The following is a 72,089-nucleotide window of genomic DNA, read 5'->3' as shown; positions in this document are numbered from 1 at the left end:
AAGGTTAAAGCCAGTGGGACAGCAGTGTGGTTGTTATGAGATCTTGTCATTTTTTTGTGGGTGCTTTCCTTAGTAAAAAAAAAATTAGAACTTACATATTATGATGATGCTGGTATAAAGATGAATATAAACTAGGCTAGATTCATGGTTATATATTATTATTATATGCATTTTCTTCTGATTTTAAAACATATTAAAATGAAAATGCAAACAATGAAGGAATTTATTAAATAATGTGGTGAGCACAGTGTAAGTGACCCCCAGTGAGCCACACTTTAGTACATTCCCCTTCCCTGGAGTGCAGGTGAAATCTGACAAAGATAATGGGATGTCACTCCCATGACTGTATTTGTTGTGTAAGACTTCTAGCCACTGGAGACATTCTCCTGATGGTTTTGAAGAAGCAAGCTTCCATGTGGTGACAGGGTCTGTGGGAGGACCACATGGCAGGGAACTATGGGCAGTCTCCAGAACCTGACAGTGGTCAATGTCAGTAAAAAAAATCCAGGGACTCAGTTATAGAGTCACAAGGAATTGAACCCTGACAACAACCTAAGTGAACTTGGAAGAATATTCTTCCCCAGCTAAGTCAGCAGAAAAAAAATACAGGCTGGCCCATACCTTGGCTATAGCCTTAAAGGTCAAGAGCAGAGTCCAGCTAAGCCATGTCAGGATTCTTGGTTTATGAAACTGTGAGACAAAAATGTATATTGTTTTAAACTAGTAAGTTTTGGTCATTCATTATGCAACAAAATAAAATATATAAATAAAAAATCATAGGTATAAAAAATAATTTGGGAAATGGTAACACTCAGATATTTAAATAAAAATTCACCAACACACAGGTGATGAACAGAATAAATACTAGATACAAAACAGCTGAAAAAAGAATTAGTTAATTGGAGACTAAATATAAATAGTCTGAAATTAAGCATGTAGAGATACAAATGAAAGTATATATAACAAATGGTGCAGAGATACTGTTGTTAGAATGAATCTCTCTGCCACAGAGCTAAAAGAAGTAATTGAGGGAGGGAATACTGATAACAAGGGAAAGGAGTATTTGGAGATTACCTGAAGGTGAAGGAATATTATGATCGAATATCTTCTAGTACCAAGTATATTTGAGTTCTTCAACTAAAAGCATTACCAAGTTACATTAGCTGAGTTCAGTAAATTTTAGAAAAATTACCACTTAGCCATTGCATACTGAAATTACAGAACATCAAATATAAAGATGAATATGAAAATTAATCAAAGAGAAAAGACAGATCTCCTGCAAAAATATGATAATCAAATTAATATAGAGATGTTTTATAAACAGGAATGAATCAATAAACATTGGAGTCATAGCTTTAAAGTGAAGTGGAAATAACATTAAATTGGAAGGTAATTATTCTCTACTGTCATTTAGGTGGAAGGATACATTGTCAACATTTGTGGAAATGATGTAGAAATTTACTACCTAGAGCCTCTGTGAAAGGGCTACTAAAGACTATCATTCATTAAGATGAAAAATTAATTTAGTAGAAAAATTAAGAGGCACCTGCTTTGCTCAGTCAGTTAAGTGCCAGACTCTCGATTTTGTCTAGTCATGATCTCAGGGTCATGAGATCGAGCCCTGCATCCTGCTCCATGTGGGATGTGGAGCCTGCTTGAGATTCTCTCCTTCTGCTTCCCTCCCCCCTGTTCTGCCTCTCTTTCTCTCTCTCAAAAAAAAAAAAAAAAGGAAAGAAAAAAAATTAATTCAGAAATGAAAAAGGGAGGAGAAGTTATGGTGAACAAAGAATTCACATAGCAAATCAGGAGATATTAAAATTTATAGTGAATATTAAATAAAAAATAATAAAATTGCAAATTTCCTATTCAAAATAAACTGGAATTAAAAATATAGATATAAATAACACAGCAAAGGGAGACAGAAGTTCAAAGAGAAATCATTCCATTTTGATTTTCTTTCTTATTCTATAAGAGGTCAAAGATTCTAATTAATTTTAAATAGAGATGAACATTTTTATGCTAAAATGTTAAATGTGCTATGGGTCCTCTCATACACACAAGTGTATGTTTTATGAACCATTGAAAAAAGGTCTATATGAAAAAGACTTTATCAATTCTGAAAAATCAAGAAATTGAAAAAAAGTAACAAAAACACGGCAAATAAAACATGATTTAGGGTGATAATAAGGGCCAATCCCCATAATCACTACAGTCACACATGATCTATTAAAAATCAGAGAGCTTCCCTTGAAACGATGTACTGTGTTAAGTAATAGAACTAAGAATAACTTCACAGAGTAAGTGGAAATTAATGGATTGAGGGAGACACACTGAAAAATAGCAACTTCCTCCCCAATTCTTGTGTTTCAAGATCTATATTAAAAAAAAAAACCGAGGTCAAAATTTTTAAGTAAGAAGTTCATACTAAGAGTATACAAGTACTATTTTAAGAGTCATAAATACATATGTAACTAAAACATAGTCAAATTATAAAGAAAAAATACATATTAACAAAACCCACACATTTATGAGAAATTCACAATTCCAAAATTATAATTAAAAAAACACATCATCCCTGCCAAAAATTATTTAGTATATAAAAGATTGGTATGACGTAATTTAAATGCTATCATGTGCCTATGAACTACATCAACAGATTTAGGAATATTATTTATGATACTATTCTTGAATCCCAGCACTATTCAGTGATGAGGATGTCAAATCTATAAAGCACATCTTGTATTTTATAGGATTGAGAAGTAGATATATTTTCTTACAGGTGTACTTATAGCCAATCAATATTTTAACACTGACCATTATCAATTTCCATATACTATAATAATTTAAGAAGAATAAAATTGAAGGAGTCTACTTAATTAAAGCTAATAATTTCTGAATTTAAGCCTGAATATTTATTATCCAATGCCATTACACAATCTTCCTAACTGAAATAATCAATTGCATTATCAATTCTTTTAAAGGCAAAGATAGTAGCGTTTCAAGTGTGTTTATTTTTGCCACACATTAGACTCAACTTTTCAGGTACAATTTAGGACCTTAACAAACAAACTGTCAATATGTGAATAGTGCTCATGAGATAGATTTTTGAGACAAAATTTAAACATTCTAGTGGTAACACAAATGTACAAACATCTTTATATTCCATTGTATCATCAGCCCTAGAGATGGAAGAGATCTTTGTGGGAGATATGAACTTTACCAGCTAGCTGCTTCTGTATTTTTTTCAGCAATATGGGAAATTAAAAAAAAAAAAACTTGTTAGGATTTATATTACATAAGGGAAATTTAAATATGTGCTCTAAAGAAGTAACCCCTGAAATTCCTACCACTTAAATGACCCAGGAGATCTCTATTTCAACAGAAGAATCCAAGTATTTAGAAAAGAGATGACATCATCTATAGTCACATATTAACATATTTTCAATAAACTAGTCAGATGAGCTAGCCAATCATATTTCAGGCAAAGTAGATATATTAGTTTCAATGCAATGGAAGTAATGCAATTACCATATTATGTGAACACAAGTCATAATGAGTTGAGGAATCATCTATGAAAAAAAGCAAATGACTCCATAGGGGTAAAATGATTAAAATGAAAATAGTAATAAGGAAGATAGCAATCAATAATGATATTATATACTGTTTTGAGTGCTTACCTTCATTTGGTGATTAACTTATTTTGTTACTAATAATTATCACATAATCTTAAATAATACCTTGAGACTTTTTACCCACACATATACGGTCAATTAACATATGAAAAAGGAGCCAGAAATACACAAAGGGGAAAGGGCAGTCTCTTCAACAAATGATGTTTGGAAAATTGGACAGCCAAATGCAAAAAAATGAAATTGGACCACTATCTTATACCATATACAAAATTCAACTCAAAATGGATTAAAGACTTGAATGTTAAACCTAAAATCATAAAACTCCCAGAAGAAAACATAACTGGTAAACTTCTTTACATTGGTCTTAGTAATGTTTCTTTATCTGACTTCAAAGGCAAGAGAAACAAAGCAAAATAAACAAGTGGGCTTACAACAAACTAAAAAGTTTCTGCACAGCCAAGAAAGCCATCAACAAAATGAAAAGACAACCTACTGAATGGGAGAAAATATTTGTAAAGTATATACCTGCTAATGGGCTAACACTTAAATACACAAAGAACTCATACAACTCAATAACAACAACAACAACAAAACCCCACAAACAACTCAATTAAAAAATGGGCAGAAGATCTAAGTAGATATTTTTCCAAGGAAGACATACAGAGGACCAATAGGCACATGAAAAGATGTTCAACATCACCAATCCTCAGAGAAATGTAAATCAGAACCACAATCAGATAAAACCTCACACTTGTTAGAATGACTATTTTCAAAAAGACAAAAGAAATAAGTGTTGGCAAGATATGGAGAAAAAAAATGTAAATACGTGCAGCTGCTATGGAAAACAGTATGGAGATTCCTTAAAAAATTACAAGTAGAACCACAATCTGATCCAGCAATTCCACTTCTGGGCATTTACACAAAGAAAATGAAAGTGCTAATTTGAAGAGATATATGCACTCCTGTGTTCATCCCAGCATTATTTACTATAGCCAAGATATATAGCCTAAGTGTCCACTGATGGATGAGTAGATAAAGAAACTGTGGTATCTATCTATCTATCTATCTATCTATCTATCTATCTATCTACCTTCTACCTATCTATCTAACATTCCTGAAAAAGAATGAAATCTTGCTATCTGCAACAGCATGAATGGAACTTGAGGGACTTATCCGAAGTCAAATAGGTCAGACAGAGAAAGACAAATACCATATGATCTCACTAATACAAGGAATAAAAAAACCAAAAACCAAAAACCAAAAACCAAACCCAGACTCATACATACAGAAAAAAATTGGTGGTTGCCAGAGGTGGAGGGTGAACAATGGAAAAAATGGGTCAAGGGGGTGAAAAAAGTACAAATTTCTAGTTTTAAAATAAATAAGTCATGTAGAAGAAATGTACAGCATATTAACCATAGTTAATAATACTGCATTGTATATTTGAAAGTTGCTAATAGAGTAAATCTTCAATGTTCTCATTACAAGAAAAAACTTTTTGTAATTACATAAGGTGACAGATGTTAACTAGATTTATCGTGGTGATCATTTTGCAATGTATTTAAATATTGAATCTGAAACTAAAAGTGTTATATGTCAATTATACTTCAATTAAAACTATGAGATTATAAACATAAAAAAATGTTTTTACTCCAAAATCTAGTTGAAGAAATTAAAGGTTAGAAATTATTGCCAAGGATTATGGGGAGGGAAATTGAGGAAACTGGGATTCTAAACCACGTACACTTGATTTCAAAGCCTGAACTGTTTTCAAGAATACCTTGTCTCTGAAGAAATTGATGATGAATATGACATACAATTTAGTTGGTGTGTTAAAAAAAAAAAAACAGGGCTGAGTAGAATTTAATCACCAGGTCTTATGAGCTGTGTTAGTCTGATGAGAAACTGCTGTCATCTTTTCCAAAGTTTCTTGGAAATAAATGTTTTCTGAGGCATAAGATGAGATGTAATAACTTAATAATAAATATTTAAAAAAATTGACGATGTTTATTTTGGTTACTATTAATTTGCTAACCATTCTATGTTAAGAGGAGGAGAAAGAAAAAACAAGCATAAGAGAGAGAAAACCTTACAGAAACTATCCACTGTAGAGCCAACTGCTGGATTAGGTGAGTGCATAGATTCCTTTTATTTCAAGTTCCTATACTTATCAGTGAGGGCCAGAATGGTCTTTCATAGGATTCCTAATTTCTAAACTCTTAATTATTCACACTTGTATTGCGACGAAATATTTTATAGGTACAAATATTTGTTAATGTGATGAGTGTGGTAGTGTGTGTGTCTATAGATATAGTTCTTTACATTTCAACTGAGACTATGTGATACACCTACTGAACATGAATAATTCACATGAGGACTATATGTCTATTTTCTTTGTATTTGTACAACAATTTAGTTCCTTTTGGTGACACCAATAAGTCAACATGGAGAGGCTCTGCCATCTTAGTTGCTCCTCTGAGGAAGCAAACCCTTCTAACTTTAAAGGACAATGTATTCATCTGGAATTCTTTTCATTTATTATTTAAATACTCCCCTAGAACAATCCATATATCCCTTTATTTGATAAAATATCAGGTTAAGAATAGCTGGGGAGTAATTTTTTACATCAGCCTGAATAATTGTGGGAAGACAGTGTGACAGCAGAAGTTTAAATGATACATCTAAATTACTGTCCTTTAGAGAACTGCAGGAGGAATTTAAATTACAAAACAGGCAACAACCTAAATATTGTCAGCTAAGCAGAAGCCTCCCTCAGTGCCTCTGATCTCCTGCTGAGAATTCTCTTGTTATGGGTCTCAGACTAGTTTCCCAATGACAAACTTCAGATTTGAAACTATTCATTTTTCTTATAATTGCATTACTCTATAGGACCATTAAAATAATTAAAAGGGCAAATGAAGAATGTTATATGAAGCAAAAAGAAGGTAATTGGTTTTTAACAGGAAAATTTGTGGTAATGCAGAAACTAGGTATTCAGGCAAGGCAGAAAAAAACATGAAGTTACCTATGTAAAAATAGCAAATTATAAAAAATACTATTTAGATATACTGCATTTACAGTAGAGAAGTGTATTAGTTAAGAGAAGAAGGTAAGCCATGTTAATTTCTTCTGGCTCTACTTCCTATCATAATCTCTGCCTCTCTCTACTGTGGGGTTCTGGGTTTTTTTCCCTCTGTTGCATACATCCAGATTTATCCACACCACTGCAGTCTTGGGTCATACTGGAGATTGGCATATTTATTGACAAACTACTGAAAAACCATAATACACCAAGAAAACAACCCAGGCAATTTCTTCGTCTTGTACCTTTATTTATGGTGGATCTTTTATTTGTTTGGTTTGGTTTTGGTTTGTTTGTATATGATGAAATAGCATAATAACAATCATTTGGGGGAAATACAAATGTAAAGCAGAGGCTGCTTCAACAGGCTGATAGTAAAGAGGTACCGATAAATGTGCAATCACTACTTTTCTTGGACACAGCCTGTAATTTACCTCTATACAAAACTGTTACACACACACACACACATACACATACACACACACACACACACACACACACACACACACACCCCAGCAATAGCCTCATTATCAGAAACACCAACTACTTCTTAAGATCTTTATGAAATTCATAATGCGAGTATCAGAGTAAGTCCATCCCAGGAAAGGACTGTCACTTATGTTTCAGACTTGGCTCTTTATCTCAGGTTGTTCTCCTCTGATTAGCTTCATGACAATGAACACACAACTATAAGCTCATCACCTGTATATGATGTGAGGGAAGGGGGCCCTAGCCAGTGGGCAAGTGCTGGAATCAACAACAGTCAGTTGCAGGATATACTAAATGAGGGTGAATGCTTATATGCAGATCTCCTACTTTTCTGGGAGAACATCTCAGGCAGTAAGCTTAGTGATCATCAAGATCAAAGAGTATACGATTGCTATCAAGCACCTCAAGATTTTTTCTCCTTCTAAGGTTTGGTGGGTGTAATGGTCAATACCAGAAGGAATCAGCTGTTTTACTCTCTACTTCAGTCTATCCAATCATACCTATTCAAAATTATAAACCAAATCTTACATCATCCTAGCTAATTTTTCAGATGTTCTCATTTCCCAGGTGTTTTTTAAGAACTTCATTTTTTCTGGAGCAGTTTCAGGTACACAGTACAACTGAGAGGAAGGTACAGAGACTTGAACTGACACTGACATCCCATTATCATCCAAAGGCATAGTTTATATAGTTTACACTGTTACAGTATGGTACAGAGTATTTCCACAGCCCTGAAAATCTTCTGTGCTTTGCCTATTCATCCCTGGCAACCAATGATCTTTTTACTGTCTAGATAGGTTTACCTTTTACAGAATATTATGAAGTATGAATCATACAGTCCATATTATTTCTCTAAAATATATTTTCCTACACTGTCTTCATAATCCTATTCTTTCATGCATCCACCCTAGAGCCACCATCATGAATTTGAATGTAAAAATCCATTTAAATATTTATATGTGTCTATGAATAAATAGATCTAATTTTTTATAAAATGCTCATAAGTGGTATTTTCTCATAACTTGCTTTTTTTTCATGTAACACTATTCACTTTGAAAACTATCCAGAATGAATAAATGAATATCCAAAATTTATTTAACTAGTCTCATATTAATGGATATTTAGATTCTTTTCAAAGTTTATGATTACTAAAAAAACTGGAATGAGCATCCTTGTGTTTCCTTATTTAAATCCATCAAATATCTCTAGCATATATTAATAATTTGAATTAGTGTATATGGGTTTGCACAGCTGCAAAATAACACTCCAAGGTGGTAAAGTGATTTTTTTCAAAACAATTTACTCTCACAATTTTCAACAGATCTTATTTTCAAAAGGTTTTTATCCCCCATATAAATTTTCTACTTTTCTCCTTTGCTCATTTTTTGATTGAGTTGTAGATTTTTCTTACATCTTTTATTAAATTTTTAAAATGTGGATGTTAATCTTTAGCCTGCAGGTGGGGATATTACTCATAATATCTTATTTATTTTTGTATTCTTTATTAATTTTTGATCACTCTTGCTATAGAGCTATCTATTTGTTTGGGAAAATCACCTTTTGAAATTGTTGGTCCCTATTTTATTCCACTTCAGTATTTTTATTACTGCCTTTTGTTTTTATAAGGTTAATAATAATTATTTTATGACTTGAAAACTGAGCTCATTTTAAATATTATTTTTTAATTGATGGATTAAAATTATAATTATAAAGTTTCTTTTAAGTTCTGTTACATCATAAGACACAAGCTTATATGTAATGTAATGTCTTTCCTGTCATTTGCTAAATATTGCAGTGTCCAGTCTAATTTTCTATTAATCCATGAGGTATTTAGATTTTAATACTTTCTTATTATATTGGATTTTGAGTCAGAGAATATGTCTTTCAAATTGTATCTTACTTTATAGTCTATCTCATGGCTTTATTGTATCAGTGTTCAATGTATACTATTTTTTGAATGAAAGGTTCTAAAATATATTTTAGGCTAATTTTATTCATTATGTTGTTAAAATCCTCTGAATCCCTGGAAAAACTGACAGTTTTATCTATCAGTTTTCTATTGAGCTCTTTTAAAATCTATCACCATTTTTTTGTAGTTCTTTCAGTTTGTGGGATGTGGTTTATCTATTTCATGTCTTTCTTTTAGGTGAATAGAAGTTTATAACATAATATCTTTTTTATTGGCTGTCTTATCTTGTGGTACTCCTCTGCATCCCTATGAATTCCTTTCCACTTAAGTGCTAAGAGTTTATGTTTATGGGGTTGCTAGACCAACTTTCATCGATTTAAGTTCATTCTTGCCACTTCAGTAACTGGTCAATTTGTACTAATTTGCTGAACAGTCCACTAGCCAAATGACCATTTCTCTGAACTTTCTTATTTCATCTAACAATGTGGTTTCAGGTAACCAGCTTTCATTTTTTTCTTCATGATGGGATGTAAAAGAGTGTTCAATTTATCTTTGTTGGCTTGCTCCTGCTGCCAGAAATCCGGGGGCACAGAGAGGAAAGGATTGAAAAAGTATGCAGCAAAGTTAGGTACAACAATAGTACTAATCAAAATTACCTTTTGATTATTTTTACATTTTTCTTCAACATATACCTTTTTATAAGTAGAACATAATCATAAGACTTTTCATATTAATTACATCTGGAAAATATTTTCATAAGTGTACTCATAAATTTGTATCTTTATGAGAATGGTATAATATTGTGCTCCTCAATCCCACATCTCCTCTCCAGTCTTTCCCAGTGATAGCACTAGAAATTGTGTAGAGACCAGTGTAGACAAATAATGTGTAGTTACAATGCTTCCTAGTAAAGGCAAAGGGAGTCTGGTCAACTATACACAACGTTGGAAAGTAAAATTGCAGAATACCTGAGTCATTCATTCACCAGATTGATTGTCTAAAAATTATCTACTTGGAGATTTGTCAAATTCTACCTTTCTTTGACTTTTAATTGTCCACGTATTTTTCAGTTATTTATTGTTTAGCCTTTATCTTTTATTGAAATTACATAAATAACTTAAATAACTTACTGCATTTTTATAAATTTGGTATTTGATAAGGCTGGGCATAATTCAATGAGAAAGTAAATTCAGTGGTAGATAACCTGCCACATTTAGAAAAATATGAATTTCAATCTCTATGTCGCTACATTTATAAATTTTCAATTAGATTAAACAAATGTTAAAAAACAATAATTTTAGAAAACTCCAAGACATTTCACATAATTGTTTGGGAATCTTAATCAAATTGACAACTCTAGATGTTAACATGATCTGACAGACTCTAAAAATATTTTGAAATATATTAGATACCAAAGGTAACTAAAACAAAACCAATAAATAATCAGTAAAATACAGACATGATTATTTGAAGCACTAAAGACAGTCACTGAACTAAAACTATAATATTAGAAAGAGCTCTTAAAATTGACCAAGAAGATATAGAGTTACCTTAAATGCATACTGTTAACTGAAAAAAGTGAATCCAAAACAGCTACATACTGTATGATTCCAGTTATATGACATTCTGGAAAGGGCAAAACTATGGAGATAGTAAAAATAACAGAGGCTGTCAGGGCTTCAGAGGAGGGAGGGAGGAATGAATAAGTGGAGTGCAGGGGAATTTTAGGGCAATGAAAGTATTCTGTATGATATTGTAATGGTGGATACATGTCATTATGTCTATGTCAAAACACATAGAGTTTACAACATAGAGTGAACTCCTTGAAGTCTTGGGGTCAACTCTGACTTCTCTTGTTTCCTTGCCCATCTCTCTAAATGCTATCAATCCTTTGGTGCCTAATTGATCCATTTTTTTTTCTTTTGTTGCTCATGCCTTTGCTATGAAATCAGGAATTCACTGCCAAATTTGAGGTCGTGATTTACTTGTCTTTTCTTTCAAATAGCCTTATAAATTTTTCCTCTCATACTAGATTGTTGATGCATTTTGAATTAATTATTATATATGGAATGAGGTAAGCACTCAACTTCATTTTTCTGCATGCAGGTATCCAGTTTCCCTAGCATCATATGTTGATAAGTCTATTCTTTCTTCATTGAATGGGCTTGGTATTCGTCAATTGGCCATACGTATTTGGGTTTATTTCTGTACTCTCAAGTCCTTTCAATTGGTCTATATATCTATCCTTATGCCAGTACCACACTGTTCTGATTACTGCAGCTTTGTTGTGAGTTTTGCAATTGGGAAGTGTAATTTCTCCAAATTTGTTTTTGTTTTTTTCAATATTATTTCAGCTATTTGGGGCCCATTGAAGTTTCACATGAATTTGACTACTGGGTTTTCCATTTCTGTTAAAAGGCAACTAGGATGTATATCAAGATTTGTGTCCATTTTATCTGGCATATATAATTTGTTGTTTCACAATTGATTATAATATTCTCTTATGATCCTTTTAGTTTCTATAAGGTGGAGAGTAATTTTCCCTTTTTTATTTCTGGTTTTAGTTATTTGGGTCTTTTATTTCTTTTCTTTTCTTTTTTCTTTCTTTCTTTCTTTCTTTCTTTCTTTCTTCTTCTTCTTCTTCTTCTTTTCTTTTCTTTCTTTCTTTCTTTCTTTCTTTCTTTCTTTCTTTCTTTCTTTCTTTCTTTCTTTCTTTCTTTCTTTCTTTCTTTCTTTCTTTCTTTCTTTCTCCATTAGTGAATTTGGCTAAAGACTTGTTCATTTTCACGATCAACATTTCCCAACAGAACAGTACATTGTTACAACTGATGAACCTATATTAACACATTATAATCACCTAAAGTCCATAGTTTATATTAGGGTTCATTCTTGATGTTGTACATCCCATGAGTTTGAACAAATGTATAAAGACATGTATCCATCATTATGGTATGTGTATCATACCATAATGTATTATGGTATGACTCATACCAATGACTCATATTATCACTGCCCTAAAATATCTCTGTGCTCTGCCTATTATCCTCCCCCCATACACAGCCCCAACCCCTGGCTACCACTGGTCTTTTTACTGTCTCCATACTTTTGCCTTTTCCAGACTGTCATATAGTTGGAGTTGTATGACAGCCTTTTCAGATTTGCTTTTTTCTTTTAGTAATATGCATTTAAAGTTTCTCCATGTATTTTTATGGATTGACAGCTTTGTTTTTAACACTGAGTAATATTCCATCATCTGGATTCATTGTAGATTATTTCTCCTTTTACCTACTGAGTAACCTTTCAGTTAATGCCAAGTTTTGGCAATTATAAATAAAACTGCTATAAAACATCCATGTTTAGGTTTCTGTGTGGACATGTTTTCAAGTCCTTTGGAAAAAACCTCAAGGGCAGTGATTATTGGGTCATAAGGTATGAGTCCATTTGGTGTTCTAAGAAACTACTAAACTATCTTTCAAAGTGGTTGTATCATTTTGCATTCCATCAAAATTCCTGTTGCTCCACATCCTTACCAGCATTTGGTGTTGTCAGTGTTCCAGATTTTGGTCATTCTCCTCAGTATGTAGTAGTAAGTATCTCTAGTTCTAATTTGCATTTCTCTAATGTCATATGGTATAGAGTATTTTTACATATGCTTATATGATATCTGTATAACTATTTTTTGGTAGGGTGTCTGTTAAGGTCTTTGGCCCATTTTTTTATTAGGTTGTCTTCTTATTGTTGAGTTGTAAGAGTTTTTTGTATATTTTGGTTAATAGTCCTGTAGCAGATGCGTCTTTAGCAAATATGTTCTTCCAGTTTGTGGCTTGTCTTCTCATTCTCTTAATTATCTTCAGGCAGTTCTTGCCAGCTCAATAGTTTTGGTGAAGGAATTGATTCCTGGGGCTTCCTATTTGTTGTCTTTCACAATGTTATCTTCCCATATTCTCATTTTCTTTCTTTGCTAATGAAAAACTCATTTTTTTAATGGTCTATACCATTCTCATTGTCCTACTTGTATTAATTATTTTTAATAGTATGAAGTTTGGGGGAAAAAAAGACACTTAGCTATTTGTTTAGTATCCAATTATTTTATAGAAACACTTGCTATCTTAGCTGCAAAACACTCTCTGCAGCTACTGTTCTTTATTTTATCACTGTTTGTATTGCCTCTTAAAACCTATGAAAAAAAAAGTTAATTATACCTTTTCATGACTGGGAAACAACTCTGGGTCTTAGTTGGAAGAAAAATGCATTGGAGCCAATTGAAGAAAAGAAAAAGGGCACTTTTTATTTTCAGAACTGCTCCTGGTCACTGGTCTTATATAGTTTACACTTCTTCAAGACCTGAACAAGCCCTCCAGCTATTTCTGGATTTCTGTATCTAATTTCAAAGCCTGCTCCCAACTGAAGCAAAGAGATTTAGACTTAAAAGATTCCCACTGGTGAGGACTGGCCTCTGTTTAGTTCCTTAGAGACTTTTCTTCCCAATCATATGGGTTATGTGAATATTGCACTTGCTTGTATCTTAGAATATCACAAAAAGCTAATAACAGAAAATATTCTAGAAATTACAAGCTCAAAAACTTTGAAGCAGGGGAGTCACTTATTTTCACATAGAATTTACGTGTAAGTAAATGTTTATGTGTAAGTATTTTTAAGTTTGTGTGGTAGTGTGTGTGTGTGTATGTGTATGTGTGTGTGTCTGTGTGTCTGTGTGTGTGTCTGTGTATAAAAATAGGACCCTTCAGATGACAAAAGAGCTTCATCCACTCACTCTCCTTATCCACTTAGTCCTTTCAGTCAAGTCTGGAGATTCTTTTGTATAACCTTTTAACAAGTCTAAACACAAATGAAACTACTTACATAATTTGATATCTACTTGGGTAGTTTAGGAAACTAATATACAAAAGGTAGTAAGTTAACTTATTCAAGATCCCAAATGCAATAACAAATGAATGATATGTACATTCTAGGCATATTGACCATTCTGGTTTTGTTGCTGTTATCTTTATATAGTTCTTGGTTGAACTAATTACCTGCAGTCTACTTTGGAATACTAATCTCAATCATCTGAAATGATGTGAGAAATGTTATGTATGTATATATAATCAAAATATTAGCTTCAGGCAAGATTTGTGGACTATAAGTAACAGAATTCAAGCAAAGGTAAGGAAGGAAAACATATTGAAATATCTCTCATAATTCAAATATAATAGAGTCTCACAAATGACAAGAACTAGAAAATCATCAGAAAGCCAGAACCCAAGCTTTTTTCTCTTTAAGGATTATGTTTTTATTTCTACTTTATTATTTCTCCCAGCATTCATGATGTAATTCTTCTCCTTATACATGGGAAAAATGTAAGCAGAACATAGTGTCTGGTAACAGTCCCACTAGTTTTTATCATCAATTTCTGCAATCTATCCCAAACCAATTCCAAATTTCCAAAAGAAAGAATCTGATTTGGACTGGCTCAGATGAGATAACTTCCATGCCCAATGAATTGCAGCTAGGGAGTTTGCTGTAAGGTCTAAACAAGATAGTTCATCGAAAATTCATAGTTTGCTGTCTGGTAAAAAGTAAACATTGGGGATGAGAGTGGAAAATGAATAGAGAAAGAATAGGATTTTTAGAGCAGTGGAAATACTCTGTATAAAATTATAATAACTTTTCATTATACATTTGTTCAATCCATAAAATATATAACACCAAGAGTGAACCTTAAGGTAAACTATAGGCTTGGTGTGATTATGATGTAAATCTAGGTCTATCCTCGGTAAAAAAAATATAATAATGTACCATTCTGGTGAACGATGTTGATAACAAGAGGAGGTTATGCTTCTGTGGGGGCAGAAGCTGTAAAGGAAAAATCTGTACCTTCCTCTTAATTTTGTTTATAAACCTAAAATTGCTCTAGAAAAATAAAGTCTTTAAAATATAATTAAAAATGAACCATAAATCCTCACTATTATCATCTTATTGCCACCATCATACTCACACCTAGTTAGAGGCAATCCTTCTAACTCTAACTTATGAGTTTATTTTAAGGTACATATGCAAACCCAGTATTCTAAATGATCTCAGAAATAGAAAAATCCAAAAGGTAATACTCCAGTACTATGCTCTAAAAAGTGAACTCTGCAAAACATGTTCAGAAAAATATCTCAATAATGATCAAATGTAGATAATTTCAATTTATCAGATACCAGTTACTGCTAGGATCATATGAGTGTATTATCAATAATATCTATCATCCCTGAGGATAGGAATTCAGTCTTGACTTTATTTTCTTCTTACTGTCTGTTATTTGGCTTCTGACTCATTACAGTCTTTGGAAAAACCTTAGCAGAAGTGTTTGTACTTAACCCAAAATAAGATCTGCATATCATAAGTGTCCTAGGCAACGTGCTGTTTAAAAGTTAAAAGATTGCTAATTATTTGAGGATGCTCACATGGTTGAGTCTGAATGTGAAAGTCAGTGCTGCTGCTCCACAGAGCACTGAGACGGTATGAACAATTCTGAAGGATAGAATTGGAGGACCCAGAGCATTTGCAGCCTAAGGCTATGTATGGCACGAAGCAGCCACAACATTACCTCGCCTAGAAACCACCAAACAGTTTAAAGTATTGTTGTGGGAGTATGGGGAAAAAAGTGCTTAGAAGTGTTTGATTTTTAATATTTCTGAGTACACAAAAGATAAAAAGTATTGAAATGCAGCATTACCATATCTGAATCAATTTAGTGTCTGTATTACAAAATCTCTTTGGGTTTTTATAAGAGAAACAGTAGTGGAAACATCAAGGGAAAAGAGTATCACTTTTTTTTCACATTAGAACATCCTGAGAGTTTACAACTGAATATTTTTTTTTTAATTCAGAAACACATAGATACAGGGACAAAGACTAGCTAGTGCCTTGCTTTCAAATTTAATGGCATATTTAACAAAATCACATCCAGTAAAACAGGATATGAAGCTCCATTCCTCTGAATTGCATGATTATATCTCATTAAACCATGGAGATCAGTTGTGCTTTTTTAATATTTGTGGCTTCAGTCTTTTCGGTGAGTTGCTGGCACCATATAGTCTCTGTCACCCTGGAAACTTTCTTAAAATGATTGCAACTTAATAGCCCTCACATTGGAGTTGTTTACTGCCAATAGTTGAAATTAACTGTAGTGCCTGTTAGCCCAAGATAAACACATTTTATTAAATTAGAACCTCACACTTTTCATTTCTCATGGAGTGCTTACATCAAACATATTCATAAAGAGGTATAGAAAGCATTGAGAGGTTCAAATTGCAGTCAAGTTTTAATAGGATACTATTGCTGTCTCCTTTCTGTAAGTAAGATTTCAACAGTAGCCAACAAGGACAACAACATTAAAACTCAACCCCTCTTTCATTAATATTCAATCTGGTGTGCAGATTGAATCCTCACAGGGCAGAACTTTTTTTTTTTAACTTAGAAAACAATGCTGGCAACTTTCTAGTGTTGAGTGAGAAAAATATACAAGATCTGACAGGCAGAGTTAGATGAAGCTCCTTTTGTTTATTACAGGAAAAAAAGTGATGCAGGTTCAAGAGGCCAGTTTTATTTTCCTAGAGAAAGACATACCAAATATCTCAAGCAGATTTGATACCATTAACTGAATCGTTACTATTTGCTAGAAAAGATACAACCTGTTTACCTACTTTATCTCCATGGGCTCTAATTCATCATTTCAGGGCAGGTACGTACAATTACCTACATTTTATTTATTTTATTTTATTTTATTTTATTTTATTTTATTTTATTTTGTTTTTTTTTTAATTTTTAATGTTTATTTTATTTTTGACAGAGAGAGAGAGAGACAGAGTGTGAGCAGGGGAGGGCAGGGAGAGAGGAAGACACAGAATTTGAAGCAGGCTGCAGGCTCTGAGCTGTCAGCACAGAGCCCGACAAGGGGCTCAAACCCACCAAACTGTGAGATCACAACCTGAGCTGAAGTTGGACGCTTAACCCACTGAGCCATCCAGGTTCCCCTTACCTCGATTTTAGAGATGAGAAAACTAAGGTGCAGAGAAATGAAATAAATCGTTCAAGGTCAGATACCCAGTTGATGGTGCAGCTGTGACTGGAACTCAAGTCCACCTCACTCTAAAGCCATAAAGCATGTGTTCTCTTTTTATGTCAAACTATTTTATATCAATTTTCTTCTATCAAAATAGCCATGTTTTGACGTATTTGAATTTGGTGTATTTATAGAATTCTAAAGGCATCACCACATATTACCAAAATCAAATTTTAGAACATCTCCATCATCCTAAAAAGAAATCTTGTGCCCACTTAGTATCACTCTTCATCTCTACTCCTCTTCCTAGGTAACCATGTATTTTCTGTCTCTATAGACTTGCCTTTCCTGGTCAGTTCATATAAAATCATGCAATATATATTCTTTCATGTCTGACTTCTTTCACTGAGCATAGTGCTCTAAGAGTTTTTGAAGGTTAATTTACTTTTATTATCTGTGCTTAAATATCTCATAGAGCAATATTCAAAAACTGGGTTCAGAAACATTAAAGTTACAATCCTTTATGTATGCAGTTTTATCTCTCTAGGGATTTAAAATAATGTGTAGCATTAAAATTTAAAGATAGAGTTTATGCATTTTTTTCTCTAATTACATTCTTATAGTCATACTTAGCTGTTAAGACACTTGATTGAAGTGTACTAGAGACCAATGAAACCTAGGAAAATGAGAATCAATAGGATAGAATGAGCAGAAATTAGATAAAATAATACTTATGTTCTTCTTATTACCATAACATATATAAAGTTTCCTTCTAATTATAAAATTATGTATTTCCTTAAAATATTCCTCTTTTGTTATGTAAGCTCTTAAAGTTACAAAACCTTAAAAGGTATCTTTTAACATTAATTTATTTGAAATGTATGTGGGTGGGACTGAAAACAATGAAGATGGGTGGTATTGAGAAATTGGCATTTATAGTTATGTAGTAAGAAAAAAAGCACAAATGTCAAAGCAATCTTGAAAACAAAGAACAAAGCAGGCTGGTATCACAATCCTTGATTTCAAACTATACTACAAAGATACAGTAATCAAAACAGTATGGTACTGGCACGAAAACAGACACATAGATCAATGGAATAGAATAGAGAACCCAGAAATAAACCCACACATATATGGTCAATTAATCTATGACAAAGGAGGCAAGAATATACAATAGGAAAAAGACAGTCTCTCCAATTAATGGTATTGGGAAAACTGGACCGCTACATGCAAAAGAAATGGGCCACTTTTCATACCACATACACAAATAAAGTCAAAATGAATTAAAGACCTGAAATGATTAAAATCTTAGAAGAAAACATAGGCAATAAGCTCTTTGACATTGGTCTTAGCAATGTTTTTTTGGACCAATCTCCTCAAGGAAAGGCAAAAAACATAAACAAATGAAATTATATCACACTAAAAACCTTTTGTACAGTGAAGGAAACCATACACAAAATGAAAGCAACATATTAAATGAAAGAAGATACTTATGAATCATATATACAATAAAGGGTTAGCATCCAAAATATATAAACAACTTATACAACTTAATATCAAAAAACCCAAATAACCCAATTAAAATATGGGTAGATGAATTCAAAATATATCCCCCCCCCCAAAAAAAAAATACAGGTGTCCAACAGACACATGAAAACATGCCCAACATCACTAATCATCAGAAAAATACAAATTGAAACCATAATGAGATATGACTACATCTATCACAATGGCTATTATCAAAAAGATAAGAAATAACAAGTATTGGCCAGTATGCAGAGAAAAGGGAACCCTCATGCACTGTTGATGAGAATGCAAATTGGTGTAGACACTATGGAAAACAGTACGGAGGCTCTTCAAAAAATTACAAATAGAGCTACCATTTGATCCAGCAATTCTGCTTCTGAGTACTTAGCCAAAGAAAATGAAAACACAAATTTAAAGAGGTATATGCAGCTCTATGTTCACTATAGCATTATTTACAACAGCCAAGATATGGAAGCAAACCTAGTGTCCATTGACAAATGAACAGATAAAGAAAATGTGAGATATATGTAAAAGAAAACGGAAAAAGACAAATGCCCTATGATTTAACATATATGTGGACTCTAAATAACAAAACAAGTGAACAAACAAAACAAAACTGAAACAGATTCATAGATACAGGGAACTATTGGTTACCAGAGTGGGGAACAATTGGGGTGAGCAAAATAGATGAAGGGGATTAAGAGGTACAAACTTCCAGTTATACAATAAGTAATTCATGGTGATATAATGTATAACATAAGGATTATAGTCAATAATATTATAATAACGTTGTATGGTGACAGATGGTAACTAAACTTTCCATGGGGATCATTTTGTAATGTATAAAAATATCAAATCACTATGATGTACACCCGAAACTAATAGGATAATGTGTGTCAATTATACTTCAACAAAAAAGAAAAAAGGCATAATTGTTTTAGTCAAAAATATTGGTTAATTGTTCTTCATTAAAAATTATGAGTAAAGCATATTGGTTGCTTCTAATTCTCAATTCAGCAAAACTTTAATTAAATGGAGGTTACAGTTCTGATAACTGCAGCCCCAAAATCATCACTGTTAAATACAAAAAGATTAAGAAAAATACTGACAAAGAAATATAAATATATTCCAAAGGAAAACAAAACACAAAAGACAAAAAAAAGAGACATAACCATTTTCAAAATCAAGAAAAAGATAGTCAACAGACAAAACAAACAAACAAAAAAAATTAAGTAGAATGAAGCTTGAGGCCCCAAAGCAAACAGAGGTAGCTAAGAGCTAGATGGCTTCATTGTCAAAGAAATAAGAAATGCATATAGGTGATGAAGGTTCACTACAAGAAACTGGGACAGGACTCCTGTCCAATAACAAGAGGCTGAACGAAGCTGTGACCATAGCCTAGGATTACGGATTCTATAATGCTACAATTTAGGGAGGGTACAATAACACAGACATGGTCTTAAAACCAGTATTGGTCAGGTGTCCTGGATTTAGGGGGTATCCTGTGGTGTTCAGTAGATTTAACTGTAAAATAAAACTTGTAAAGCTTGCTTATTCTGTAGGAAGATGTATCAAATGAGATAAAATATTTTTTGACTAGTCACAAAGGAGGTTTTCAATACAATTTCTAATTCAAGTCAAGCTGAGCTGGAAGAGCTGGACTGCCAGGTATCAAAGGAGTCAGTTAAAACAACATGCCAAAGGGGCGCCTGACTGGCTCAGTCAGTTAGGCGTCCGACTTTGGCTCAGGTCATGATCTCATGGTCCGTGAGTTCGAGCCCTGCATCGGGCTCTGTGCTGACAGCTCAGAGCCTGGAGCCTGCTTAGGATTCTGTGCCTCCCTCTCTCTCTGACCCTCCCCCGTTCATGCTCTGTCTCTCTCTGTCTCAGAAATAAATAAACATTAAAAAAAATTAAAAAAAAAACCAACATGCCAAAATGAGAGTTAAGCCTTTACTCACTTCCTGCAATGGTGTAGGCAAGACCCTTAAACCAAAGAACAGGCTCCTCCTATGCCATTTTTCCCCATGGAACTTTGCACTGGTCAAGCACTAGTCAGATGAATCAGCATGGAAGTAGAGGTAAAAGAGTTATCATAGGGGCGCCTGGGTGGCTCAGTCGGTTAAGTGTCCGACTCCGGCTCAGGTCATGATGTCAAGGTCTGTGAGTTCGAGCCCTGCCTTGGGCTCTGTGTTGACAGCTCAGAGCCTGGAGTCTGCTTCAGATTCTGTCTCCCTCTCTCTCTGCCCCTCCCCCACTCACACTGTCTCTCTCCCTAGCCCAAAAATAAATAAACATTAAAAAAATTAAAAAAAAAAAGAGTTATCAAATACCATGCATACATCCAGATTCCCTTATTATGTTTTGGAACTTTTATGGGATACAATTGACAAATAAAATTGTATGTATTTAACACTTACATGTGAAGATTTGATATACTATGTATTCGTTGTGAAATGATAACCACAAGTAAATTAACACATTTATTAGCTCACACAGTTACCTTTTTGTGTGTGTAAAAATGCTTAAGATCTACTCTCTTGGCAAATTTCAAGTACAAAGTGGAGTATTATTAACTCTAGTAACTATGCTGTGCATATTGAGGTTTTGACTAGAATGTACCTATGTCATATTCTGACCTCACCAGAAGTTCTGTTTTCATTAATTATTTAATCATCTCAGAAAGGTTTGAGGAGAAAAATATGTGGTTTACCTTTTTTGTTTTTTGCTTTTTTTTTTTGTAGGAAAACAGAAAATGTGTAGCTGAGACTCAAATCTAGAGCCATCTTCTTCTATTTACATGTTTTTAACAACTATAAAATAGCTTCCTCCTAAGTAGAAACACTCTCAGCTTTTTGTATAGCTGCCAAGTTTTTTTCTCCTTTTTCCAGAATACTGTATTTGCCACGACAACCTGGTAGAAAATGGGAGAAGAACATGCAGAGTTATGTGATAAAGGCACTGGATGTCAGAGCAAAGTCATTCCCTGGAGAGATTCATGATGGGCACAAAGCCCAGCAAAACGAAGAAGCTCATTCATTCATTTATGCATCCTTGACTATTTATTAGGTGCACACTAAGCATCATCTTGAGTGTCAGAAAAGTGTGAAGAGTGACTAAGCCCTCTCTTATTCCAGATGCGCCACAAAATATTTAAAGCACTGCATGTCTGTCTAATTACTTTCTTCTAGTCTTCAGGCCTGCAGGACTATTTTTTGATATAATTAACTTTTAAGGAGAAAATATTATATTTTCAAAATTAGGGAGAAGAGATTATTATGAGACGTGTCAGGTCTAGATAAATAAACACTACGCTTGTGTTTTAGTATAAATAAGGGCCATTAAAACAGAAAATGGTTTGCTACAAAACACTGAATGTTGCAATCTTTTAAGCAAGGTTTTCTCTGGTTCCTTAAAGCATCTTAAAAGATTGTGGATTCTATTTATGTAAGCTGTTTCATAAGCAAAAAACATTTGCACTGTTAGAATGATGTATGTCTTCTTCCTTGTGTATTTGTAGAGAAAATGTTCACGGTCAACAAATACAGTGTATTACAATTTTTTCTACCCCTAAGAAAGGTTAAAGACAAATGCAACTCAAGTTAATGAGTCCCAAACAAAGAACACCCCCAAACAGGCCCTGGAAATGTATGCAGATTTTTAATAGTTCACTTTGAGTGTAAGGAGACTGATATCTAGTTAAAAATCTATGCGAGGTTTCGCAGGCCTGACCACAGACTGGTACAAAGGCTTTCCAAACAGGCTTCCCAAGGGGAAGCTGCACATCCCACACCAGATCTGGTGCACAGTCACCCACTCGAGTCTCTTAGAGTCACAATCAAGGACACAGGCCCTTCTGTGAATTTGCATATCCACATATTTGCACTCCTCACCCATGCAGTTTCATTCCTATGTCTCTTTATCTGGGTCCTCCAGAGGCCTCTTTGTGAGATGCAGGGAGGGGAGGAAATGTTGAAGATATCGTTCTCTTCTCTCAGTACTCGGTACTTTCCCTCTCCAAGGCCTCTCCTGTCCCTTAGCCCCATCCCAGGATCCATAAAACTACAGGAGTCTTTTGTTCAGAATTCCCTGGTCAGTGAGAGGACCCCTACATCTGTGCTGACCCACCTGACCTTCACCTGTGCACTGGTTCATGTTCATGGGGTGGGGGAGATGGGACAGGGCAAGTAGGCACAATCTCTGGCTTTAGCTTTTGCTTATACTATCACAGTAATTGATTAAAGGTTTGCTTGTTACTTTCATTTTAGATTTCTTTCTCTGATCAGCCACCTGAACACCTGAGAATTCAGCTCTTTTCAGCTCAGCAAAGCATCTCACAAAGTTATACACATATTCTTCAGAGGTTTTAAAAAGTCATTCTAAAAGTATCACCCTTGTAGGTTTTCTGTTTTCACTGAGCAGATATTTATTTATAGAGCACATCCTGTGGCCTGCACCCTGCTAAGTGCTGGACCACAAAATAGAAGAAGGCTATACCCCTACTTGGGAATTGGAAAAGCCAGTTTTCCCAACTTGGGAAAGTGGAGAAAAGTGGAGAAAAGACCTCACAAAGGAGGGTATGCTTATAAACCTTGGCGACAACTTATCCAAGAAAATGTAACAAAGAAGGAAAGTCAGATTAACAGTAAAGGAAATACAGAGCTGTTTCATAATTGTGATTGGGATACTTTTACCCAAAGAATGTTTTGCACATTCATGTTTTGCACAGGAAACTGACGCTGTCATACATGGGTAAAAAAATCAAATGCAGACTTCTTCTCTTCTGCTCCAATGCAGATTACACGGTCTCCATGGATTTTCTGACCTGTGACTTGAAATGTTTCTATAAAGATATTTATTCCTTCCTTGAATAAAGATGCTCTTCATTGTGATTATTTCAGTGAGGTTGGTCTTACTAAAATGTGTATAACTGGCCTTCACTTTATTTAATGTGAAGACATGTTTAATCAAATGAATACTAGTTAAGATAAAGGATTAGAGCTATAGTCTGGTGAGGAGAAGAGCTTTATATCTGGATATAAAGCTGGGTGATGGTGGAAAGCTGGCATTGGATGAAGAGGGGCAAGGGAGTCAGAACTTGACCGCTGTTATTTGGAGAAAAGTCAAGGGGCAGCAAGCAAAGCATAGGAAGCATGCATGGAGAGGAGGCAGAAATTAAAGGGAATTCATTACTCTACAATTTTAATAGTCTCCACCTTGTTTGTAGCAAATAATATGGCTGCAAAATGCCAGTTACTACAGGGCTAAATCTAAGAGTTGCAGAGTGCTCACAGGAGTTCAGGTATTCAATGTCAAGTTTGCTCTAGTGGTTACCTACATTTATATGCTACACATGAATATATAAATATTATGTAGGTATGTATTCTTATATTCATGGGGCTAGGAGAGAAGAAACAGGGAAAATAGGCACAACCTCTGGTTTCAGCTTTTGCTTATATTATCACAGTAAGTTGTTAAAGGGAAGTTACACACACACACACACACACACACACATAAATATTTAACTATGAGTAGCCATAAGGCTTATAATGAGAGTTACCCCAAAATAGTAATATCATACTGGCACCTTGTTTTCCTTACTTATAAGGAAAACTCTCTAATTGATGAGTCATAACCTGCTAGAATCCTCAGACTCATATGATCCAAGAAAGTTTTCTGGAGTTATGTGTTTGGGTGCTTATGCTGCCAACATTCACAACTCCCGTTACAGCTGGTATATCCCAGCTCTCCCAGACACCCTGTCAAAATAATGAGATGCTGAAAATGCAAAGTGTGCATCTCAGTGTTCAAGACCCAAATCTGGCACTTGAACTTCTTTGTGCAGGTGTCACAGAGAAGCTGTGTCCAAGGAATGATTTTTGATTTGACAGAAGTCTTCCACCTGCTTACCCATCACCAATTCAAAAGTACAAGACCACTCTGATGGTATATTTGAAAGTTCTAGGCCAAAGAATACAAGTTGGGTGTACCTGAATGTAGACCGTAAGTAAATGCCCATAATTTACAGAATGGAAAAATGCAATTTAAATAACAATAAGATATAGAGGAAAATTTTCAGCCATTAATGTACATTTTGGGAGGTATTATAAATCATAACACCACATGCCAGAATTTTACTGTCTCAGATTCTTACTCCTAAGAAATACATTTCCATATAATCCAAAAATATTTTGGAACTATTTTTAGAAGCATTCTATTTCTCTCATGATTTTCTTCCAATTAATTATTTCCCTCTCTCACATCTTTACAGCCCATAGAAGTGCTTACATACAAGATCTTCTTCAGTAAGTCTTTTACAATTGATTTAGGTCTTCCAAAATTTATCAAAAATCTATCTACTCTTGGTCTATGTCTCCTCACTATACTTTCAAAACTGTCTCTTTCAAAAACTTGGTTGTATTCCTAGCACTTTGATTGCTTTCTTGATAGTTACGCCTTGTCGTGGCCAACATTTAAAAAAAAATTCACATTCTTTAGCTTTTTCTTGATATTTAATGATATTGCAGGCACATCTCAGTCTTTCAGAAATAATATTTATTTTGCCCTTCTGCCTTTCCTCTACATGATGTGGATTCTCCAGTCATTTAGGTTGATTCCCTGCATTTATTATTAGGAAAGGATTGGGTCCTTATTACCACTCCAATTCTGATCACTGAAATGAGCCAGTTTATGGTGCAGCCACTCTGGAAAACAGTGTGGAGGTTCCTCAAAAAATTAAAAATAGACTTACCCTATGACCGAGCAGTAGTACTGCTAGGAATTTACCCAAGGGATACAGGAGTACTGATGCATAGGGGCACTTGTACCTTAATGTTTATAGCAGCACTCTCAACACTAGCCAAATTGTGGAAAGAGCCTAAATGTCCATCAACTGATGAATGGATAAAGAAATTGTGGTTTATATACACAATGGAGTACTACGTGGCAATGAGAAAGAATGAAGTATAGCCCTTTGTAGCAACGTGGATGGAACTGGAGAGTGTGATGCTAAGTGAAATAAGCCATACAGAGAAAGACAGATACCATATGTTTTCACTCTTATGTGGATCCTGAGAAACTTAACAGAAACCCATGGAGGAGGGGAAGGGAAAAAAAAAGAGGTTAGAGTGGGAGAGAGCCAAAGCATAATAGACTGTTAAAAACTGAGAACAAACTGAGGGTTGATGGGGGGTGGGAGGGATGGGAGGGTAGGTGATGGGTATTGAAGAGGGCATCTTTTGGGATGAGCACTGGGTGTTGTATGGAAACCAATTTGACAATAAATTTCATATATTAAAAAAAATAAAAAGAAAAAATAAATATTAAATGTAAAAAAATTAAAAAAAATTAAAAAAAAAAGAAATGAGCCAGTTTATCTGGCTTTATTTTTAGTAAAATATATCCAATCATGGGCCATTTGTGCTCTTTCCACATCTTTCCAGATGATCTTATCATTCATTTGTTCCAAGTGCTAGAACATGTTTCTGCCTCCCTATTATTTCCATGCCTTGGTACCCTGGCTCACCAGCTACATTTCAAGCCATACCATTTGGGTTATCAACCTTGGTATTCTTGGATTGTTTATTTTCTGAAGTTTTGGCTCACACCCAGATCCAGACAAGTCATTCTTCTTCTATAGATTTCGCTGAAGGCCTATCTTAAATGAAGACCACAAAATCTGTATGCCTACTTTAGTATTTAATATGAGTAAACTTAAAGAAGTTTCACAGTATTTCTAAGAAGTCAGCTGCAGCACAAATTGTTTTGCTTTTGTTGCTTTCAAAATTTTCTGTCTCTTTCAACAGTTTGGGCTGTCCAGCTGTGGATGTCTTATGTCATCCTCTATGGTGTCTGTTGATTTTCTTAGATGTGTACATTAATGTTTTCTTCAAATTTAGAAAGTTTTCCATCATCATTTCTTCAAATATTTCTGTGCCCTTCTCCTTCTCCTCTTCCAGTCTATCCACTATGGGTGTGTTGCCATGCTTCCTGGTGTCCCATAGTTTCTGAGAAACTATTCAGCTTAATTATTTCCCTGTTCTTCAGATTGCATAACTGCTTCTTGTCTGTCCTCAAGTTTACATTATTCCTTTGCCAGCTGAAATCTGCTGTTGATCCCCTATAGTGATTTTTTTTTAATTTAAGGTATTGAACTTTTCAACTTTAGAATTTTCATTTGGTTCTTTTTAACATAATTTTTGTCCCTTGCTGATACCATTAATTTCTTGAGTCACTGTCAACAAACTTTCCTTTAAATCTTAAACACGGTTTTCTTTGAATATATTTATAGGATTTTGTATTACACTAGTACTATATTATTTGTACTTTGAACATATTTATAATAGATGCTTTGGTTTCCTGCTAAGCCTAACATCTGGGCTTCCTCTGAACAGTTTTTCAAAAACAAACACAGATTTAGCTTAAAAAAAAAGTGATTTTTAGCTAAAAAAAAAAAAAAGAAGTGATTTTAGAGATAACTAAATAAGCATAAAGTCATCTATCCTAAGAACTGAGATACAGGAATAGTGTGTTCATAGGGAAAAAAATTTTTTTTAACCATTTTAGGGATTTTTTTTCTCAGCACATTTTTATGTATTCAGTTTCCTTTTGTGTACCATTGAAAGAATCAGAAGAAATAGAAAATCTTTAATCTCCTCTCCACAAAACTGTTCCTGTGACGCCTTCTACTTTTTTGCCATTCTGTACTGTGAATCATGCTATGATTAAATATACAGATTTGTATATATCCACAGTTTCTAGATACCTTATTTTGGATCAGGCAAACATATAATTGAAAATAAGAAACAAACTAAAAAATATAAAATGTGTAATGTGTAGATATACAAATGCTTTATATATTATAAATAATTAAGAATAAGCCATGTGTTTTGTTTTCTTCTCTGGAACTTACCTTATTGGACACCTCCTCCATAACAACTCAGGATGTCAGCTCTTCAAATGTGCTTCATTATGTACCGATGAGCATCATTACATTCCGTCCTCAGGTCCACTGCATGCCTTCAGGTACAAAAGATACAGCCTGTCCTCAAAATCATTTTGTCCAAGGCCAAAATTTTTGTTTGTGCCTCAGTTCATCTATTTTTTATGGTAAGTCCTCTCCCATGAATTTCTTCATCAATTAATTTCTGAAAAGCTGGTCTTAGAATTTTTTTCTGAACTCTGAATCCAAGTGGTGGATATCTCCTTTTCAAATTAAAACTCCCCATCACATAGGTCTTATTATACTTTCATATATAAATTTCTTTAACCTCAATTTCTAGGTTGGTACTATAATCGAATAATACCTGAATTTAAAATGGTGAGCACTTTTAAAGCATCCTTTATAAATATCTTAAGAATGTAAATTGAGCTAGAGGTATAGACAGGATAACAGAAGTTTATAAACAATGTGAATTTATTCACTGGCTATAATAAGCACTTAATACATTTGATTATTTTAAATTTAAAAAGCAATTTTGGTCACCATTAACATTTTGTATGTTTCCTTCCAAGAATTGTTTTCCTTAATGCATATGTATGTGTGTATATATGTATATGCATATTATATGTATATTTATGCTTATATAAATACATTTCTATTTATGTAATTGAGAATAAGAAGATATATATAGTTTTGTATCTTTGCATTTTCATCTGATTTGTGCCTTCAATATTTTACTCATCATTAAATATTAACCAAAACTTGATTTCTACTTAATATGTAACAGTTCATATATGCAGCACATTAGTCAAACATTTCCACATTGTTCACTATTAGTTTTATTTTTCCTTTGGAATCTTTTTTTGCATAAATATCACTTTAAAACAAACTTTAGCTTGTATCCCTGATTATTTCTAGCATTACTTCCAGGGAAAAGTCTTGATTAGGTAGTTAAGGCTAAATAAAGGTTTCTGATGGATAATTCAAATGTGGTCAGGTAATATTTCGTACTCCCAAAAAATATTATGCAGAGACTCGTCCTTCTCCTAGTTTTCCAAAGTGTTTGGTTTTTACATAATAATCAAACAGGAACAATAAAACAGCTCTACATATTGTTTATTTGGATTAATAGTTTTCTCAAATCAACTCTGTATTCTCCACAAAAAAGCATGAGTCCAAGAGGTGAAGAAATTAAAGCTCAGATTATTAGTATTGCTTTCCAAAAAAGCATTTAAAATTCTCTGCTATTTGTGTTTATATTAGGAAACATCCTTTTTAAATGTCAGTGAGCATGCTTTCCAAATGCATTTCCTTAAGCTTCCTTATTAATATTTCTCATCTTATTTTAATAAAACATATCTAATCAAGATGTTTTATATTTAATCTAAATATTGTGTATAAATCAAAATATATTAATCATGTGCATGCAATCAAAACACTAGAAATTGTAGAGCTACATAACTTGATTTATTGAGATATGTCAGCCACCAAAAGTAGCAAGTAATGAGGTGAGTACAAATAATTTATGCTGGGTAACTTCTAATCATATTTCTTAAAAATTATTGTGTAGGTAAATGAACATGCACAACTATGATGAACTAATCTCTCTGAACGGAACAGTCTCAGAGGTATTTAAGATACTGATATTTTTATCTAAAAAATATTTATAATCCTTCTTTAAGAAAACCTATTTTAAATATTGTCTCATTTCCAAAGGGAAAAAACAAGGAAATCATCAAGTGAGATTATTTCCATTATCATTCTATTTTGCTGATAAAATGGCAAGAGACATATTAAGCTTAACAAATACCATAAAATAAGATATGCTTTTTGACTATATAGAGATTTTTTTAGGTCTTACCTTTTTTTCTTGGGTAGCAATGGGGTTTCATTTTGGGGGACCAATTTCTAACTCCAGAGTTGTATACATATATTTCTAACCACAGAGTAATATAGTGTATATGTGCATATATATTACATATTATGGACACTTAATATAATATGTAATATATCTATACTGCATATATTTTATGACACATATATATATCTCTTATGAAACTTAAAGTGGTAAAAAAAAAGGAAATGTTGATTGAAGGCAAATTAGCTTGCATTTTATAATAGCATCTAATTTAAATTCCTTACTTTGGGTGGTGCCTGCGTGGCTCAGTCTGTTAAGTGTTCAACTTTGGCTCAGGTCACGAACTCATGGTTTGTAAGTTCGAGCCCCACATTGGGCTTTCTGCTGTCAACATGGAGCCCCCTTTGAATCTTCTGTCCTCCTATCCCTTTGCCCCTCTCCCACTGGTTCTCTCTCTCTCTCTCTCCCTCAAAATAAATAAATAAATTAAAAAAAAATAAAGAAATAAAATCCTTACTTTGGGGCCTAAATCAATATTCTGAGTTTTAATTGACACTAAATAATATATTCTTCAGCATGGTAATATGAGCAGATTCAAATTTAATATTGTATTTCCTAGAAAGCACATATTATTCACTCTTATGAGTATGTCTGTGAAAAATAAGAAAAGTTGTGTGATTATTTAGAAATGAAACCAAAATGAATGTGACTCATATCAAAGCATGCCAATAATTTTTTTACTTTTTTAAATTCATGGTTCCCATGTGAGGTGATTAAGGTAGAATTCAAAAGACATATGTTCTATTTTTTTAACTTGTAAAATATTATCTGACTTAAAAGATGGCGTAAAAGTAATAAGAACATTTATAAACATTTATAAAATGATTTCAGCTAATGTTATTGTGCCTCTATGTATTAAAGGAGAGTGTATGTAATGAAGCTGTGATATGTATCTTTTTATATTTTTGGTTTTCAAGGTGAATATAAGGCACATAGGAGAAAGACTGATGTGGTAAATGTGCATTATTTTAAGGATCATAAATTTCATTATCCTCATTTTCTGCCTCTTCTCAATCACACATATCTTTTCTGCTGTTATGATTAATTTTGCAGAAACACACAAGATTGACAGTGAATTAACCACAGTTGTAGGCTTTTCAGTTGCACAAAGAAGAAACCAGACAGTACTTAAACACTTCAACAATACATCAGACAGACAAAAAAGCCAAAGCTTATATTAACTACTTTGGTATCAAGTTGATGAAGTAAAAAAAAAAAAATCATTAATTGGTTGAATTTTTCAATTATTTGTTAATTATCTTTCCTTTTGCTTACTTTGTAATATTTTTAAAGGAATAATTTTATAATATGGCTGTGTAATCAAATAACATGCATCTTTTGAGTGTTCATAATGACAATATTAATGTTACAACAGTAAATAAATGTAAAAGCATGTCAGGTTTTGTGTAGCAATTCCTAGTTTTAGACTTTTCACACATTGTATACATGTCACCATTCTCCAAAATGCTGTGAAATTAGGTAAAAATTAACTTATGAAAAATATATGAGACATAAAGATGTTTACTTAATTTAGGTAGAGTGAGCCTAATAGACATAATGGAAAACTCAGAAAATCTCAGAGACATGACAATGGACACTGCCTTTCATGAGGAAATACTTCTTTCTAAAATTGTTGTTTCCTTACCAGTTACCAGATTACATATACTTTATATGAGATAAACAGGAGGAAAGAAAGAACAATGAAATATACGAGGCTTTTTATAATTGTATGTTAAACTGAGTGATAGTAATCACAAACAATTTTACAGAAGTGGAAAATTTTTATGGATTGAATCAGTGGCGACATCTTTGTGGAGCAGAGAGGCATTTGATTTTGTAGAACATATGGTGATTTGCATAAGTAAAGATCAGGGAAGTACTGTATCAGTAAATGTAGAAAATAATTAACGGGTACATGAGGAAGTCAGTGAAGGAACTAGTTTGGGACATATGAGCTGTGGAGTAGAGAAAATATAGATCAATAGGCACATAATGGGATTAAAGGTGTACTCATGAAGTAATACATCTGCAGATAAAAAGTACCTTTATATTATGTGTAACTGATTTGATCTTCAAGGACAACTTCAAGGCAGTGGGAATATGTACTTTTACTCTAGTGCCTTAAATACATTTATTTTAAAGGTTGGTCAAAGCAATGTTTATTCTCTTGAGTTCTATCTCTCTCTGCTCCTCTCCAAGGTGATGCGGAATATTGACTTCTCTGTGCTATTAACAGCAGAAGAGAAAGAGTTCCTGAAAACCTCACAGAGTCTTTGTTGCCTGATCTCTGCTGTGGAGTCACTGGTCTGATCTACTCTGTGAACTGGTAACCACTAAGACATAAATGGTCTTGATCACAAGCCCTTTCCAGGGGTTTTCTGCTGAACCTGTGAATATTGAAATCTGTGGACTTGTAACTTTACACAGGACTAATGCAATCCATGGCTGATTGGGTCTTGCTTTAGTTGTCACATGTTCTAGGCATTAGCCAGCTCTTTCCCATGTTGTAGGCAGTCACTGCTTCCGGTCTCCTAGCCTAGGCTCCTTCATATGATCCTTGTCTTAGCTGGCCTCATGCACTTCTGGTGGTTTTAATTTCTGCTATTTTCTGTATTATTAATTGGAAGCATTTGGGAAACTTTGGGTCTTATTCATGCCAAAGAATTTGATGGTGATTCCTAAAAATGATTTAGTAGTTGCCTTCACTCTACATAATGATTCTATACTGCCAAATTAACTGTGAGATAATTATAAAGAACCTATCCCAGGTCACCATTAAGAATGAAATGTTATTTCTTCATAGATTCAAATTACACTGAGGCAAAATTTTCATGTTCTCTATATTCCCTTCATTTCACCTAAAACTTTCCTTCAACCAAAAGCAAGAGAGTGGAGAGACAAAACACACCAATCTTTCTTTACTAGTTCTCTCTCTGTTTTTCCCCCCACAGTTCCTTTGGTGAGAATGGACACAATAGCTCCCTCCCACTTCCCGTATTCTGAGGAACTTTCTTGTATTAATTTCATGTTAGGTCATCAAAGTTGACCCTAATATATTAATCACAATTAGTGATTAAATTCATCTTTCAGGTAAAAACTTTAAAGATCATGTCTTGCTTCATAGTTCTATTTATAAAGTTAGTGCTGTGTTAATTACTTCTTTTTATTTCATTCCCAGTTTAACAATTCTACTGGCTTCTCTACCTCCCTCCATTTCTCTCTCCCTGATTCCAAAGCAGACAGACATCTTTAATTAATGGCAAAAATATGTACACAAAATATGGAAGATAAAAACACAATGATATATTTAAAATATTATTCAAGTTGCAAGATATTACTGTTAGGGTAAACTAGGTAGAAGACATGCAAGATCTCTTATTCCCTACAATTGTATGTGTATCTACAATGATCTTAAAATAAACCATCTCAGGACACCTGGGTGGCTCAGTCAGTTAAGCATCTGACTTCAACTCAGGTCATGATTTCAGTTTGTGAGTTTGAGCCCCACATCAGGCTCACAGCTGTCAGCACAGAGCCTGCTTTGGATCCTCTGTCTCCCTCTTTCTGGGCTCCTCCTCCACTTCCTCTTCATATATATATATATATGGATATATATATATATATGTGTGTGTGTGTGTGTGTGTATATACATATATATACATATATATGTATATATGTATGTATATATATGTACATATATATGTACATATATATATATATGTGTGTGTGTGTATACACACATACCATCTCAATTGATACAGAAAAAGTATTTAACAAAATTTAACATCCTTTCATAATAAAAACACTCAATAGACTAGGAATAGAAGAAAACTAGGTCAATATAATAAAAGCCATACATGAAAAGCTGAAGAACTTTAATGCTGAAGAACTGAAAGCTTTTATATAAGGCAAGGATAAGATAAGGATGCCCACTGTCACTGCTTCTATTCAATACAGTTCTACAAGTTCTATCCTGAGCAATTTGGCAAGAGAAAGAAATAAAAGACATCAAAATTGAAAGGAAAGATATACAATTATCTCTGTTTGGAGAGTACTGTAGGTATTATATGTTGAAACCCTTAAAGATTTCACCAAAAAAAAAAAAAAACCCAAAAAACTGTCAGAACAAATGAATTCAGTGAAGTAGTAAAGTAGCAGGACTCAAAATCAACACAAAAAACTAGTTGCATTTCTATACACCAAGAATAAACAATTTGAAAAAAATTTTAAAAACAGCTCAATTCAGAATAGTATCAAAAAGAATAAGTACTTAAGAATTTATTAAGGAGGTAAAAGACTTGCACAGTGATAACCACCAAACATTGCTAAAAGAGACTGAAGACCCAAATAAATGGAAACATATCTCATGTTCACGGATTGGAAGACTTAATATTGCTAAGATGTCAATACTACTAAAACAATCTGAAAATTCAATACAATCCCTATCAAAATCCCAATGATGATTTTTTCAGAAATAAAAACTCCTACCATAAAATTCATATGGAATCTCAAGTGATCCTGCATGGCCTAAACTATCTTAAAAAAGAACAAACCTGGAGGGCCCACGCTTCTTGATTTCAAAACTTACTACAAAACTATAGTAACCAAAACAGTGTGGTACTGGCATAAACATATACATAATTACCAATAGAACAGAATAGAAAACCCAGAAATAAACTCTCAAATATACAGTGAAATGAGTTTTGACAAGGATGCTAAGACCATTCAATGAGGAAAGGACAGTTTTTTCAACAAATGGTTCTGGGAATACTGGATATCCACATGCAAAAGAATGAAGCAGTACTCTTATCTAACACCACATACAAAAATAAACTCCAAGTGGGTCAAAGACATATATATAAGACCTAAAACTATAAACTCTTAGAAGAAAATATAGGGCAAAATTTCATGAGATTGGTATTGGCATTGCTTTCTTGGATATGACATAAAAGGCACAAGCATTAAAATAAAATAGATTGAACTTTATGAAAAATTTTTTTTAATTATGCATTAAAATACACTATCTACAAAAAAGGCAGACCCCACAAGGGTAGAAAATATTTGCAAATCGTATATTTGGTAAAGGATTAATATCCAGGATATATAGAGAACTACCAAAACTCAGCAATACCAAAAATCAACCAACCAACCAAACAAACAAACAAACAAAAAACAGATCACTCTATTAAAAAAATGGCAAATATATGTATGGAATGGAATATTATTCCACAGTGGAATATTATTCAGCTTTGAAAATGAAGAATGTCCTGCAATATGTTACAACATGGATGAAACTTGAGGACATAATGCTAAGGGAAATAAGCCAGTCACAAAAAGGCAAACACTATATGATTCCTCTATATGAGGTACTTAAGAGTAGTCAGAATCATAGAGACAGAAAATATAAGGGTCGTTTCCAGAGACAAGGGAGAGGAGAAATAGGGAGTTATTGTTTAATGGTACAGAGGTTCAATTTTATAAGGTAAAAATACTATGGAAATGGGTGGTGGTGTTGGTAGCACAACACTGTGAATACATACTACCATTGACTGTACACTTAAAAATGGTCAAGATGGTGGTGGGGGGGCGCGCCTGGGTGGTTCAGTTGGTTAAGAGCTGACTCTTGATTTAGGCTCAGGTTATGATCCCACAGTTCATGGGTTCAGGGGTTTGAGCCCGCAACGGGCTCTGTGTTGACAGCGCAGAGGCTGCTTGGGATTCTCTGTCTCCCTCTCTCTGTCTCTCCCTTGCTCTCTCTCATGTGCTCTCTCTCTCTCTTTCAAAATAAATAAACATTTTAAAAAATGGTCAAGATGGTATATTTTAGGTGATGTGTGTGTTTACAACAAAAAAAAGTTTGTCTGGAATATCTTCTACACAAAGCAACATGAATAAACCTCACAAACTTACTGCTTAGTAAATTAAGCAAGCCAGCAACACATAAAGATTCCAATTAGATAATGATCAAAGTAGGCAATGTAAACTATTGTATTTAAAAATTACTGTGTCTGTTGTAAAACAATAAAGAAATGTAAGGAAAAATGATTATAAATATTGTAAGTGAGATCACTTCTTGGGTACAAAGAAGATAGTTAGGAAGAAGAATGAGATCACCTTCATGGATGCTGGCAATGTCACTTTTGTTTTATTTTTTTTATCTGATCAGTACTTCCATTGGTGGTTGCTTTATAATTTACTGCTCAGCTGTATGGACATTTCAATTTTCTTCGATTTTTCTGTATGTATGTTTGTCCTGGGTGGTCTCTTGGAAGTTCACCATCACTTTATGCTTTTCCAGAATTTATCAATGAGAAGTAATCTAACAAGATTTGTACACGAGGAAGAAAGAGGTGTCTCAGGCAGATACTGATATTAAGTTCACAGTTGGTTATCTGGATAACTGTTCACTTTTGTAGCCCAAACCACAAAATTTGTGAAGACTTCCCAAAGACCCTTGTAAATTGCAGCAACTTTTTAGAGAGTTATTAAGAGCCACCTGTCTTCATACCACTGGCTGAAATTGTTGGTAAGTGACTCCTCTCACCTTTGCTATTTTTGTAATATATAGTCTTCTGCATTCTTGAAGAAACCTTGACTGATCTATATCTGTGTCTGTATCTGTACTGTCCATAGCTACATATATAAGGGTATTTATAAATTATATTTCATATTAAAGTATATGGAAATAAATGTAGCATGTTTTCTTTTTGAAAATCTTGACAATTACTGGGAGAGTGAAAAAGAATAATTCATAGCCATGTGATCTTCTATATGGGCTTTCTTGTTATATTTTAATTATTTTTATGTATGTATAAATGTACATATGTATATATTTTTACTTAATTGTTTTAGCGTTAACTGGACAGACTGAATCTGAAATTCACTGATGCTTATTGCATTTAAAATGCCTCTTTATATCTTTAAAAGACAAGGATAGCATGAATAACTGTGACCATGAAAATATTAAAGCATAGATTTCTGAGATGGTTCTTCCAGGGAAGATATTTAATAGTGTGACACAAAAGGCACCATTACATTCATGTTTCTTGCAAGGGAAAATCTATTTTTAACCAAGACCTAATTGAGATGTATAGGATGGAAAGTAATCACTCCACTGTTTCATCATCAGAAAAACTATGGAAGAACACAGAAGTGAGGTAACATTCAGAGGCAGCTACTGAAAGCAGGGTGGAGCTCAGGGGGTGTTATGGGTGTGTCATTGTCACTGAAGAAGCACAGAGGCGGACATTCTCATCACTGCATCTGAAGCAGAGGAAATCTCTAGGAAGAGCTAAAGAAAATTATACAAATAAATTAACAATGGCTATATTTTAAAAGCTTGATCTTTGAATTCAGAATAGGAGGATGTGACTAAAGTGAACTAATAAAAAAGACATGACACAATAAAGGAACCATTTTAATTTTAAAAATGCAGAAAAAAGTCTAGAAACAAGTTTAAGAGACACCAAAAAATGAGAGTAGAAAAAGACAATAAACTTACTTTTGGCACCACTGTTTAAGTATTGAATTATGTTGAGAATAAATTATAAAATATAAGAAACTCAGTACATGTGATATTAATGTGTTATATAGCATTAAGCTTAAGATGGGGGTAAAATTGTATATAATTCTCTTATATGCATGCAATAAATCTCAAGTCTTCCTCTACTTTCTATATGAAAGAGAACTTTCATTATATTGCTACAGATCTCTGGGTCCCTAACCCAGAACATTCATCTTATATAGACAAAAGTTTTAAAATACTGTCTCCAAGTTTGAGATATGATTGAAAAATCATCAGGTTACATTTTGAATACCAGAGGTGTATTTTTTTTATTTTTATTTATTTATTTTTTTTGACATAGAAGGTAATATAATTTTTTTAATTTTTTTTCAATATATGAAATTTATTGTCAAATTGGTTTCCAACCAGAGGTGTATTTTATAGGACTTTCCAAAGTATGTGTCATCAGAGTAGGTGCTAAAAGGCTCAGCTTACCAAAAATAAATTCCATTTATCTAACTGTGTTAAATTTTTGCTGCTATAATTATTCTTTATACTTAATGCTACGTATTCATAGGAGAACCTATTTAAAAAGCAACTGTATTATTTTGGAAGAAGAAATTGTAAGCCATTAATATCCATTAACATATTTTTCCAGACTATTTTTTTACATTAATTAACTTTAGAAACATTAAGGGACCTGAGGAAATAGATGCCAGGTAGGTATGTATTTATGGGGGTTATTGCAAAAAAGGCAAAATTATATCCACCCACCATACAGAGCAGTGCTTGAAAGTCTTGAATAGCTATGGAGCAAAATGGCAAAACAGATATCATGGAAGAGATGAACTGAAAAAAGATAAAAGGAAAGAAGAAACAAACACTTGACTAATTTCCCAATTTTTCCTAGGGCTAATTCTTACCTATCACTGTTTTTGGGTACCTCATTCCTTGAGTATTAGTATACAGAGTTATGTGGAATCTGAAAAAAAATCACCAACAAAATCATAGAGACAGAGCTCATAGTTGCGGTTGCCAGAGGTGGGGACAGGGGGATGGGAGAACTGGTTGAAAGTGGTGAATAGGTACAAACTTCCAGTTATAAGATAAATTAATTCTGTGTACGTAATACAGTAAAACATATGACTATAGTTAACAATACTATGTTGTATGTTTGAAAGTTGCTAAGACAGTAGATCTTGAAATTCTTGTCACAAGAAAAAAAAACGTTAACTATGTTAGGTAATCATTTAGCACTATATACCTATATCAAATCATTATGTCATACACCTTAAATTTACACAACATTATATGTCAATTATATTTCAGTAGAGTGGAAAAAAGTAAGATATGTAACACTATCATGTTTTTTAACACCTAACTATCTTAATTCATTTTGATCACCTTTCTACATATGGTGAACACCTGTTACATATTGTCACTTCAAAAAATATAAAGTAGTTCAAAACTTGTTACTTTAAAAAACAAAGGTATATAGTCTGGTCCTATGAAAAACTCATTAGAAAGAACACGTACTGTAACTTTTTAAAAGTTATTTCTTATGTGAGACTATGTAGTTTAAACAGATTCATTTTGGAAGTCTTTGTTATATTACTAGTGACAAGGGCTGTTATGCAAAAGAATTGAAGGAATTGAAACAACACAAGTCAAATCTTTCACTCAGTGTTTGGTATGCAAGCCAAGTATATAGGGTAAGGTTATATAGATGTCCTGTCTGACTTCTGAAAGCTATTTCAAAAGTTTCTCTCTTTCTGATATGTGAAGACTTGAGAATTTGCTGTCCTGGTGCTTTTGACACTAAACTAAGCCAACATTACAGGGAAGTGAACACATCTTTCATCATTGGTTAAGATTAGCTTAAACTGAATCTACAGGGTATCTGTTATAAACACATAACAGGTCATGGCTGAAAAGAGAATAATTTAACCCATTTTACTCACTTTAGGCTGCCCAACTATAATTAATAAAGATATGTTTGCAAGATTTTGGAACAAATATTAGAAAACCAAAACATCTGACTGAGAGTTAAAGCTGTTTAATAAATGAAAATCCACAATGGGAGCTACAATAAAAATTGAACTTGGAAAAAATAATATTTAATCTCAGTAGATATTTTCAATTTTATAAAATGAATTAATCAAGCTAATGTCCTTTTTAATGTGTTGGGATTAAATTTACTTTTTTCTTATAATCCTAAAAACAAGATCCTTACTGCTTTCATTAACTTCTAGAATAAATACACTTAGAAGTTTATATGTTGCCATATGATACATATGGCAACACTTATAAAAAGAAGAAAATTATCAAATAATAAAGCTGTACATGAAAAAATATGTATAACAAAAAAACCTCAAAATATCTTACTCATTTGAGGTTAAGAAGATGAAATGATATAAAAGAAAAAAGGGTTTACATTTTGAGTGTCAGAAACAGTAATCATTTTTAAAATTTCTACGTTAGTAATACAGGCATTTGCTTGAGAGCCTTATAACTTGTACTTAAAAATTCTAATCCCATTTAATTTTTATTATAAATCCCCTTGAATTATACCCAAGCTAGTACCTCTGTCAGGCTCCCTTCTTAAATTTCTCACTTGAGGAAACAAGAAAAATAACAACAGAACCAAGTGGTATATACTTTTGGGAAAAACTTGAGTTTTTCTTTCTTTTGAAATGTATTTTTCACACGTTTTACAAAGCCTTGTGAAGTGGCTGTCATTTGAACTGTGTTTCTTTATCCTTTGGTATTGGTGCCTGAAGAAAGAGCTTCAAAAATAAAATGATAAAAAATAAAAGATTCTCCCAAAGATTTGATATCTTTAAATACTCCCAATTCTCTTATGGCTACTAATCGTAGTTCCAATATGCAGTTGCTGTCTTCTCCTCTCACAATTGTCTTTAGGTATTGAGATACTGAATGTAAATGCAAAGTTTCCTATTGTGTTCTTAAACCTTTTTTTTCATAGTTTCTACGGACTGTGCCATCCTTTTGCTGCATGATGTAGCAGCTAGCAACATTTTAGAGTTTGTAATTAAATATTAAAATTATATATAATTAATGTATAATGTATAATAATATTAATATAATTAAATATTAAAATTAGCTATGTTATATGTACATACATAATGTATATACATACATAATGTATATACATATATAATATATATACATTAAAGTTTGTTGTGTTTTTTTTTTTTTGAGATCAACAGTGAGTAGGGGAGGGGCAGAAAGAGAGGGAGGGAGAGAATCCCAAACAGGGTTAGCACTGTCAGTGTGGGACACGGGGCTCAAACCCACGAACCGTGAGATCATGACCTGAGCCAAAATCAGGAGTCAGACGCCCAACCGACTGAGCCACCCAGGCGCCCCTAAAATTATATTTTTTTAATGAAAAGAGACATGTTCCATCACCAGCAGTGCTTATAAAGAACTTGTTATATTTAAATGAGGGAATAATGGTTAATATATTGAAATGTTTTGCTTATCTTCAACCTCAAATTGATAAATTTATCATAGGTAATAGATCACTTGAGAAATACATACTTTAAACATATTATGACATTTAAAACATGTTTGACCAACTCTAGTACCTTAGGAAACAGGTAGGTAAAAACTGGGTGCAGAAATTATTCATAATGGAAGCATGGTATTTAAGTGTGGCAGCATCACTGGGGGTTGGGCACTAGCAGTCTAGTGCCAAGTGGGAATCAAATGTCTCATATGAGCAGTTGCAATGACTAGTTTCTGATTCTGGATACCGATCCCTTTCTCTTTGGGAGTTGCTGTGGTTGGTGCTTGTTATTTATTTATTGACTTGGATGAACTTAATTCAGTGAAGTCTATTTTTCCCCACAGTGTGAAACCTCTGATGCCAATCCTCAGAGGACAGTCTTTTCACACTAACCATGGAATGACAGTGTTTTTAGCAGAGTGTTGTCTCTTTCCTTGATCTTTCTGTTATGTTGTCTCTCACATCCAACTGTTAAGACTCCACTAATTGCCAGCTGAGCACTCTACTGTTTTTGACATAATTTGGACTCAGGTTAAAATAGGTGCCTTTGCATGTGTATTTTGAGGTCAATTTTTCTTCTGACCACAGGGGGCGTCTTTTTAGGTGTCTCTTTTTCTAGTTCTCTTTTGGTACACTAGTAGCTTGTGATTAATTTGTTGCTGTCATGAAACTAGCAGCTTTATCTTCATGGCTTATCGTCAAAATCTACACTTTTTCCCCCCTTTCTTTATAACATCCTTATGCTTGAACTTTCCCAAACTATGTCCCAAAAATACAGTTCCCTGGAGGAGAGTTCTGGTGTTCTCTGTTCTTCTAGCTTGCCTCTTTCTCTGAGCAAAAAAAATCTCTGAGTTTCTGTTCTGGAGCTGAGGGTAGGGACAGTGGCTCACTTCTCTTGGAATGACTGGGTGTTATACAGAGGTGGTTAAGCCTGGTCTTCTCCTCCTGCATCTCTCAAGGTGGAACCTGTACACTGTAAGTGAGCTGGGGTGAGGGAAATTGGGGCCAAAGTATTCGCCCCTGTCACACCTGGGTAAGATGCTCACCCTACAAATTGGGGTAGGGTGGGAGAAAGTGGCCCCCAATTTATCAGCTGCAGTTGACTGAAGTTCACCCTGTGCAATTTCATCCTTCTGCAGTTAGCCAATGGTGGGGAAGGATGGAAAATGTCTGACTGTCTCAGAGAGATACCACAGCCCTTAACTAGGAGCTGGGAGAACATAGGCCCCAAGGGCCATGAGGTCTGGTAGATTTTTTTTTTTTTTTTTGAAAACAGTTTCTTCATTTTCTCCATGTTCTTAGGAAAATTTGCAGAAACTTTACAAGGTCACTTATTTTGTAAATTTTATCTGTTATGGTTATTCTGCTAAGATAAAGGCCATAGAGCTCCTCACACAGCTGTTCTGGAGTAGAGCTCCCTCCAAAGCCATTTTTATCACAGGACACTAATTATTTGTAATTCTGAAAAATACCACAAAGTTTGAAAGAGTTTCTAAGTTTTATAACAAAAATTTAAATGCTCAAAAATATGGCTCAAATTTTAGTATATTTTTTGACATGGCACATTTTGAACGCATAGTATAAACATATATGAGTGTACTTATCAAGGAAAAAAGAAATATAATCTTTCAGTTAATCAGTGAGGCATCTGACAGGCATTTCTATTGCTTCAAATTCATTTCTGAAATGAACTACTTGCACCAAAATCTTGATATTTTTAGTATGGGCTTTGAAAATATTGATGTTAATATTAAAAAAAAAAACAACACCTGTTGGGATTATGATAGTAGTCCTATATGATGGAAATGGTCTTCTATAACATTCTTGTTATTTTCCACATGTTGATTTGACTTAGTTTATCACAGGTACTTTCTCTAGAATTGTATCACCCTGAAGTAGTTCAACATGCCATCCCCAAATATGCCCCTATGATAGGTTGGTAATTTGGAGCTAAACACACTTGAAAAGCAGTAAATGCAGGAAGAGCCTTTCTCTGAACTCCCCTGATCTGCCTGAAAACCAGATCCTCCAAAGGGAACTCAATTGTCTGAAATCCCCTCCCCAAGAGTATCATCTAGCCAGATGAACCCCTTCTCTCAGGAGAGGGGACTAGAAGCGCACACAGCACCCAGAAAAACTTAGTCACAAACCATCATACCTTCCATCTGCTGGAGAAGTTCAGGGCAGCTATTCTTGACAAAAGTCCATATGTGAGAGGAGCAGAAAATATTTGAACCCAGGAGTCCCTCACACAGATGTACTTGTCTGCCTAGGATTTCAGGGGAAGTTAGGGTTTAGTTTCCTTTTCAAAGCTGCCTGACCAAAAGGTGTTGGGGAAGGGTTTGAGGAGCAGTCCAAAGCTGGAGGCCTCAACACAGTCCTCCAGAACGGCCCCTCCCACCCTGCAGCGAGCGTCCAGGGCTCAGGGGAAGGACTTCCCCATATATCCTGCGCGGTACGGAGTTGCTTCTTAATGCCGCGGGTGTGTGTGACAGGAGAGGAAATTGGCTGTCTGGCCTCTTCCTCCTTTTCCCATTCCCCCAAAAGAGAGCCCCAAGCTGGCCCTCCCCAGTCTGGCACACAGAGCCACCGCTGATTCCTCCCTTCACCCCTCTGGGCGCTCCAATGCCGCACTGCCACCTGTCCCCCACTCTCCTTACATGCTCCCGTCCACCCAGCTTAATAAAATGGTTTGTTTAAAAAAAAAAAAAAAAGAAAGAAAGAAAGAAAGAAAAGGCAGCATTCCGCCAGCCTGGGGTTTGTCTCTTGCTTCGACAATGCTCCCTCTTGCTCCGGCAATGCTCCCAGGTAACAGAGGCCGAGACTCCCCTTCTTCTAGCCTCTGACCAACCTCTAACCTCCTGTCCAGTCACAGCCTCCCAGACCATCTTTTCTGCTATCATCTGCCGTTGGGACCAAACCACTTTGTTTATTTGCGCTTGATTTTTTGCTGCCCACCAACCAGAAGCTCCCAGATTTCTCAGAACTACCTGCACTCAACTAGCTGGCCAACCTGCATTTGTAGGCCTCCTATACTTACCTTTCTCTGGGCTTCTATCTGGCCTGGAGGATGTGGCTCCGCAGGGCGTGGGCCACTTCTGCCCGTTGGCGAGGAGAAGGGAGATCACCCAGCGTCCCTTGAAAATGCAAAAACAGCGTGGGGGAGGGGGCGGCTGCGTGCCCTTTTCGGGGAAAGTACAGAAGCCGTCGCGAGAGGAGTGGGGGTAAAACCCTGGAGGCCAAGGAAGCCGCCAAGGTTCTGGGGAAGATCCTGAACCAAGCCCTTCGGGATCTGCGTGCGCGTGGAGAGAGCCATCTCTGTGACTTCCTGGAGAACCACTTCCTAGAGGAGGAGGTGAGACTTTTCGGGCTGGGCTGGGGGAGGGTCTCCCCGGAAGGTTCACCCTCAAGCGTGATTAGGAGCCTCGGGAGCCCAGAAGTTTTTGAGGGGCCCTCTGGCATCATCCTCTGTGGTGTCCGGTCTTCTGTCTGAGCCTCTCCCTGAAGCCCTTGCTCAAGACCTGGGTCAAATGAAAACAATAAAACTTTCTGAAGAAAAGGAAAAAAAAAAAAAAAAAAACAAAAACCCTAGAAAAGGCCCATTCATTTTACCTAAACACCCTTCACTGTCTTCTAAGTTGGTTACATTCCTCCTCCTCTTCCCTTATTGAGATGATATATAAGCTCTCAAATCTCACCATTATTTTGGGTATTCACTGTTTTTTCCTGTGATACCCCATACATGTAATACTAAAAATTAATCAATTTGTATATCTTTTCTCCTGTTAATTTGCTTTTTTGCTAATTTCATAGACCCAGTTATTGAACTGAAGGAAAACAGAATATCCACCCCAAAATATGTGATTTTGGGGTACAGATACTTTGCACTGAAGGCAATTGAGAAGATATAAGAAATGCCCCTCTCCTTATTAGCTTAAAAGCAAGACATAAATTTTCAAAGATCTCCCTCCACCCCTCTCTACCAGGAAGAAAAAAAGTTAATCACCCCAAAAGTTAGACACTATCAGTCTGAAGAAGGTATCAAAGGAATCTAAACAACAAACTTTACTAATTGGCCTCTAGCTCATTCCTTGGAGGCCCCAAACAGATTTCCTGTGTCCTGTCCTTTCTCCACAAGTGTATTATTCTTTGTTGAAGATGCTATGTAATCTGGAATTCTAAGCCATCTCTGAGTTGCTCATTTTCCCTGGGTATCTCCCACATATACTTGGAGTAAACATGCTAATGAACTTGTTTGTTTTCCTCTTGGTCACCTATCTTTTGTTATAAGAGTCTCAGGAAAAACTCCAAAAGGTAGAGGGAAATCGTTTTCCCTCCCTTACAGAAGCTAAGAGGGTAGAGGAAGTCTTTCCTCCCCTACACCCTCTGTGTATGAAGATTAATGCTCAGGTTCAATCATAGCTGTTCTTTTTAGATGCACAAGTGTCTAACAATTACTAATCTACATGTGATTTTCTTAAACACTAACTATTAGGAAGATCTGAAGAGTAGACCCTGTGAAGGAAACTAAAACCAAAACCAAATCAAACCAAACAGAAAGATACGTTGGAAGGATATGTGAAAATCTAGCCCTCCCCACCCTCTTCGACACACACAGTCATAAACACACACATGGTTTCAGGCACATGTGTACACAGACACGTACATATTAAAAGAAGTAAGATTATTCCAGTGTGTAGCATGAGGTATCTCTGAAAAACTTCACTACAACAAATAGTAAATTTAAGAAAACATTTGATTTTAGAGTTTTATCTGCTTCAAAGTAGCAAATATTTCATTCTCAGATTCTTTATTCACAACTTTTTAAATACATAATCTCACTACAGGAGGAAAATAGCAGTCAATAGTGGGCAAAATACAAAAATGCTGGTAATGGGGTTCTGATTAAGTTACTTGCCTAACTGAAGAATAATAAGAAACAAATTGTAATCATTCCTGTCATTTGTTACAACACCGAAAAATATTTTGCTAAAGTATCCAGAAATTATCCTAATGTGCTCATTTTCTTTCTTTTTTTAAAATATAATTTATTGACAAACTGGTTTCCATACAACACCCAGTGCTCATCCCAACAAGTGCCCTCCTAAACGCCCATCACCCACCTTCCCCTCTCCCCCACCCCCCCATCAACCCTCAGTTTGTTTTCAGTATCCAAGAGTCTCTTATGGTTTGCCTCCCTCCTTCTCTGTAACTTTTTTTCCTCCCCATGGTCTTCTGTAAAGTTTCTTAAGATCCACCTATGGGTGAAAACATATGGGATCTGTCTTTCTCTGACTGACTTATTTCACTTAGCATAATACCTTCCAGTTCCATCCACGTTGCTGCAAATGGCCAGATTTCATTCTTTCATTGGTAATGTGCTCATTTTCTAGGGCTGCCATAACAAAGCACCACAACTGGGTGGCTTAAACAATTGACTGTCTGAGAGTTCTGGAGGATAGATGTCTGAAATCAGTGTCAGCAGGGTTGCTTACTTCTGAGAGCTGTGTGGTAGAATTAGTTCCATGCCTTTCTCTTAGTTTTGGTGGTTTGCTGGGAATCTGTGTCACTCCTTGATATGTAGATATGTCAGTCCAATCTTATCTTCACCTGGCGTTCTTTCTGCGTGCATATATTTTAGTGTCCAAGTTTTCCTCTTTTTTTACAAAGATGCAGTCATGTTCGATTAGGGCCCACCCTAGTGACTTCATCTTAACTTGATCATGTGCAAAGACCTTATTTCAAGAAAAGGTCACACTCATAGATATTGGCAGGCTGGAATGTCAATGTCTTTAGGTGGACGCAATTCAACCTGTAACACGTAGGGACTTTGACACCAATAGTAAAAGTGAATGTGTATGAACTGTGAGAAAATAAATAGGAAAAGAAACACAAACATACTAGTTAGATTATGGGGGCTTATGGGCCCCAATGACTCTCAAATTTCTTTATAAATATCTATTACTAATTCATTTGTAAAAAATATATGTAATTTATTTGTGATACAAAAACAGCATTTTATCAATTCTAAGACACTTTTTTCACATTTTAAAATATCTTAATCATGATGCATATTAAAACTTGTGAATATGTGTAATTTTAATTGAAAACTTTTTCCCTTTATTAATGGTACTAAAAATGTCTTAAAATAGATAATATTGTAGATTCCATAATATATAACAATATTTTCTCTAATAGCATAAGCTGAACCTTGTCACCATTAAGTATAACTGTACCTACCCAGATCAGATTTGTATTCTTTCTTTGCCTAGCTTATTTTAATGACATTTAATACTTTAGGAAGGAGACATATTCTTTCTAAATAGATATGAAATTAGAAATCAATATGTTGTGTGCACATAATTTGATTACAAGTATCCTTCTATCAATCAGGTAAATATATGATCATTGACCATAACCAAAACCTCTAACTGCTTTAATTATGTCTTTTTTCTTTGGTCCTAGTCACCAGTCACCTTTCAAATTTTAATGCTATTAAATTAATTAAACTTCACAATATTCAACCCCTTAGTTAATTGTCACTAGTAGCACTAGAATTGTCACCACAAATCAGCTTTATGTAAATTCTTCCTAAACGAGTTTGTAGATTGCTTATTTTTTTTACTTCTTTTTTTTTTTAAGTTTATGTATTTATTTTGAGAGAGAGAGAGAGGGAGAGAGAGAACATGAGCAAGGCAGGGGCAGAGAAAGAGAGAGAGAGAGAGAGGGAGAGAGAATCCCAAGCAGGCTCTGTGCTGTCAGCACAGATCCTGACATGGGGCTTGAACTCACTAACCGTGATATCATCACCTGAGCCAAAACACAGTCAGATGCTTAACCCACTGAACCACCCAGGTGCCCCATGGGTTGCTTATTTTTAAGAACTGTATGCATCACTTGAATTATGTGTGCCATGAAAGCTATATAAAAATGCAAAGACATGACCATTATTTGTGGCCATTTTTATGTAATTCTGTGTATTACAAACACATTTTATTTCCAAATTATCTTCCCCAAAATATTTAATCAGTCATTCAAGCATCTGACTCTTGATTTCGGTTCAGGTCATGATCCCAGGGTTGTAGGATCCAGCCCCATGTTGGGCTCCATGCTGGGCATGGAGCCTGCCTGAGATTCCTTCTCTCCCTCTCTTCTCCTCTCCCCCATTCTCTCTTTCTCTCAACAATTAATTTGACTTACAGTATTTCAAAATACTGCATTTTCCTCAGATAAATAACCTGTTGGTATTATATTAATCACAATCTGACCTATCTGCCATGTTTCAGTTACAAATAATATTGGTGAATATTATTTCCACAAGCACCATTCCTTTGAGAGAAAAGCTTACAATTTTCACTATATTCATCAGCATTAGTGTTCATTTACAAAGACATACATGTGTTTATTTTATCTTGTTCTGGTAGATTAACATCATAGAAGGATTGACTTATGAAAAGGTTGGGTCATATTTAGTCAATACATTTCTCTTAGGAACACTTTATTCTTAGTTAAGTGAAGAACAAGAGGCCAAGGGCACTCTATTTTTTTGTTTATCTATGTTTGTTTTTGGAGGGTCTCACCATGGTTGACTAATGTTCCACTGTAGTCTCATTTTTATTTAGGGCTGAAATTTTAATTAGTCCTTTGAGTTTTAGCCAGTTGTCTTTTGGCAACTCAATGCACATGTCTCCAGTCACTCTCTTTGACACTTATGTCCTGATACTCTCCTTCCTAATTAATCCACTTACATAGCTTTAAATAATTAACTTACTACTGTGAGGCTGTATTTATAAAATATTTTGAAGTATCTTAAAATTTGTTTTTTCTATTGTTATTGTTACTATTTGCTATTAAACTTTGCTAAAAACAGGTCAAATGCATCATGCTTCATTAGCATTATTCAGTCAACTATTATTTCATGTAGTGCTGTATTGTTATGCTTGTTTATATAATTTCCCTTCATGATAGTTATTGGTATATAAGGAAGGCATTTTTAAAGCACTTTACCAATAATATTACTACTATTAATAGCAGTCAATTTCAGAAATATTATTACAACCTTTAAGATAAGAAAACTGAGAATTGTAACTTGTAATAGAGAATTTTTGTTTGCTAGAAGGTGCACAAGTACAAGAAGTTAGGTGTTAGCCTGTGGTCTAAAAAGTTGCTAGAGATTAATGATATGATTCATTTTCTAAGAAAAATAGAGGCTATTTAGTCAGTTTCTGAATGAAATGGTACAATAGCTAACATACCATTCTGTTGCTCACTGAGTGAGTCCTGTTCAAAAAGAATATTTGATTCTTATAAAGACATAATCAGTTGAGTTGGTCTCCAACCTGGGAGTAAATTAGTCAGTGAAAAGTCAGCTGAATGTCTACTATTAACAGCTTTACTGGAGATGCACCAGTCAGAAACAGTGTGATTCTGATTTACAGAAGAGGAGATACACACACACACACACACACACACACACACACACACACATCTAAGACCTAGTCTGTAGAGGGAGAGCTGTAGACAATATTTTGCTTATTTAGATACTGCTTTTTGATACTAAGCTGTAACCAGAGGTTTTCCTTGAAAATAACCTATAAATAAACTAAAAATGGCTATGGTCATGCTATAGTCCAAGACAGGAAATATACACTGAACAAGAACATCTGAAACATGATTAAATCCTAATAGGGAATAAGGGTTAGAAGGAAGGGAAACTGGCAGCTTATTTCTTCTCCATTTTTGCCATAAGACCCAACTAATAAACTAATCGTCTTCCTATTGCTTTTTTTTTTCCTTCAAGTGTACATTAAACTTGAAATTACAATTCTTCAGAGAAACAGTAGTAGAGGGATATAGAATTGTGGGGGTTAAGGGTTCAGGGGTGGCAAGTCCACAATCTATAAGGCAAGCTAGATTCTTGGCCAGGAGCTGCTATTGCAGTCTTAAGGAAGAAGAAATTATTTTTAATTAGGGCTTATTTTTAAAAATTCTGAGTTTAATTCAAATGTGTATCAATACTTTTCAGGGGTGCCTGGCTGGCTCAGTTGGAGGAGCATGTGATTCTTGATCTCAGGGCCATGAGTTCGAGGCCCACATTAGGTGTAGAGATTACTTAAATAAGTAAACTAAAAACAAAACAAAACAAAAACAAAAAGCAAAAACCTTCCAAAGGGATATTCAGGACTCCAGGGCTGGATAGGAGTGTTACTAGATTATGAATGTGGTACAGTAAGCTTTGTTAATGTTGCCAAAAATTTCCCTCGTTCGTAGTTTCTTCTCACATTCCTTCTCTTTCTCTTTCATGTCTCTCATTTGCTATGAGCCAAAATGGTCTGTAAGTGGTCACAAATTTGACCAAGGCCTTGGGAATTCTAATAGCTGAATATTTTCCCATCCTGGTGAGTTCTTCAATGAGGAAAAATCAGTTCTATTCTTCCCCAGGGAAACCCCTGTTTTGTTCTAAGTGCTTTCAACTGATTAGATGAGGCCCACAAGAGTTATCGAAGATAATCTACTTGAAGCTAATCAATTGTAGATATCATTTACATTCCTAAATTTCTTCACAACAACTAGATTAATGTTTAGTTAAATAACCTCATACTATAGTTTAGCCAAGTTGACACATGAAACTATCCACCACATTTCACTCCTTGTCAACTTGGCACTCATACACATGTCCTTAAAACATACTTAATCTCCAAAGACAATGACAAAGTCATACTTCTGCTTACTATGACATACTTATCCTGTATACAACCAAAAACTGTTAACCTTTTCTCCAGAAAAAGACAAAAGTCATTGGATGATATTTGCTCTTCTCCTTGATAATTCCATAACTTAAAAAATGTGATATGAAATTGTTATTAATACATACTATTTTAATGATAAGGAGAAAAGAGATGGAATAAAAATATTTGATAAATAAATAATATACACCCACATATCCATAATAAAATAAAGGAGAACTACTTATAACAATTACAGAATGACAATCCACGTTTCTTCTATTGGTCACAACATTGTAGCTGGTATTTATAACTACCTTCTTCTACTACCCATCCCATATTTACTTTGCCCCCAACAAGCCACTCAGCTGATCATGGCTCTTTGCTTAGTATAGGGACCTAAACCTTCATTACTGAAGGGTGTGGGGCATTAGTTGTCCTGCCTGGATTGGATTGCCACAGTTTTCCATTGCCTCTCATTAGAGAGCATGGTAGTACTAAGACATGCCCTAAGTGATCTCTTATATACCAGACTTACTCCTCTTTACATCCATTGTGTAGTAGCAGCCCAATTTCATCTTGATAGTCAAGGCCAATCACCCAAGACAGTGTCACTCCCTTCTAATCCTGATTCAGAGACATGAGGAGCCCAAAGTGGCCAGGTGGCTGTCTTAATCGCCAGTTCAGTGGAGTCATTGTGTGTCTCTTGATGAAAGCTTCCTTCCATTGAAACTAAGACCTCTCGACCAGAAGAATAAAAGGTTGCAGGGACAAGAAACAAAATTTTTGCTAGCGGTTCACAGGGAATAATGGCAAGCATCACCGCTCCCATTTTCACCTCTTGAGTACTGGGCCACAAAACCCTGGCTATGGAAAAACGAGCACCATATATAGGATACATGTTTAGAGCTTATGCATATGGAGAGTGTCCCAAAGCCTTGCGATTGCCACCTAGCTGGTGCATATACCAATTTCAATTTCTTACTTTTGACAAGTCTTCTGTGGCATTGTAAGATGTTAACTATAGAAGACACTGGTACAGGATATTGGGTAATTGTCTGTACTATCTCTGCAACTATAAGTCACCACATTGAAACATAAAACTAAACACCACGAAGTATAAATTCTCAACTTGCAAGTATGAGGTACGTGAACAAAGTCCTCACACCAGTCTAGAAATCATTCTGAAGCAGAATTGTAGTATTATCTAGACTCACTTCCAAGTGTAGGATGTGTGGGGGAAATCCCTATTCTATTAGTTAGCTGTTGTGAGAATTTCAGCAAATTACTTAATCCCTTTAGCCATCAATTATCTCATCCACAATATGGAAATAATAGTTCCTACTCCATAATGTTGCTACATGGAAGAGAATTTAGAATAGCTTCTGGAACAGAATAAGCACTCAGTAACCAATATTAATATTATATAACAGCATAAACACTTTAAATTCCACAAATGAAAAAATATGGAAAACACACAATGGAGTGGAACCTATATGCACTTAGCAGGGACAACTACCCATACCTTTCATAAGTTAGTTTCATTGCTTCTGTAAAGCAATGTTAACAATATTCATCTCAATGGATAATAAATAAAACCCAAATATATTTACATCCATGCACATATCAGTGTTATGAAAATATAAAGTCTTAAATCATATAATATATGATTATATGACAAATTTTATTTAATTTATTGCAAGTAAATTCTATAGCCTATTGCAAGCTTCCTTGGGAAAGATTTTATCTTAAATATGTAGTCAAATAATTAGCAGTACATTTTCATTTTTATATGTTAGTATTATTTTAAAATTTGCCTTATTCATGAATGAAATATTTTAAGGGAAAAACGCCCATACGTATATACGTATAAATGTAGCATTGTACATTCTAGAATTGCAATCACATTATAATCAGTTAACCTTGCTAAGGAGATCCATTTCTTCTCATAAATAAGAGCTAGACATTTTTACTTAAGCTCATGGGAACATATTTAACTAGAGAAATTACTTTGAGAATATTTCTACACAATGCATATAAAGAGCTTCTTATTGAAAAAAATTAATATGGTATAAATGGGTTTATTCCCAAGTGCATATGGTGATAAAGGACAAATTTACATTAATTTTTGGAGATAGGTAAAAGGCATGTATCATTTACTTTCTACATAGTTCATTATATGGAAATGCAAATATTAATCTAAAACAGTAATACCTTTCTACATACTGTCTGAATATGCTCAAAAGAGCAATGAGATTTTTTGACCTCTTTTTTAAAAGCGTAAGTCATATTGTTTCAGGTGTCCAGCATGCCATTGCAGTACACATATATATTAATCTCAAATTCCCATGAATATTTAACTTTGCAGCCTTTATCTTATTACTGCAAATATGCTAAACTAAAGCAGCTATATTTTGATCATTGGTTAGGCTTTTTCCTTTTATTTTTTTTAAATCAGTAGGTTTAGGAATCTGGAGAATAATGGGTCACTGACCATGTGGGAGGATGAATAATTTTTCTTTCTTTTTTTTTTAAAGTAGAAAATGATAGAACCATTTGACTCTCACCATCAAAATGTTGTCACATACGTTACTTCTTGCTTGTGTCCTACTCCTATGATTAAATACTTAATACTTGTCCTTTTCCTCTTTTCATTGTATATATTTCATTATATATATGAAACTAAAATCATGAAAGGTATTACACTACATAGCTAAATTTCAAGCAAACATTTTCAAACCCAAACATATAATTTTATCATCCTCAAAGAACAAAATGTCCTTTGAGAGAATAAATACAAGGAGAAAAACCTCATTAGTTGTGTATCATTCCCTCACTGTTGGTTTACAAACTCCTTGGGAGCTTCCCTGGTATAATCTGAAACCTGCTCTTGTATGCAGAGGGAGGATAGAGATGGAAGAAAGAGGCAGGACACTGCAGATTGGTAGGTGGCAGTTATAATGAACACGGGAATTTACAAGGCTTGTCTTGGGGGTCTGCAAGTCCAGTACGTTTCCACACCCACCTGCCAAATCCTAAAAGTTTATACTGAGGCCTTAGTCGAGACCGTTATGTACACTGTCCAGAGGGTCTCGACACCACATTTCCATTTCAAGGCTTTGTCCTTGTGGCAGCTTCTGGGAGCAGGGAAGGCAAGCAGAGAACATAATTCAAGGACAGGAGAGAGGATGAGGAGCCTCCCATTTCCTAGGTTCCTCCAACAACCTCTTGATGACCTCCTCCCACACTCCACCCACTGCACCCAGTGTGACAGGCTCTTACAGTCTCACAGGCTCTCCCTTTTTTCTGCTGTGTGCCCTGAGCAATCAGTAAGGGGTTGCACTAGCATGGAGGAGGCACCTTTGGCTGCTCTCTAGCTACACTAGAGACAGATGCCACAACAACAAAAGACACATGCAAGAGGAAACACGGGTTAAGACAATAATTAGCTAAATTAGGGGCACCTGGGTGGCTCAGTCAGTTGAGCATCCAACTTGGGCTCAGATCATGATCTCATGGTTTGCAAGTTCAAGCCCCGCATTGGGCTCTGTGCTGACAGCTTAGAGCCTCGAGCCTGCTTCGGATTCTGTCTCCCTCTCTCTCTGCCCCTCCCCTGCTTATGCTCTGTCTCTCTCTTTCTCTCTCTCAAAAATAAATAAACTTAAAAAAAATAAAAATAATAATAATTAGTTAAATTAGTGACAACTTTTTCCACAAAAAATGGAAAATTACTGGAAATGTTCATTTACTATGTCCCTTAAGCTGGGAGTTGGATCACTCAGGGCACTCACTTGTGCCCTCATGCAATTTAATGTGACCACACATTAACAGACTCATCATGTATGAACACACACCATTCTGATTGGATAAAGCACAGGTGCCTCCTTGACAGGCACATTCTATATTGGAGGACAGCTTTTCTTCTTAGAGACATTTCTGTGTTCAGTAAGGATAGGCTCTGTTGGCTCTTATTCAATGCTTGCGGGGTGAATTTAGTAGGGTCCTCCAGACCAATGGATGGAACAGAGAGAGCAGCTAAATGATTGTACCAGTGAGAAATGCAACATGCCCATCCTCCTGAAGAGGAGAGGAAGGCTGGCAGCTTTAGGAACCTGATCATCTGGTTGTACATACCATGCATGTTGGCTGGGGAAGTGGCACTGGCAGGTGTGAGGAGATGGGGCAAGATATGGCAGACCAGAACCTTCACTTTCTCCCCTCTTTTAATGGTGCATGCTCCATTGTAGGCATAGTGCATTTTAACAGGTCAGACTTGTAGCAGGACAATAGAATCTCAGTGGAGATTGAGTAGTGCCCCCTCACCACAGGGTGTGAAGTAGTTCACCCATCCCAGTCAAATATCCCATTGTAAATTCCAGTAGATAATGCCTTTCCCTGACATGATAGGGCTTGGTGTTCTCAGCAGCATAGAATGTTGATCCTTGGTGAGCGTCTGAGAAAAGGGTGTTTCCTGCAATTTCTGTACCTTTATGGTGTTGGGTGCCTCAGCAGGGGTCCCCAATTTGGCATATGAGGCAACAGGTTCTGTTGGCTGAGCATTCAAATATATTAAAATCTGGGACTGTACTTTAGTCCATCTGGCCAACATGGTTTTACCTATTAGTAATTTAGTTTTTCCTTTATACCAACCCTGGTGCTTGTGGATTAAAGGGAAGATGGAACCTCCATTCAAATGTCACATTTTTTTGACTAGTCTTACATATCATGACTTTTGAAATGTGACCCTAGATCACTCTCCATTTAACAAGGGTATCCATCCATATTTAGAACCCTCATTCAGAGGGAGAAGGTGAATATAATCAATTTACCAATCCCTCCCTAGTTGGGAACTTTAATGCAAGGCCCCAACTCTTTTGATAGTTACCTTGGGTATTTGTTTAGAACACACATAACCTATAACCTGCTATTACTGCATTAACCAAGTTACTGTATTTCAAAGGCAATCTGGCATCCTTGGCAATATGCCATCCCTCCAGGGTACTGTGGTGGCTACTTTTTTAAATGCACCCAATCTGATTTATCTACTGACAGGCCAGTTGCTAGGGATTGTATCTGAGCTAGAACAGCAACTTCCTGATTGTCAGGGGGTATCAATGCCTTATGAGGCAGGATGTAGAAGACAGTGAGGATTACCTCAGGCTCTTGCAGATGAACCCAATGTCCCTTCATACATCCTGACCCCACAAGGGCCCACTCATGAATTATATACCCCTCAGCTTCTAATTGTCCAGGACTTCAGGTTAATCTCATTAGAACAACCCAACTGTCAGTGCAAATGGTTAATGGCCAGAAATCATAAGTGATCACCAACCAGACTCTCTGAGTTCATCCCTTTGGCTGCTGTGGTTCATTCCTTCCTGACAGGGTCCATCTAGAGGAGCACTGTAATGCCTCCCAGAGTCACAGACACAACTCATCCAAATGGTAGCCCTGCTTGAGATGTCTAGAGCTTGAATCTCTTTCACTAGTAATTTTGCCTTTTCAAAGGTGGCTTGGTGTTCTCATCCCCAGTCCCACAAATGCCCTCTCTTTACCAGGCAGCATACGGGTGGAGGCACCATGCCAGGTGGAGGATAAAAACTCTCTAAAACCCCCAGAATCTTCACAAAGGCTTGTATTTCGTTACATTTTGAGGTTGGATAAGCTTACATTTATCAAATACAGCTTCTGGGACAACATATGTCTTGCCTGACAGAATGACTCCCCAAACCTTGTGGCAATGTCTGGGCCTTAAATTTTCTGTGGGTTCCCTGCCCATATGATTCTTCACAGATGTTCCAACAAAATCTGCAGAGTGTCCTGCAGCAGATGCCAAGTCTTCACATGTTAGCATTATGTCATCAGTGTAATGGACCCATTTTACTGATGTGGAGAAGGAGAATAGGGACAGATCTCAGGCTACCATCCCATGGTATATTGTGGCACTGTGCAGGTAGTCTAGGGGAATCACTTAAAAGGTTCATTATTGTCCCTCCCACAAGATGGCAGATTGATCTTTGTTATTAGAAACCAGTACTGGTCAAAGTCTTTTTCATGATTCTTGTTGAAGATGAACCACTTTGGCAGAAACTTTTTGCCAAAGCATCAGAGTAAGATAATAGCTGTCTACAAAGGTACTAAAGATACTATGAGAGTTTATAAAAATGCAGTTGACAAGGTAATTTGGTTATTTCTGCAACATACCTTTTTAAATTATGACTGATAACATTATGCCAAAACATCAGATTTTGGGGAATTAAAAAAAATGAAATAGAATGAGTCAGTCCAGCTCCTGGGTCAACTGGTGGTCATGTTTCTCAATGACCTACCCCACACTTACTAAAACACAAAAGGATTAATAACACAGTTTCTAACAATGCAAGTATTTTTTGAAGCACATATGTGTTTAGTATGTAGTGAGACATTGTGGTAGGGTGCTAATGATAGAGAAACAAATGATAATAGAATAAATAGGTGTTACTCATGGTAATGCTCTTGGAAGGACGTATAATAATATACAAAGGTTAGATAGAAACACATGTATCCAGAAAAACATATAAAAGTACTGATCCTATTAAACTAAAACAACAGTGCTTCTGTGTCTTAGTTCAGAGAAAACAGAGATAGCCTTGCCTATAGAAAATGAGAAGCAGGAGGAAGCAGGAAGTTATTGCTTGCATGCATAGGGAAAGGGAGAAGTTCACCTAGAAGGATAATTATAGTATATATAACAATTACTTTTCATTTTATTATTATTGTTATTATTTTAATTTTAGAGAGAGAGAGAGAATGTAAGTAGGGGAGAAGGGCAGAAAGACAGAGAGAGGGAGAGAGAGAGAGAGAGAGAGATTGAGAATCTCAAGAAGACTTCATGCTCAACACAATCCCGATATGGGGCTTGATCCCACTACCCTGGGACCACGACCTGAAGGGAAATCAAGAGTCGGATGTTCAACCAGTTGAGCCACCCAGGTGCCCCTAACAATTACTTTTAAAGAATAGTTAATAGAGCTGGGGCTTTGCCTGCAAGCTATTTTAACTTATATAAACTATCATTTGTGAAACCAGAGTGGGAACTATTCTAAGGCTGATAAATCATTTACCACATTTTGTTCTCTTTAACCAAAGAGTAGTGTTTAAAGTGGGAGAGAGCAATTGCCACTGGGCAATTTTACTGCATTCCTCAGAAGTAATGAAAAATAATAGAAACATGACTGTGCCTTTGGGGAATGGAAATATTCATATAAGTTTTGCCCAAACTTACTTTACCAAACACAAAACCAAATGCTATAAAAAATTATTTTTTTAAAAAAATGGGAACACTGCATAGTCTATTTTTTTAAATGAATCATGAGATATATGGGCATATTAAAGACTTAAGTTCCACAGTTGAGAATTCTATTATAAATAATTTAAATAATTATTTTCCAAGTTTATTTGACAGTGGAATACATGATCTATCTCTGTCTTTATGAGCAAGCAAAAAACAGTATATGGTGTCACCATCATATCTGTTTATCTAATAAAAAAACACACTTCGGGAAAAAAAACAATATCAAAGCAAGAGAGCTTCATTGATGACTATTCCTGGAAACTAGAGATTAATTAACAGTAGGCATACACAAAATAGGTGATAGATGATCCCTAATTTACAGACTTCAGTATATCCTTAAATTATACTCCAATTCGAGTTAAGAGAGTCACATGAAAGAATTTCAGCAGCACCTAGAGCATAATTTCTTCCTCCTCCCTCAGTTTTACTAATTATCAGCTAATGATAATTACCACTTTATGGCATGATTATTCTATTTTTATAATATTTTTGTTTATCAACTTTATTTACATACAAAATTTACATATAAAAATGCACTGATTAGTTTTGGCAGATGTATACATTCAAGATAGAGAATATTTTCAATGTTCCCAAAGGTCCTTTTAGATCCTAATGAAATACATCCCACTATCATCCCAGTCCCAGTTAATCACTGACCAGGAAAAAAACCAAACAAAAACAGTAAACACAGTAGTTAAGACATGTATCTGTGGTCTATATCTATTACAGTGACAAAATAAATAAATTGATACAAATACTGGCAAAGTGTTGTATCAATTTCTATACAGCCTTGCATAGGATATCAGTCTTAAAATTCATCTAAAAGTGGGATCTGTAACTTCGTACAATTTTCCATTTGGAGTATATTTTTCTTTTTATGTCTGAGAAGGGCAGGATCCAGACAGAAATATTTTCAGGAAAAAAATGTCAATCACATGTTAACAAACAAATTCGGCTAAGAAATTTAGAAATTTTATTAAATGGGAAAGCAGGAGTATAATAAAGTTTCTTTAATGGGGGATGAATAAATGAAGCATTTATGTGTGCTAGTTACTTAAAGATTAAATAACTTCTTCCTTCTCCTTTTGTTAAAAAAATTAGGCTGCTTATGCTTTTTGGTTTGCTTGTTTTGTTTTATTTTTCTTTTCCCAGGTAAGGAAATTTTAAGTACAAACTGCCCCTCTGTACCATTTAGATAATTTAACTATTATATGTGTCCCTATATGTCATTATCCTCTAGTCTTGAATCAGGTGTTATTTATACCTTTGGCTATGATTCTCTTCAGTCTCTCATATCTGTCATTTCTTTGACTTTTGATTTTTTTTGGCTTTCTTACCTGTTCCCATATAAATGATTGAATTTAATTGAGCAAACTAATTCACCTTGATTTTCTCCTCAGCTAATGATGCCATTATGCATATTATTCACCTACCAAATATAAACTGATTTCGAACATAATGATGGTATCAACTATTGTGGGGAGGTAGATGATCTCCGAGTCATATTAGATTGTGCTCCCAGTAATTGTATCCCAGGTGAAAAATTTACTGTTAGGCAGAGCTCTACTGTTTTTGAGCATAAAGCAATAATGAAGGAGTTATCTCTGTTTCATATCTTGAAAATAATGAGTACACAATTGCCAAATAAGCAAAATGCCTGTGCAAATAATGCAAAAGCAGTGTAACTTTTACACCAAAGTACTGAAATACTCGAATTTTGAAACAAAATTAATAAAATTTTGAGTGTGGGAAATGCATCCACTAACACTCTATGCCTAAGTGTATTTAAGAAAACAGTATGAAATTGCTTAGACTGTGAAAATACAGACTTCATAATTGATATATTTATGGTCTAAAAATGCACTTTTTCCTGAAAAGAATTAAGTATTGATATTTGCTTAAATTTATATGAAATGGAAAAAGAATGTGTGGAAGAACGCACCAAAATTTGAACATCTGCTATTCACAGGAAGTGACATTTGCAGGGTGAAGTAGAGATTAATTTTTTTAAGAATAACCTTTTGTTTTATCTTTATGAAAAAGTTAAAATAATAGTACACATATTTCACATATATCCCACATCTACTTTTTTCTGTATTAACATATTACATTAGTATGGAAATTTGGCACAACTGATGAATTGATGTATTGATACATTGCACAATAATGTATTGATACATTATTATTAACTAAACTTCATGCTTTTTTCAGATGTCCTTAATTTTTTATCTAAAAATTTATTTATTAAAAAATATTTTTAATTAACTAAACTTCATGCTTTTTTTAGATGTCCTTAATTTTTTTTATCTAATATAGTTTTCTCTGCCAGGGTTGTTTCCAAGGTAGAAATAAATATTTCTGTATGTATCCATCTGTGTCGGCACTAAGCTAACCATGAGTTCACATTATCTTCAACTCTAATCCATTAACATATGGATCATTCTAGCTTTCTCACCTTGCTTGTCTGAAGCTTCCCACTCCAACGGTGAGAAACCTGGCTCCCAACATCTGCCATCCATTTATTTCATTGTCGAATTCTACTATGTATGTATGGTAGATATGATGGTTTCAGAACAATTAACACAAATCCCCATAGTAAAACAACTTTACCAAATATAATACAATGACTGTGTGTAGTTTCATTTATTTGAAGTCTTATAGTCTTCATTCATTTTCAGTTACTACTCCCTTAAGTTTGGTTATTTCATGCATTTATAATACATTTAAATTCCTCTATCACAGTCTGCATTCCATACATTTAAATGATTTTTAAAATTTGCATACATTAAGATTCACTCTTTGTGATGTAAAATTCAATGGGTTTGACATGCAAAGTCTCATGAATCCATCATTATGGTGTTATACAGAATCATTTTGTCACCCTAAAAATCCTGTATGCTTCATCTATTCAAACCCCACCTGCAACCCTAGGCAACTATGATCTATTTTTGTTGTTGTTGTTGTTGTTGTTGTTGTTGTTTTAAAATTGCTTTAATTCGGTTCTTTCTGGATTACAAACTGTTGGGATGGGCGGAGAAATGTGCCATGCTCCCCATCACAATTCTGAACCTGTAATTGCAATTATCAAAATATACATCTGTGTCACCTTTATAAAAAAAAACCACACTTGCTGCCCTTGTTTTACAACAAGCACAAAAAAATTGTAAATTTTTATATCCTTGTTCCACCCCAACATGGGTCTGTGCCCAAAGGAGGGAGGAGCTGGCCAGCATGGGGTCTGCTCTCAGGGGAGCCCTCTGGACCCATGAGAGCAGGATATTATACAGAAGACAGTTAAGACTCAGGGGCCAGGGTCCCACTTTCTGGAGCCCCAGCAGTAGAAGCAGACATGAAACAAAACTTTGGCCCAAAATTTACAGGAGAAAGGAAACCTTGAAAGTTTAAAACTGCTTGTCTCCTGGACAGAGAACAGTTGGTGTGAGTAAGGCATCTTGAGGTGTCAGATGAGGCCAGCTTGTACCCCTCCAACTACGATCTATTAATTGTCTTGATCACCTTGTCTTTTCCAGAATGCCATATAACTTGAACCATGTAGCATATAGTCTTTTCATACTGACTCCTTTCGCTTAGCATTATGCACTTAAAATCTATCCATGCGTATCTTTTTGTGCCTTGAAAGTTCATTTCTTTTTATGGCTTAATAATACTCCATTGTATGGATGTACCACAGTTAACAGTTTGTTTACCATTCTCTGAAGGAGATCTTGGTAATGACAAATGATATTGAGTATCTTCTCATATGCCTATTTTCTGTCTGTATATCTTCTTTGGTAAAGTATCTTTTCAGACATTTTGACTGTTATTTATTGTATTTTTTTCTTTGTTGAGTTTTAGGCATTCTTTGTGTATTTTGGATACAATCCTTTATCACTTATGTGTGTTTTGTAAATATTTTGCAAATAATATCTCTTAGTCTGTGCCTTGTCTTTTCATTTTCTTTTTTTTTAATGTTTATTTATTATTGAGAGACAGAAAGGGACAGAGCATGAGCGTGGAAGAGGCAGAGAAAGGGGGAGACACAGAATCCAAGGCAGGGCTCTAGGCTCTGAGCTGTCAGCACAGAGCCCGACGTGGGGCTTGAACTCACAAACCGCAAGATCATGCTGAACCAAATTTTCATTTTCTTAACAGTCTTTCACAGTGCAAAAATATCTACTTTATATTATTAACATTTTAAAATTATAATTCTATATTGGTGGATTCTTATCTTCATTATGTGTTATCTTTGTTCACTTAAAATAAAGCATACAATAAAATAAATGTTTAGAATTGTTTTCCCAAATGCTTGATTTCTAAATTATATTTTTGTATATCTTTGTATATGATTTTATTGTATTTTTGCAAGTAATGTTTACAAAATGACTAAATAGTCACTCAATTGATGTTTGCTTTATAAATTCTCATGTTTTTCTTGCCATGAACAGAAGATTCATATGCAACATTGCCTTCAAATTTTTATAGTCCCAATGTGCACATCATTCAAAACATATAGTTTTTAATAAAATAACCATAAAATTTTATTAAATATTTTTTTCTAATTGGCACAACAAAATTTCAGAGATGCAAGTTTCAAAATATTTCTAAGCAGCACCTTTTACATTGGAAGCTTCACAAATTTCAATTAGAAGTACTTCTAATTCTCTATTTGTGACCACTATAAATATCATTTTGATCGTTTCAGTTACAGAAAATATACAATGTTTCAAAATGGGATTTAGAAAGTTTTCATCATTCAACTTAAATGTGTTTAATAATTAGAGCCTTTAAATAGATTTTTTGAACTATAGCAATTTAGGTAAAAAAAAACGCTATTAGTTTTCATGCTAGCTTAAAAGAAAATGAAGACATAAAATTATCTGTTCAAATTACCTTATTTTCAAAATCACAGATATATCTTTGTGTTCTAAAGGCAGTGTTGAAACGTGCTCCTTTTATTCTAAAGTCTTTATAGATTTCCACTGTGTGTATGATTAAGGTGCATGAGTATGAGAGGTGAGAGACTTCTAGTAAATAAAATTAACTGTGCTTGACAAACCTTGAAGAGCTTGAAAGTGTCACAGTGCTATAACCTCAGGTTGTAATTCTGACATCACAAATGTTTCCTGGGAGAGAGCAAGAGAGTAAGTGAAGTCTTATATACAGAAATTATAGGAAGCAGTTGAAGGCTAGACTGAACTCTTCACTGAAGTGATAAAAAGCCTTCAACAGTAATTTTTGTTATGCTTCAATTACCTACATTTCAATTACACTTTCTCTAATACCAGATATCCTCTTCATCCTGTTAAACACACATTCAATAGCTGTCCTTTTCTTATTAACCATACACTGGAAAAAGCAAAATATTTTCTCAAAGGCCTGTAGAGCTAAGAGGATTGATGATGGACATAAGTGATACTTACATTTAGGACAGTATCGCAAATCAGTCTCAGACTCATACAAATAGTGACTAGCTATCATTGCTTACGTGAAAGTTATTTTGAAAGATTTTTCAAGTGAAACATTTGTATCAGTTAAGAATAAGCAAGCTTTTATCCAAAGCTCATTGCCCAGCAAAGCAAATTAAAATAAACCTAGCAGCATCACCACGATGGTCTGAAAATATTAAGAAGCAAAGCTCACTCCGTTAAATTGCTATTTATCTCGTTTCTTAGTGTATATCTTTTTATTATTTAAATTCTAAGGTTTTACCTAATTTTGAAATGTGACCACTCATAGGAGAACATTCTCTACCTATTATTTATTTCTCAAGAATAGTCTTGGAATCCTCTGCATCTTTATTACCTGGGGAAGATTTAATTTAAGGATACCTGTGCTTCGGATGCCTGGGTGGCTCAGTCAGTTAAGCATCCTACTTTGGCTTAGATCATGGTTCCTGGGTTTGAGTCCTGCATCAAGCTCTCTGCTCTCAGCCCAGATCCGGCTTCAGATCCTCTGCTTCCCTCTCTCTCTGTCCCTCCCCCCGCTCTCGCTCTGTATCCCTTTTTCTCTCTCAAAAATAAATTTTAAAACTTTAAACACATTGTCTATGAAAGCTACTTGAAAAATAGAAAACTTTCAGTTAAAAGAAAAAAAAAGATGTGCTTCATGTCCACTGAATCAGAAGCAGGTAAGGAAGTTATTGGACTCCGCATATTTACCTCTGTTTACAATTTATGTGTGAACAAAAGAGAATATCAGAACCAATCTTCTAAACAACTCTGCATTGAAAGCATATTGATTCCAAACTTCAATTAGTGAGGTAATACAAACATTACTTTCTTTGTTAATTCATTTTATCTTAAACGTAAATGAAGTAGGTTCTAATTTAAAAAGTAAAATGACTCCTTCAGTTAACCTTTTCTTATTGTGATATGCCCTGGGTCTGCTGAATATGAAACACTGATATCCATTTTATAACCTACCCCATATTGTTCTTAATTCTTAGCAAAGAAAGCATGTTTCAAGCAGTTGTATGATGCTTAAAAATGATTATGTGGTGGGTATATCCTAAGCTCCATTAAATTTTCTTCTGATTTTCACTTCTAAGAAATGGGCTACGTCTTTAATAAAATCCAGGTTGCCCTAAAATGACCTCACAGATATATGCAAAATCTTTTCTAAAAGATTTGATAAAAATCTTCAGGCAGTGTATGTAAATGTGTACTATTTATGATACATAAATTATACATAAATAAAATTAATTTAACTAAAAATATAATTATTTTGTGAACCTCCACATCCCCAATTTCCTCTGTCCTTTCACAGGATGCGATCATATTTTGCATAAATTGAACATTAATTTAAAGTTTATAGTTTGATAAAATATATAAAATCTAAATATGTTTGACTTCTGTTAAACTTGATACGTATCTACAGAATCTATATGGCATGAAATATCCTTTATTTTTTAAAAAAAGTCTGAAAACTTCATTTCTGTTGTTAGTTTTGTATTTCAATTATGGCTAAGATATAATTACTTAATCTTTATATATTTTGAATATAATGGAAAATTTTAAACTTCCACACATTTATAGCCAACAAGATAATTTAGCAACACTTCAAGAAATATTAGCTACCAGTAAAACCTGTGCTACCAACAAGCATTTTTATTTTATAGTGGCCCACTTTAAAGTCTTGGTTACAAATGAGTAACCTGTCTGTAACTAGATTAAGTGTATATATATATATATATATATATATATATATATATATATCACTTCAACTTACTCTAATTGTAATGTTCAGGATCCAAGAGATGGCAGCAGGGAACTAACTGGATATTTTCTCTGTATGGGGATTTACCAGCAAAACAAGCATGTGTAGACAAGACAAGAAGCAGTACAAGGTTGTAGAGTGGAGCCAAGAGGACAAAATTAGATCATGGTGGGCAATCTAGAAAATATCAGTCTGGAGTCCTTAAATAGAACATCCTAAAAATATATCAGGTTAGCACCCAAAAGATCAGTTACAGAGGCTAGAGGAAAAGAAGCTGATAACAAAGCAAGAAATCAAAATCCAAATCCTATAATAGTGCCTGACATTGCAGATAGTAAGGTTTAAAGGTATCCAGCAGCACCTGTGTGGCTCAGTCAGTTGAGCACCTGACTCTTGATTTCAGCCTAGGTAGTGATCCCAGGGCTGTGGGATCGAGACCTGTGTCAGCTCCTTGCTTAGTATGGAGCCTGTTTGGGATTCTCTCTCTTATTCTGCCCCTCTCTCCTGCTCTCTCTCTCTTGCTCCCTCTCTTTCTCTCTAAAAAAGAGAGAGAGAGAGAGAGAAAGAAAGAAGGAAAGAAAGGGAAAGAGATAATTCAGACTAATTACTAATGGCTGTTTCATTACTGTGACACCTTGATATGTCATCTTGAAAGATGGTGGTTATCTTATATTGAGTTCAGCTGTGCTGACAGCTCGGTGTCTGGAACCTGCTTCAGATTCTGTGTCTCCCTCTCTTTTTTCCCCTCCTCCACTCACGCTCTGTCTCTCCCTTTATCAAAAATAAATAAACATTAAAAAATAAATAAAGATAACTAATAAGTCAAATTTTTCTTTAGCAAAAATATCTGAAATTTTAATGATTAGCTCAGTATTGTAATATATACTGAGGCATAAATATAGATAAAGCTGTGTCACTTCTAAACTAATAACTTAGATAAAAAGCATCAACAAGGACCTCGTAAGAATCTTTTGAGAAAAAATTGAATTTGTCAAAGAGCTCTAATGACTTTAAAGTATACACATCTAAAAATATAAAAATAATTAAAATAAGGATATAGGATGTTATAGGAAATAACTAAAAATCCAGTATCATTGTGTACCACTTTAATACACTTTTTCATCTATTGATAAGTTGAGCAGAAAACAATCAGAAAATATGCAGAAAAAGTAACAAAATCAACAAGCTTTACTTATGCATGCATATGGAATTCTGTGTCTACCTTAATTAACTTATTTCTTAATAAATGTTAATCTTTACAAATCAGAGTGTCATTCTATAGAACTTCTGATGGTCTTCTTGATGTTTTACAAAATATCCAAATTTTAGCTATCAGCAAAGATGTTATCAATTGTAGGACACACATTTAGGCTTCTATAATGAAAGGACACCATTCTCCTAATTCAAATATGATACATCACTGATTAAAAACCCATTCTGATTTTTAAAATGTTAAAAATTTAAAAACAAATTGATAAAATTGATAATACAGCATATTTATGCATTTATTTTGGGGGCTATCTTTTTTAATTTTTAAATTGTTTTAAATTCATTATTTGTCAATAACCAAAATATCCAGCCAGATATCCAAATACACACAATAAAAAATATTAATAGAATTAGTCTGTTTCAGATAAAAGAAATCAACTGTCATTGATGTTTTTTTCTTGAAAGAGATAATGATGATCCAACAGAAACATTTAAATGTGAAATTCATAATCAGCAAGTAGGAAAGGAATTATTTATGTATTTTCAGTGTGTAACTAGAAAAAAGTGATTGCAAAGAAATACTAGGAAGATCTCTAAAACCACAAATTTATTCAACAACTCTCTTACATTTATACCTAGTATTTACAACTCTCTTATTTTACATTTTATATGTGGATTTTTAATCCATAGAAATATAACATTTTATGGGAATGCAAGCTGGTGCAGCCACTCTCGAAAACAGTATAGAGGTTCTTCAAAAAACTAAAAATAGAACTACCCTATGGCCCAGCAATTGCACTACCAGGTATTTATCCAAGGGATACAGATATGCTGTTTTGAAGGGACACATGCACCCCCATGTTTATAGCAACACTATCAACAATAGCCAGTGTATGGAAAGAGCCCAGATGTCCATCAATGGGTGAATGGATAAAGAAGATGTGGTATATATATACAATGGAGTATTACTCAGCAATCAAAAAGAATGAAATCTTGCCATTTGCAACTACGTGGATGGAACTGGAGGGTATGATGCTAAGTGAAATTAGTCAGTCAGACAAAGACAAAAATCATATGACTTCGCTCATATGAGGACTTTAAGAAGTCAAACAGATGAACATAAGGGGAGGGAAATAAAAATAATATAAAAAACAGGGAGGGGGACAAAACAGAAGAGACTCATAAATATGGAGAAGAAACAGAAGGTTACTGGAGGGGGTATGGGAGGGTGGATGAGCTAAATGGGTAAGGGGCACTAAGGATTCTACTCCTGAAATCATTGTTGCACTCTATGCTAACTAATTTGTATGTAAATTTAAAAAAAATTAATTAAAAATTAAAAAAAAAGAAATGTAACATTTTACATGGCAAATGGTCATTGGTAGTTGTATATCAACCATTGGTTTTCCTTTTTTCCTCTTCCAAAGAGCATCCACAGTTTTCTTTGGAGGCCACCACCCTTATGCTGTGTTGCAGTAGGATATGCATATGTGATTTGTCAAAAAAACCAAGACTGTCTAGCTGTTACTGGTGTTCACTGCATTTAGGAATTGATTTGGTGCAGTTCACTCTATGTAATTCTTGGAATTCAACCATGAATTCTTAGCTACTAAGACAATTATCTTTCTATGAGAAATTTGAAATAATTTTATCCAAAAAAAAGTTGCACGGAAATCATCGTTTTTTTTATGATTGATATTTTAATGAGATGATTTTTTTTTTTAATGTGTATTTATTTTTGGTACAGAGAGAGACAGAGCATGAGCAAGGGAGGGACAGAGAGAGAGGGAGACACAGAACCCAAAGCAGGCTCCAGGCTCTGAGCTGTCAGCACAGAGTCCAACGCGGGGCTCGATCCCATAGACCGTGACATCATGACCTGAGCAAAAGTTGGACGCTCAACTAACTGAGCCTGAGCCACCGAGGCACCCCAAGGTGATTGACTTTTTTAATCAATATCCAGGTTTTGTTTCCTGTCCCTTATTGAAATTTTATAGCTTCTGAAGCTATTTAATTAGATTTATAGTTTAAATTATAGTTTCCTATAGGATTTTGGTTCTAAGTAAATTCTGAACTAAATTATAGTTTCTTAAATTATGCTTATAGAATTCTAAATGTGGAAAAATCTTTATAATACTAGAATATAATCTCTCTGACCATCCATATATTATCCTTTTGACACAGTGCTGAATTCAATTAGCTATTCTTTTACTTAGAACTATAACTTCTATAGTTACACATAAAAATCATCCCCCAGTTTGAATATATATATGTTTTACCATCTTGATCAGGTTCCACTGCTAAGGTTAAGTGATCTTAATAAAAATATTAGGAGAAGTTTGCATATTTTTTAAGTCAACTTTTGTTTTAAGATCTGAGGAAATATCAAATATCATTGACTTAATGTTTAGAAACTGAATCAACTGCCTTCTGCATTTGACCATCTATTTAGACTATTTTATTATTCAGACTTAATACTTTTAATTGGGCCAATTTTGACATTTTATACTTTGCTGGAAAATTATCTAATTTGTCTAGATTTTCAAAGTTCAGGCTGGAATATTAATGATACACTAAATATCTTAAATATTTTCAGTATCTGAGTTTTTCCCATTTTTATTTAAAATGTCATGTTTTTATTTTTTACTTATATTTTCTAGGTTTTTGTATGTTTTATTGTTACGCAAATTTTGAAAATCTCTTTGCTGTTTTTAAACTAAGATTTTTATTGTTTTCATGCATTATATTCAGATTATTTATTATCAATTCCTGACTTCTATTTTTATTTGATATTTTTTCCTAAGTTGAATCATTAACCCATTTATTTTCAGATTTTCCTTATTTTAAAATACAAATTGCTTAAGGTAGAATGCTTCTTTATTAGTTTATTTTCATATTCACATTTTTAGTGTCCATTCATGGTTCTTGTTCCTCTTAAGACACCTACCCCAACTCATGAGAAGGATATACATCTACAAAGTGGTTTCATGAGTCAATCCTAAAGAAAAAAATGTAATACTGGTAATTATAATAATAAACATAGAGGCAACAGAATTGTGTCTACATGCCGAGTACCACATTTTCATTGAGGAGTAATAAGGTCACAAAGGAAGCAGAGAGAATAAATCTACCAGAAAATCTGGCAGAATCTACTGAATAGAAGACTTAAAAAAATTTATTCTTGACACTATTGAATTATTTTCTTGCTATCTGAATCCTTGCAAAAGAAAAAAAAGGAGAGGTGGAGAGCAATCTAAGGATGTGACTCTCATGCCTGCTTGCCAAATTTGTTTGAATTATAGAAAAAAAAGCCTCTTTCATATTACAGATGAAAGTCAAGTGGATTCTAAATCATTTGAATACAGTGGGCTTGAGCAGAGATCTTATTTGGAGATTTAAAAATTCTCTTATATCTTCTTTGTTAAACATGCAATTTTCTTTCAAAAATAAATAATAAAAACAACAACGTCAATGACAAAGCATACTATTTGACATATTGTTATTATTTTTTTTAAAGTCAGAATAAAGTCAGACAAATTTAACAATTATCAAACAGTAAATATTCATACATGAGCATAATTTAAATTTTATATTCTTGAATAGTGTTGTGCAGAAGACTAGATTATTTCATAATCTAGTAAATATTTACAACTTGAGAGGAGTAAACTAAAATGCAAAAGAAAGCAGTGATTATAAATGTTTTAATTGAATAGGAAATATTTTTGTTTGAACTTATCTTTATTTCATACACAGAGCTGTTAAATATATGCCAAATAAACAGAACATTTGGAGAGGATGGTGTCCTGTCAATCAAGTGAAAGAAGTGTGTCTAGAAGGAGGATGTAACCAATTCTTCAAAAGCCGCTGCTCATCTTATGTGAGTAATGAGAATTTTCCATATAGGAAGCATAATCGTTTTTGGCAATCTTGAAAGGGTCATTTTTGTGGAATTGGTGGTATATTCAAAATAAATACAGAGATGAGGAAGTGAAAACTGTAAATATAGCCAACTACTTTGAAGTTTATGATCTATAAAGAAGCTGGGGAACATTTCAATAGTTGGGGTTTTACATCTGGCCAAAGAAGGGATTTTTTTAGGAAAAAAAAAGAGATTTATATTTGTTTATGTGATTATGATCCAGTACAGAAATCTAACAGAAGAGAAAATAAATGAGTGCAGAACAAAAATTCCACAAGTAGGGAGGGCAAAGAGGAGAAATTTAGTACATAGTTGGAAAACTTGACTTCTAAAAGGGAAGGAGACTGCTCATTGTGATATGAGAGAAGACGGAGACTTTGAATAGAGATACGAACAGTTGTTATTACCAGTTGGTGTGAAGATGAGAATCTTATCCTCTGCCTAAGTTTTCAGTGAATAAGTAAGTTAGATCATAACTGAAAATGAAAAGAAGAGAGGGGACATTGAAGTTTGAGTAAAGATGAACATGTGTGAAAATGCTGACAGTATTTGATGATAGATTATATTGGGCAATGGAGTAAGGTTTGTGGAAATTTCTGAGAGCCACTGAGAGATGTGGTTAACTTAAATTTTTTTTTCTTTTTAATGTTTATTTATTTTTTGAAGGAGAGAGAGAGAGGAGACAGAGCACGAGAGGGGGAGGGGCAGAGAGAGAGGGAGACAGAATCTGAAGCAGGCTGCAGGCTCTGAGCTGTCAGCACAGAGCGTAACATAGGACTAGAAGTCATGGACCCTGAGATCATGACCTGAGCCAAAGTTGGATGCTTAACTGACTGAGCTACCCAGGTGCCCCTGATGTGGTTAACTTATAAAATGAGATCAGCCATCATGTTTGGGTGTTTGATTTTTTCCTAGCCATATTGAGCTTGTTCTTCATGTGTAGACATAAAGTTGGCACAGAGTTCAAATTACTAAGTAGGAGGTATTTGCCTGGTGTGATTAATGGAAGAATAAAGAAGCCGGAGAGGTAAAAGTATGCAAGAAAGTGACAATATTCATGAAACATGAATACATGAGAGAGAACAAAGGGTGTGAAGGGATGAGAGGGGAAAAAAAAAAAAAATACCATGATCAAAGTAGATGGATTGAAAGTCCCCAGGAAGTCAATGAATTGTTACATAGTTATTAACAAAAGGGAACTGGAGAAACAAATGTAGCTGTGTACAAACAGGAATATTAAAAATCACCAATCTGTAGGTGGTGCTCTTGTTGATAATGACAAAAATTAGGATGATACCAATCTTGAAATGGTTCATATGTCAAGGTAGGAAGATGTATCTAATTTCATTTATTTGTAAAATTGTATGGAGGTAAAAGTAATGACTAAGCACATATCTGTAACTAGCAGAAAAGTATGTAATTTCTAGCATCCCATCCAAAATGTTAAGTGAAATGTTGTTAAAAAGGTATTAATTAAAGAAAATAGAAAATTATACCAACTCATCAACATTTGCTTTAAGGTGGGCAATCTTTAAAAAAATTGCATTACAGTGTGTTTTCAAATTATGAATAGACAATATCCTACTTTCTGAAAGCTAAAATTAATTTTCTTGTCAATGTAAATAATAAATATATCAAATGTCATGAATCCTATACGAAATGTTGTTTAGTTTTATTGTTTCTTTTACATTCATAGCAATCTAAAAAGGCAATGTTACAAGGAAAAGAAATTTTATATACAACTCTGACATAAACGTTTTAAAACATTTTATGCTTGTTTTGAATTTTTATTTTAATTTATCTTATATGCTTAATACACCCTGATATTGAAAAAGTTTAAAATAACCGTTTAAATAAAAAGTAGGAAGAAGAAAATTATCACTAATATATTTTCTGATTATATAAGTTGGCTGATTTAGGAGTATAACAATGGACAAACCTGTATGTGCAAGAAAAATGAAGAGTCTTTCTTCACCTTTAGAGGATTCCTTCTTTGATTTATTTATTTCTTAATTGCATTTTTCATAATCATTTCCTAGAAATTCTGTTAGATGGATTTCAGAATTTCTGAATGATTTCTTCATTTATTTTAATATTTTTC

The 72,089-nt window shown here is 34.4% G+C and overlaps 1 long non-coding RNA gene across 2 annotated transcripts; it reads right to left on the bottom strand.

The window, feature by feature from the left end:
- Positions 1-27,454: 27,454 nt before the first annotated feature.
- Positions 27,455-62,682, bottom strand: LOC113599075 (uncharacterized). Of its 2 annotated transcripts, none has more exons than XR_008290855.1 (4): positions 62,536-62,682; positions 43,628-44,136; positions 42,746-42,856; positions 27,455-27,710 (listed from the first exon to the last, which is right to left on the bottom strand). It is a non-coding gene; the product is annotated as an uncharacterized LOC113599075 (long non-coding RNA). The 2 variants fall into 2 exon arrangements; XR_008290856.1 differs by having other exon boundaries at positions 43,628-43,724.
- Positions 62,683-72,089: the final 9,407 nt, after the last annotated feature.

The sequence above is a fragment of the Acinonyx jubatus genome, chromosome C1 (assembly GCF_027475565.1).
Source record: "Acinonyx jubatus isolate Ajub_Pintada_27869175 chromosome C1, VMU_Ajub_asm_v1.0, whole genome shotgun sequence".
In the NCBI taxonomy this organism is placed as follows: Eukaryota; Metazoa; Chordata; class Mammalia; order Carnivora; family Felidae; genus Acinonyx; species Acinonyx jubatus.
The sequence above is the reverse complement of the archived record's forward strand: the minus strand, read 5'-3'. Positions and strand labels throughout refer to the sequence as shown.